This window comes from Macaca nemestrina, chromosome 8, assembly GCF_043159975.1.
Source record: "Macaca nemestrina isolate mMacNem1 chromosome 8, mMacNem.hap1, whole genome shotgun sequence".
Taxonomy (NCBI): Eukaryota; Metazoa; Chordata; class Mammalia; order Primates; family Cercopithecidae; genus Macaca; species Macaca nemestrina.
In genome coordinates, this window is record NC_092132.1 from 2,223,859 (window position 1) to 2,294,659 (window position 70,801).

Consider the following 70,801-nt stretch of genomic DNA (forward strand, 5'->3'; position numbering starts at 1 on the left):
TATTACTTTAAGATGACTTCTTTCCTTTGAAAGTACATATATACTCAGGGCTATGATTTATGTCAGAAACTGGCATTATAAGTCCTTGGACAAGCACCAAAGTTGAATGAATTTTCAACAAAATGTAATTAAAGTCTGTATGTTTTCAGATATGACTCAGGTGAAGAAATGTGTTTTAGGATCTACTTGACGGTTTCTCTTTTTGATCCAAACGTATGATCTGCCCTGATAAATAACAAGTCACAGTGCCACCCCGCTGCCCAAAAAAGAAAAGAAAAAAGAGAAAACTGCGGCACTGTGTAAATAAAGTAAGCACACGTTGTCGTGAGTAAATAGATGAGGCATGCCTGGCATAAATAGCAATCAATCGTAATTAGTAAACAGGTGTGCCAATAAAGAGAATTTACGTGACGGGTTAACAAGGACCAGGAAGGTGAGTGAGTTTCCTGAAGGAGTTCTTGGTTCCTGATCAGAGAACTCGATGCTGTTAGCACTCATCGCCGCCTTATTGTAAGGGGAAAGAACTCTACTGGCGTCATCTGAGCAGCCATTTACAAATCGGAATCTAAAGTGATTCCTCAGTGGGGCAGCAAGGACGGCTGCTGACGTGCTGTGTGGTCTGATAGAAGTGGGGCAGCATGAGAGGTGGAGGAAATGCCCGATGGCGTCTTCCATGGCGTGTTTACTCTTCCTTTACTTGGTGCCAAGTCAAATGAAACAAGCCCTCGTACAAGCCGTTATTAATTGCCTTTAAAAATCTGTTCCGTTGTTTTCCAGGTACTTAAAATACCAGTGCCAGTAAGTAGTTCTTATGTATTTTGGGGGAAAAATTTCATTTTCCTTTTCTTCTGATATTTAAAAAATTCATCTATCTTTCAAGATGAACCAAAGTTTCTTAAACTAATTATAGCAAACACTTCATTCTTCATAAAACCTTCTATAATGCCTTGTTTGAATGTTAATCGTATGTGCTTTCTAAAATGTTGTGAACTACTAAACTTATGGATTATTGCTAGGCTATCAGGCATACATTAGTCTTTATCAGAATAAAATGAAATTAAATAACTGTGGCTATTACTTTGTCCTTGGTCCTTCACAGGGCCTGCTCCACCCCACCTTCCTTCCTGCTGCCTGATGGCTCAATGGCTTCTGAATGACTGTGTTCTAATAAAAGATCTTAAAACAGAAAAGCAGCAACAACAACAATAACAAAACAAAGTTGGACTAAAAGTTAAGGCTAAAAGTATGACAATAATCAGCACTATTAAAGGGAGTAGGGCAGACAACAGCCATTGCTTCCAAGTTCCCATGGAAGTCCTAAAGATTCAATTTTGTCTGCCTGGGTAACGATGTTTTTAATATGTTCTAGGACCAAACTGGGCTGACTGATGTAGCCACAGCATTCTCCTTTTAGATACAGACATGTTCCTCCTTGTCTGGCATGAGAAGATTTAAGGTCCCTCAGTTTTGCAGGACTACAGCAGCCAGGGAGTCCAGCTGCTGTTGAAGACTCCTGAGGCCCTCTGCCGTTTGCTGGAGGGCCATTCGGTCTCCCAAGACAGTTTATGCTGGATTCCTAAGGCTCTGTCTCCCACAGCTGTCCCTGCTAATCCCAATAGAGAGGATGACACTAAACCCAAGGGAATAAGGGGTCCTGCTCAGCGGGGGCTCGCGCGATGTTGGTACATGGGAAAAGGGAGAGACACAGTAGCCCATGGGGGGTTAGATGGGGCGAGCTGTAAGCGATGGAACGCTGTCCCTTCCAGAGTGCAGGGAGTCGTAGATACACTGGAGATCCACAACCCCCAAAACTTCGTGTGCTACAAAAGTATTTTTCATTAAAGTGGTGAAAGCAGTGGAGGTTCTATAAAAGAGGGTTTTCTATTTTCTGGCCTACGAGTGAAAGGTTTTGTGCAGCTATGTTGGCAGTGCTCACTGGGTCCATCAGGGGATGGTAGAGTTGGATGGTGGTGTTAACAAGTTCTTTAAACGGTGCTCACTGGGTCCATTAGGGGATGGTAGAGTTGGATGGTGGTGTTAACAAGTTATTTAAATAGGGTTCCCCTCTTAGGGTCCCACCACATTTAGTTTATTTTTTTATTATTATTATTTTTTGAGACAGAGTCTTGCTCTGTTGTCCAGGCTGGAGTGCAGTGGCACGATCTCAGCTCACTTCAAGCTCTGCCTCGTGGGTTCACGCCATTCTCCTGCCTCAGCTTCCCAAGTAGCTGGGATTACAGGTGCCCGCCACCACGCCCGGCTAATTTTTTGTAATTTTTTTAGTAGAGACAGGGTTTCACCGTGTTAGCCAGCATGGTCTCGATCTCCTGACCTTGTGATCCACCCGCCGCGGCCTCCCAAAGTGCTGGGATTACAGGTGTGAGCCACAGCGGCCGGCCAAGTGTAGTTATCTTTAACAGGAAATGTTGATGGTCCCCAGAGGATATATTGAGATAGAGTGATTAAAGGCTTCCCATGTGAAGGCAGCCCCAGCAGAAACCCCGTCCTAGTTTTGTTGACAGGAAGTAGAGACCCTGCCAGTCAGGGAACAGCATAGAGCAGGAAATTGATTGCATGGGCGAGTTGTCCATTTATCAGTATATGGATATATCCTGCAGATATATCCTGCAGATGTGTGGACTAGATAGTGACCCAGTGACAAAGGTTCATATACACGGACTCTCTTGGAGTTTTCCTGCAAAATGTTGGAACTGGCATGATTGCTGTAAAGGCAGAAGGGGAAATACTCCAGATAAAAGATACGCTAAGAAAGCATTTCTCCTTTTGGGACATTTGAACTACTGTTGATCGTTAAGAGAGGGAACTTAGGGAACCCATGACCCCATCCAATAAAATCCCTTTGTATTGACTGTTGGGGCTGCTATCCCCATCCTGCTGGCCAGTGAGTTTGCTCCTGGAGGTGTGCTGGGAGGCCAGAGTCTTCCACGGGCACAGGTCTGGCATATTCCCCGCGTTTGGTAGTCATGGAAAGCCAGCCAGGCTGAGTTATGTTTAATAGACTAACATAATTATGTTATGTTAATTGCTTCCCTAGCACACGGACCAGCATCTCTAAAAGCGCTTAGAGCACAGCAGGCGAGCACCAGAAAAGGAAGATGTTACTTGTCTTCTGGATCAGCCCCATCTGGGGTTGTTTTCTTGAATAGAAACTTCAGAGCCTCTTTGAGCTCTTGGGTATAATGAGCGGCTTCCTCTGGTTTCTGTAAAGGTTTATTGCAAAGTTTAATTCTGGTCATGCAGGCCCAACTGGCGATTCCCTGCAGCTTTACAGCCACTGGGGGTGGTTCACAGCACTTGGTAAGGTCCGTTCCATTTAGGAAGAAGTTGATCTGCTGGGGAGCCTTCCTTCTAGGTTTTCAACAGGACCCAGCCTCCAGGCAGCACTTTGGGCTTCTGTTTCACTTGCCCAGGCGAGGGCAGCACCGTGTTTCCATATTCCTGGATGGCCAGCCGCACCTGACCTGGATTTTGAATATATGTTATAATAGACTGAGTTTCAGGTTTGATTAATGGGTCTACGGTGAGGGAGGGTCTCCCATAAGTCATTTAAAAAAGACTAAGTTTCCTCTTCCCTTTGGGGACCATTTGTATTCTCATGAACGTGGAGCAAACTGAAAGTATGCTTAACAACGAAATAAATACAGCATATATGGTTAGCACATACATTTCTTACTGTAAAGGCAGCAGTGAATTTGTGTCTTACAATAAATCTCTAAATCCAGTTGCTTTCTTTCTGGAATTTATATAATGTCTCACCATGTTCCACAATGCTAGAAATGCCTTTTTTGGAATCAATCTATGCAAAAATTTCTGATTACATATTTTCCTCAAATGACATGTAACTTTTTTTAATTTTTCCAGACAAATATAGAAACTTTATCAACCACTTATTAACTGAACACAAAGTGAGATTACTACCAAATGCTCGTTTAATTTTGCTCTAGCAGATGTTTTAAAAGTTCAGGCATCACTGATGTTTCTGAGGATAGCTGCCTAAAACACACTACGTGATTTCAAAGGATGACTCTTAGTGTCTGACTCATTTGGCACATCCTTAGTATCCAGAATAAAATCAGTAGAAATAAAAGTCATATAGTTTTCAAAGAATTCATACATACTGGAAGTCTTAGGAAAAGCGCTTCTAAATGCAGGGACTAGGAGGTTTGCCCATCTTACTATTCATAGTTACACACATTTCTCCTCATGAAGAGCTGGACCATGACAGGGTCTGGGACATCTCCTTGAATCCTCATGAAACCAGGGCCCTAGGCGGTCACGGGCATTTGGCATGCACCGTCCTGGGTCTCTTGGGTGCTGGAAGTCTCCAGGCCCGACTGAGGTGGCCCCCCCTGCTGGCTGGGAGGCCTGACATCTCACCAGCAAGCCTTTCCCTGCCTCACTGGTTGGCCATTGGTGATGCCCAATTACAATGCCTGGAATGCCTGATGCAATCCCCACGGCCAGGCATCTACATGACTAAGCATCTTTTGTTCAGCGAAGAAAGCCAGTCGAAGGACCATCTGAAGGAGCTGGAAAATGCATAAGGTCTGGAGGGACAGGGCACTCTTAATGTGTCCCTCAAAACAGACTTTGGCCAGGCGCGGTGGCTCATGCCTGTAATCCCAACACTTTGGGAGGCCAAGGTGGATGGATCACTTGAGGTCAGCAGTTCAAGACCAGCCTGGCCAACATGGTGAAACCCCATCTCTACTAAAAGTATAAAAAATCAGCTGGGCGTGGTGGCAGACCCCTGTAGTCCCAGCAACCCGGGAGGCTGAGGCAGGAGAGTTGCTTTAACCCAGGAGGCAGAGGTTGCTGTGAGCCGAGGTGGTGTCATTGCACTCCAGCCTGGGCAAAAGAGATTCCGTCAAAAAAAAAAAAAAAAAAAAAAAAAAGAAAGAAAGAAAGAAAGAAAAGAAAAGAAAGAAAAAAGAAAAAAAGAAAATTTTGTAAAACAGAAAACGCGATCAGACAATAAATCACAATGGCCACGAGGTGGCGGCCGAGTGCTACCAGAGGGACAGCAAACAGCTGCGTCTGAAACGAGTCCAGAAAGGTGTGAAATTAAGCAGCAAAACAGCCCAAACACTGAACGTTGAGAGCAACCCATGTGGTTAGGATAATGATGAGCGGTGCAGAGGCAGCCAGAGGACAGCAGCACATACATCCACAGAAAGGGTACAGGCAACTTAGAAACCTTTCCCAGAGCTTGACTGAAACAGCCCTGGGAAAAGCAGCAGCAGCCAACCAGGCAGCCTGGCACTGCCACGGTACCCGCCGCGGGGAAGGGAAACCGGAGTGAACGACGCGGACAAACCTCCATCCGAGTCACGGCACCAGAAACGGTGACGGCTGCTGGGAGGCCTCCATTCTTGTCTTCTTCGTTTAAAAGAATTTATTTATTTATTTATTTATTTATTTATTTGAGACGGAGTCTCGCTCTGTCGCCCAGGCTGGAGTGCAGTAGCCGGATCTCAGCTCACTGCAAGCTCCGCTCCCGGGTTCCCGCCATTCTCCTGCCTCAGCCTCCCGAGTAGCTGGGACTGCAGGCGCCCGCCACCTCGCCCGGCTAGTTTAAAAGAATTTAAACAAGAGACACGCAGCCAAGGAGAAGCAGCACAGAGCAATGTATTGCAAAGGAGAAAGAATATTTTGAAAGTGCGACGCAGAAGAGACAGGACGCCCTGAGAGAGAGGATTCAGGGCCGTCTGCTGGTAAGGGCGAGACAGCAGAGACTGGCACCAGGGAGGCTCCTCCGTGGGAGTCTTCCATGATTACTCACCGCGGGTGGGCAGAGGCGTTGCTAGGAAACATGTTCGGCGGGGCGGGGGCGGGGGGGGGGGTCCTCTGGGTGCACATGCGCAGTACCTGCACCTGCTTGTTCATCAGTTGCGTGTCTCATTAGCATCTTAAATCTCCACCCAGGGGTGTGTTTTCTATTATAATGAGCAAAGGGTCAGTCTGAGGACAGGGAAAATCAAATATGCATGCTCTCTAGTTGGGGAGGGGGGATTTCTCTCCTGGAGCTAGCTTTGCTTGGATGAGCTGGACCACAGCGCAAATGCAAAGCCTCACTGTGTTGACTGTACAGTGGCCACGGTGGCTTCATCCTAACGATATGGTCACTTCCTTGACTACCTATCCTGGCTCATAAGCAGAAGTCAAGCCCCTGGGCCAGGCGCCATGCCTCACGCCTGTAATCCCAGCACTTTGGGAAGCCGAGGCAGGCAGATAACAAGGTCAAGAGTTTGAGACCAGCCTGGCCAACACGGTGAAACCCCGTCTCTACTAAAAATACGAAACACCCCCCCCAAAAAAAACTCGGTGCGGTGGCAGGTGCCTGTAATCCCAGCTACTCCGGAGGCTGAAGGAGGAGAATCACTTGAACCCGGGAGGCAGAGATTGCAGTGAGCTGAGATGGCGCCATTGCACTCCAGCCTGGGTGACCGAGCAAGACTCCATCTAAAAAAAAAAAAAAATTTCAAGCCCCTACCATAATGCTAACATTGTGGTCTTTCATTAGTTTTACAAAGGCGGCTTTGGTCAAGGAGTGGAGTAGTTTTGGGAAGAGACTATTATCGTCCTTACTTTATTTTTTATTTGTATTTATTTATTTTTGTTTTGAGATGGAGTTTCGCTCTTGTCACCCAGGCTGGAGTACAATGGCACAATCTCGGCTCACTGCAACCTCCCGCATCTCAGGTTCAAGTGATTCTCCTGCCTCACCTTCCTGAGTAGCTGGGATTACAGGTGCCCGCCACCATGTCAGCTAATTTTTATTTTTTTTTTAGTAGAGACAGAGTTTTGTCATGTTGGTCAGGCTGGTCTTTAACTCCTGACTTCAGGTGATTCACCTGCCTCGGTCTTTCAAAGGTATTACAGGTGTGAGCCATCATGCCTGGCCCATCCTTACTTTAAACTATGAACTAAATTCCTCCCATAGTTAGCTTGGCCTATGCCACCTGAGCAAAGGCAGGTTAGCTTGTGAGATTAGAAGCAAGCTGGAAACAGTTATGTTAGATTCCTCCCTTTTTTTTTGAGCACGAGTCTCACTCTGTCACCCAAGCTGGAGTGCAGTGGCGCAATCTCAGCTCACTGCAAGCTCTGCTTCCCAGGTTCACGCCATTCTCCTGCCTCAGCCTCCTGAGTAGCTGAGACTACAGGCACCTGCCACCACATCCCGCTATTTTTTTTTGTAGTTTTATTAGAGACGGGGTTTCACTGCGTTAGTCAGGATGGTCCTGATCTCCTGACCTTGTGATCCACCCGCCTCGGCCTCCCAAAGTGCTGGGATTACAGGCATGAGCCACCACGCCTGGCCTCCTCTCATTGTTATAATCTTGCTAAAGTGGTTTCACTCCTGGCCTCAAGCTATCTTCCTGCCTTGGCCTCCCAAAGTGATGAGATTACAGATGTGAGCCACCAGGCCCACCTACTGCCAATTCTAGTGTAAAGAGTAAACTGGGCTAGGCATGGTGGCTCACACATGTAATCCTAGCACTTTGGGAGGCCAAAGTGAGCAGATCACTTGAGGTCAGGCTGGCTCAGAACGGTCTGGGTGAATGAACGCCTGTCTCAGCCTGGAGTCAGGGCTAGATTCAGAACAGCCTGGGTGGACAGCTGTCTCAGCCTGGAGTCAGGGCTGGGCTCAGAACAGTCTGGGTGAATGAACACCTGTCTCAGCCTGGAGTCAGGGCTAGACTCAGAACGCCCTGGGTGGACGGCCGTCTCAGCCTGGAGTCAGCATTAGACTCAGAACAGCCTGGGTGCGCGGCCGTCTCAGCCTGCAGTCAGGGCTGGGCTCAGAACGGTCGGGTCGGAGGGCCCTCTCAGCCTGGAGTCAGGGCTGGGCTCAGAAGGGTCTGGGCGGACAGCGTTCTCAGCCTGGGGTCAGGGCTGGGCTCAGAAGGGTCTGGGCGGACAGCGTTCTCAGCCTGGGGTCAGGGCTGGGCTCAGAAGGGTCTGGGCGGACAGCGTTCTCAGCCTGGGGTCAGGGCTGGGCTCAGAAGGGTCTGGGCGGACAGCGTTCTCAGCCTGGGGTCAGGGCTGGGCTCAGACGACCAGCAGAGGCTTTGTCCTGCCATGCCAGGAGCCACATCTCATGACCAGGTCCTGGTCTCCCACATTGGCCAGACGCCTCCATCCGAGACGTCCTGGTCCCTCCGACTGCACAGTGTGACAGCCACCACCCAGCCGTGCCGGGTAAGATGCCCAATTAAATTTGAATTTCAGATAAACAATTTTAGCATAAGTATGTCCCCAACATTGGTAAAAATGACTATTTGTTGTTTATCTGAGATTCAGAATAAACTGGGCATCTTGGACTTTGTATTTGCTCAACCTAGAAACTCATGAGTGCCTAAGGAGGTCAAGGCAAATTCCCGACCACCCCAAATCTGTGTCGGACCCAGGGGCAGTCACAATGGGGTGCAGTGGTTGTACCTGGTGACTCAGGCCGCTTGTCTACCATCTCATGTCGCCCCCTGCCCCTAGCACCATGGTGTCATGCCCTACCCGCCAGTGGGCCCAGAAAGCAGCGCTTTTGCCCAGGGCCATGGTCTTCTAGGCACAGGGTTCAGCCCAAGGAGGGCAGCCCTGGTTCCCAAGCCTCCTGCAGCACTGACTCTCCACTGCAGCTGGCCTGGGGTCTGCAGCTGGCCTTCTGCTTCTGGCCCTGGCTGGCCCTGGCTCACCTCTCCAGAAGGTCTCTGGAAGCTTCTTCCCCACAGGGTCCTCCCTTCTACCGTAATCTTCCCGGGTTCTGGGAAACAAACTTGAGAGGCCCAGGCGCACCCCACCTCTTCTCTCTGGGTCTCCACAGCTTCTCCTCTGCCTCCTCCCCAAGGGGATCACTCCGGCCTTTCCCCTCTCCAGTGACCCTCTCCACACCCACCCGGCTTCCCCCTTCCTCTGAGCACCCCAGATCCCAAAGGACGAGGTGAGGGAGGCTTTGGAGAAATGTTGCCTGACGTCACGGGTCCTCCACTCTCGGGGGAACCACGCGGCCTGCCCGGCAGTCAGCCCCCTCCCCGCAGGCAGCTCCCTCCCCATAGTCAGCTCGCTCCCCGCAGGCAGCCGCCTCCCGCACGCAGCCCCTCCCCGCACGCAGCCCCTCCCCGCACGCAGCCCCCTCTCCGCACGCAGCCTCTCCCCGCACGCAGCCCCTCCCCGCACGCAGCCCCCTCCCCGCACGCAGCCCCTCCCCGCAGGGAGTCCCCCTCCCCGCACGCAGCCCCGTCCCCGCACGCCGCCCCCTCCCCGTAGGCAGCCCCCTCCCCGCAGGCAGCCCCTCTCCGCAGGCAGCACCCTCCCCGCAGGCAGCCCCTCCCCGCAGGCAGCCCCCTCCCCGCAGGCAGCCCCTCTCCGCCTCGCCTCACAGCTGCAGGGGTCTGGGCTGGGAAGTGTTGGAGGCAGCTCAGGTTGAAGGCCGGGCAGCGGGCGCTTCTCCCCCAGCCTCCTGGGGCCCGGGCATCACTGGAAGCGGCGTTTGTCCCCACTTTGTATCAGTCGCAAAGAAAGAGCACCCAATTGGACGAAAGGCTGCGTTCCTGGCCCAGAGTGGGTGAGAGTGAGCCCCTGCCCTGTGGGGGAGGCTGAGGCCGGGGGTTGTGAGGAGTCCCATGCGGGGAGGAGGCTGCAGGAGCACCTCCGTGCGCCTCTTGATACCACGCATGCTTAGCAAGCCCTGGGGACTGTTCTCCCGGGCGGGGACTTCCGCCTTGTAATGACATGTCACTGACTTAAAGGGAACTGGGGTCACCAGCTCTGGTTTGTGCCCATCTGGTGCGTTCTTATCTCCCTGGTATTTGGCAGGGGATCCCAAGCCTCTCCTGGCATGCTGAGACATCTGGAGCTCATTAAGCCTTGGAGCCTGTAGATAAAGAGATTAAAGGAAAAAAGAAAAGAAATCCCGCCCTGGGAGAGTTGGGGCAGGATTAGCCCGGAGGCCACGCCTCTGCGGGGTCTCCCATAGGCTGGGCCAGCCTCTGCCTTCCCTGCTTCCAGAAGCCTGAAGGCTGATGGCCTGTGGCGGCCAGTCTCCACCCACCCCAGAGCCCAGCCTAGCAGTAGAAGGCCGCCCACCCCGTTCGAATGTCCCTCTTCCTCCAGGGTCAGCCCGCACGCCACTCTCACGGAGGCCAGGAAGGTGGTGGGACGGGGAGTTTATCCTCTGCCTGAGGGGGCGTCTGGGGTGCCATTGAGCCTTTCACCCTTTGAGAGGAGTCAGGGTCATGCAGCGTCTCCAGCAAGTGGTGGCAGCAACTGATGGAGCATCCTAATCACAAAATAGGAAGAGCGTTTACAAAATAGGAGCGTTTACCAAGAGCCTCTCCCTCCCTCCCTCCGTCCCTCTCTCTCTCTCTGTCTCTCAAGTAGAAGTGGGGTCTCTCTGTGTTACCCAGGCTGCTCTCAAACTCCGGGGCTCAAGCGATCCTCCTGCCTCAGCCTCCCAAAGTGCTGAATTACAGGTGTGAGCTACTGGGCCCAGCCCCAGGCCCTCTTACAGGGGTGGGCTGCCCGGAAACAATCCTGCGCCGTATCCCCCTCCGGGTGCAGTGACAGGACCCCTGCCACCCCCAACCCAGGCCCAAAAGGAGGGGCCAGGAGGAGAGGGGCCTCCAAGGCAGGTGAGCTGCTTAAGAGGAGCGAGGGCTGTGGACAGTCCTGTGGACTGCAGGAGGGGCCAGCAGCAGGATCAATACCTAGCTTCTCTCTCCTGCTGGGCTCCTGCTGGGGCTCCCCGTTGGTCACCCCAAAACTTACTGTCTCTCATGGCTGCCGGGGCTGGCCAGGCTCAGCTGCTGGTTCTGCCTTGGGGCACCTCCTAGGTGGAGTCAGGGCGGCTGAAGGCTTCTCCACTCATGCATCCATCCACTGTCTGGACGTCCTGCCTCTGCTGACCTCCAGGACTTGCAGTGTGCGAAGGCCACACCACAGCCCCTCTTCCGCTGCCTCCCTCATGCCTCCCGGAATGATGCTCTTAACCCCCCATTAGAGGCCCCATTCTTCCTGACTGTACCTCTTGACGCCCTGAGTACAGTTCAAGAGACCGTGAAGAAACTCACAATATGACAATTAGAGGCTCTGAGAGAAAAGAGTGAAGTCACTATGCATTTATTTTTATTTACTTATTTTTTTTTTTTTTAGAGATGAGGTCTTGCTTTGTTGGCCAAGCTGGTCTCTTGAACTCCTGGCCTCAAATGATCCTCCCACCTTGGTCTCCCAAAGTGTCGAGATGACAGGTGTGAGCCGTTCTCTCCGGCTTACAGGAGGGATGTGTTGATGAAAGAAAACCAAACTCTAAAATATTTGAAGAGGTTTATTCTGAGCCAAATGTGAGGACCGTGGCCTGTGACAGAGACTCAGGAGGTCCTGAGAACACGTGCCCAAGATGGCCGGGGTACAGCTCGATTTTACACCCTTCAGGGAGAAAGAAGTTACAGGCTGATACGGTTTGGATTTGTGTCCCCCCCGGCCCCCCAGATCTCATGTGGAATAGGTGGAGGGGCCTGGTGGGAGGTGATTCGATCATGGGGTCAGATTTCCCCCTTGCTGTTCTGGGGATAGTGAGTGAGTTCTCAGGAGATCTGATGGTTTGAAAGTGTGTGGTGCTTCCCCCTTTGCTCCTTCGCCCTTGGGCTCAAGGGATCCACCTGCCTGGGCTTCCCAAAGTGTTGGGATTACAGGCGTGAGCCACTGCGCCTGGCTGAAGCCTCTGTTGATCCTGATTTTTTTTCCCGTTGCTATTATGGCTGTTTTTCTCCTCTTCTTTTTCTGACGGGTCTCTCACAAGAATTATCCACATTTTTAAGGCTGGGCACAGTGGCTCACACCTGTAATCCCAGCACTTTGGGAGGTTGAGGCAGGTGGATCATTTGAGGTCAGGAGTTTGAGACCAGCCTGGCCAACATGGTGAAACCTCATCTCCACAAAAAATACAAATATTAGCTGGGCATGGTTGCACAAGCCTGTAATCCCAGCTACTTGGGAGGCTGAAACACAAGAATTGCTTGAACCTGGGAGGCAGAGCTTGCAGTCAGCTGAGACTGCACTACTGCACTCCAGCTCAGGCAACAGAGTGAGACCCTGTCTAAAAAAAAAAAAAAAAAAAGCAAGAGTTATCCAAGTTTTTAGTTTACCCAAAGAAATAACTAACTTATGAATCCTATCTAATGTATACATAATTTATGTATTATTAATTTCTGATGTCACTTTTATTAGTTTCTTTCTTCTGTTTTTTTTTTTTTTTTGGATTCCATTTGCTGTTCTTTCTGTAACTTCCTGTGATGAATGCTTCATTCATCGATGTTGAATCTTTTTTTTTGAGATGGAGTCTCGCTCTGTCACCCAGGCTGGAGTGCAATGGCACGATCTTGGCTCACTGCAACCTCCGCCTCCCGGGTTCCAGCGATTCTCCTGTCTCAGCCTCCCAAGTAGCTGGGATTACAGGTGTGTGCCACTACGCTCGGCTAATTTTTGTATTTTTAGTAGAGACAGGGTTTTGCTATGGTAGAGGCTGGTTTCCAACTCCTGACCTCCGGCGTTGGCCTCCCAAAGTGCTGGCATTACAGGCATGAGTCCCTGTGCCTAGCCTGAATGTTTTTTTAATGTAGGAAGGTAAGGGCCAATGGGAAATCTTCCCTTTTAACCCTGACATTTCCATGAAAACTCAGCTCAGAAAAGGCAGATTAACTGGAGAAAAGGCACACAGGTTTATTAACGTGTTCACAGGGAAAAACACAGAGTGATATTCCCCACCCTGCAGCGGGGTTCAGACGCTGAGGGACCACCCTGGCCACACAGGCCATGGGGAGAGAAGAGGAATTCTGAGGGCAGTGGAGCAGGGAGCAGAGATGAACTTGTAGACAGTTCTCTTTGGAATGTGGATGGGCCTGAGGGACAGACATTATTATCTTTTGAAAGGGTCTGTTCAGATATGGTGACATTCTTTGTCTTGGGGTAGGGGGAAGAAAATACAATTGTTCTTGGTGGTTCAGACTTTAGGCAGACAAAGGAAGTTTAGAGAACTCCATCCTGACTTTGGGAGTCTGTGGGTTGTGGGGGAGAACAGAAAGTTCTTGAAGTTTCTTCAGCATGTCAAAGTGCCATAATTTGAGGTATTGGGTTCTGAGACCTAACAGTGGATACAGTTCTCTCAAAGCATGCAGTTATGGCCGGGCGTGGTGGCTCATGCCTGCAATCCCAGCACTTTGGGAGGCTGAGGAAGGCGGATCACCTGAGGTCAGGAGTTCGAGCCCAACCATGGCCAACGTAGTGGAACCTCGTCTCTACTAAAAATACAAAAATTAGCCAGGTGTGGTAGTGCATGCCTGTCATCCCAGCTACTTGGGAGGCTGAGACAGGAGAACTGCTTGAACCTAGAGGTTGAGGTTGCAGAGCTGAGATCGTGCCACTACACTCTAGCCTGAGCAACAAGAGCAAAGCTCCGTCTCAAATAAATAAATAAATAAATAAAAAACTAGCAAGATGTGGTGTGTGCCTGTGGTCTCAGCTACTTAGGAGATTGAGGCAGGAGGACCACTTGAGCCCAGGAGGTCAGGGCTGCAGTGAGCTTTGATTGTACCCACTGCATTCCTGTTGCATTCGGCAACAGAGGGAAATCCTATTTTCATTTTGATTTCTTCTGTGACATATGGGTTATTTATAAATATACTTGTTCATTTCCAAACAGAGGAGGGTTTTCTCGTTTTGGGTAATAATTTCTGGTCTAATTGAAGTGTAATTAGAGAAGCCACTCTGTATGATTTCAGTTAATTTGTGGAAACTTGTTCATGGCTCATTATGTGATCGATAGTTGTAAATGTTTGTGTGTACTTGAAAAAGATGTGTGTTCTGGAATCGCTGTGTCCAGTTTTCCATGTCAGTTACCTTTCTTTTATTAATTTTAAAATTTGTTTTATTTTCTAAATTTTTAAATTGAAAATTTTTTTTTTTTTTGGTTTTGAGATGGGGTCTTGCTCTGTTGCCAGGCTGGGGTGCAGTGGCACAATCTCGGCTCACTGCAGCCTCTGCCTGCAGGTTCAAGCAATTCTCCCACCTCAGCCTCCCGAGTAGCTGGGATTACAGGAGCCCACCACTACACCTGGCTAATTTTAGTAATTTTAGTAGAGATGGGTTTCACCATCTTGGCCAGGCTGGTCTTGAACTCCTGACCTTGTGATCCACCTGCCTTGGCCTCCCAAAGTGCTGGGATTACAGGCATGAGCCACCGTTCCCAGGAAGATCGCTTTTTAAAAGACGTTCTTGGCTGGTGCTGTGGCTCACACCTGTATTCCTTGAGCACGGGAGTTCGAGACCAGCTGGGGCAAAATGGTGAAACCCTGCCTCTACAAAAATACAAAAATTAGCTGGGCATGGTGGTGTACACCTGTCATCCCAGCTACTTCGGGGGCAGAGGCAGGAGGATCACTTGAGCCTGGGTCAAGGCTACAATAAGCTGTGTTCCCACCACTGCACTCCAGCTTGGGCAACAAAGTGAGATCCTGTCTAAAATAAATAAATAAATAAAATAAAATAAAATAAAATAAAATTTTCTTTTAGTACAAGTATGTTGGAAGTATGTTGGTGATAACCTTTGTGTCTGTCTGACAAAGTCTTTCTTCCAATGCTCTTGTTGCCTGTGAATTCAGGGCTATCATCTCTCCTGGCTTCCATAGTTGTCCTTCTCACTACTGCCCCCTGGTGGCTGATCTTTTTCTCTGGCCGTTGACAGGACTTTTTTTCTTTGGGCTTCTGCATTTTCACAGGTGCATGTGGGGTTATTTATTTGTTGACGCTGCCTGAAATTTTCTGGGCTGCCTGATCTGTGGCTGGATCCACTTTATCAGTTCTGGAAATGTCTCAGCTATTAAGTCTTCAATATCACCTCTGTGCTAATCGCTCAGCTATTTGGGGAACTGTCACGGTGTATCTTTGTATATTTCTTACTTTTTCTCCTTTTGAGTATGGATCGGGCACTGAGGGGAAGGTCCGTCAGAAGGATTTTCCACAGATCCCTCTGCTCCCCAGGTGGGAAGGCAGGTCCCAAGTTTTCCCCATGGAGGAGGCTGGTTCTCCCAAAGGGACCTGGGTGCTTTCTGGAGAGGCAATGGTGGCTGTGTGTTTTTAAATTGTGGACCAGGCCGGGTGCAGTGGCTCACACTTATAATTCCAGCATTTTGGGAGGCTGAGGCAGGGGGATCACTTGAGCCCAAGAGTTCAAGATCAGCCTGGGCAACACAGTGAGATCCCATATCTATAAAAATTTTTTTAAAAAAATAGCTGGGTGTAGTGGCGGTGCCTGTGGTCCCAGCTACTTGGAAGCTGAGGCAGGAGGATCGCTTGAGCCTGGGAGGACTGCAGACTTGGCGTGGGTCTGGGGGCCGAGGCCCGTTCTCTTCTGCTTGTCTCCTGGTTGTCTCCGTGTCCACACTGGCTTCAAGGTTCCCTGAAGGGGGTGGCCCTAGGGAGGGTCCGAGGGGGTTGGGTGGGGCTTCCTGTGCCAGATGCCCTCCTCTTTCACCCACAGGGCAGAAGTTCAGCTATACTAGCAAGGGCTGTGGCCCTATGTCCAGATTATGAACCTCACCCATCCTGTGGTCCCTGGCAGGTCTTACCCCACAGAAACTGAGCATGGACTGATTGACTTGAAGACTGAGAAGCTGGACATGACCTGCTGTGAAAAGAGCCTCTGTAACAAGGGCGTCAAGGGGGCAGAGGCTGTGGATGGGGAAGGCGGCACAGGGTCCTGCCTGGGCCTTACCTCCCGAGGTCCCCACAGGGGCAGAGTGGTGGGGGGCTGGTGAGGGGCAGTGCCAGGACCTGCTGCCCATCCTCCGGAGGCTCATTTGCAGGCAGATGCTGGGAAGCAGGGGCTGGATGGGGCTGCAGAGAGGAGGGTGCCCAGTTCCGGGCTGGCGTGCAGACTGGGAAATCCCCGGCGGGAGGCTCAGGTTCAGAGCCCTGAGATGAGGCTTCCTTCCTCTCCCTTCCTTTCCTCTCCCTCCCCTCCCCTGCAGGCTGAGGTTGGGAAGGAGGTTGAGGCTGCAATGAGCTGTGATTGTACCACTGCACTCTAGCCTGGGCGACAGAGGGAGACCCTATCTCAAAAAACAAAACAGGCCAGGCGTGGTGGCTCATGCCTGTAATCCCAGCACTTTGGGAAGCTGAGGCAGGCAAATCACTTGAGGTCAGGAGTTCGAGACCAGCCTGACTAACATGGTGAAATCCCATCTCTACTAGAAATACAAAAACTAGCCAGGCATGGTGGCACGCACCTGTAATCCCAGTTACTCGGGAGGCTGAGGCAGGAGAATCTCTGGAACCCGGGAGCTGGAGGTTGCGGTGAGCCGAGATCGTGCCACTGCACTCCAGCCTGGGTGACAAGAGCACGACTCCATCTCAGAAACAAAAACAAACAAAACACCAAATAATCCCCCTGCCAATAAACTGGGGACCATGTGCATAGAGGGTATAAAATCAATTGAGTGGGACACAATCGATACTTTTCAAATAAAGTAGAAGGCATCACATGAAGTGAGGATAATTTGCTGTGTGAAAGCCATGCTTTCATCATCCATAGACACACAGAGTGCACACCTCTCGGGGATGCTTGTGCTCTGACTGGCATGTAACATGCACTGCTTATGGACGGTCAGATTAAAACATATATTTTAAGATTCAAAAATACAACAAGTCAGTATCCCTAGCAATATTCTAACTTCTCCATTGCTTGGTGTTATGATGTCTGGCTCAGCCATCATCAGGCCGTGGGACCCGAGCAGTGTGACTGCGGGGCCAGCAGAGTGACCCGCGGACCATGGGCCCTGCTGGCGCTGCCCCTTCAGGTCTGACCTGTGGTCTGGTGCACTGCTTGGAGGGACAGTCAGGCCTCTTGGGCCCACAGCTGCCCAGAGCCACTGGGGTCTTTTGTGCCTGCTGCCTCCAGCTCTGTCCTGTCCTCCCCGCTGCCCGGAGCCACTGGGGTCTTTTGTGCCTGCTGCCTCCAGCTCTGTCCTGTCCTCCCCGCTCTCAGGAGCCACCCCCACCTCACCTGGCTCATCCTCTCAGATGCCATGGAGTCTCCAAGCAGAGACCCCTGAGGGCACAGGGTGGATTCTGATTTTTAGAGGGGACCTCCCACCTGAAAGGCGACCCATTCTTATGCGGGTGTGCTGCCTTTATCTGTCTTCATCAAGGGCTGTCCCGGCAGTCCAGGAAGCCCTCTCCCTCCTTCTGCCCAGCACCTGGTGGGGGGGTGCGGGGGCGGAGTCTGCAGTCACCCCTGGCCCATTTCCTGTGTCTTCTGATTCCCCTGAAGAACAAGTTCGGGTGTGGGTGTGATGGGGGTGGGCAGGGGGCACTGACTGGGAGGGACAGGGGTGGTTCCAGGAGTGGCCAGGACCCCCCCCACCGAGGGAGCCCCCATGTCGCCCCACCCCATTACAGGGGCCTCTGCTCCCTGCACAGAAAACAAGGGGTGCCTGCCCTGGGGTCTCAGTGTCAGAGCTTGTTGCCCCGCTGGCCCCTCCCAGGCTCTGTCTGCACAGGGGCCTGCCAGTGGTGGGCTCAGCCAGAGACCCTCATCCTGAGTGGGATGACCCGAGTCTGGCGGCTGCTTTTCTCTCTTGCTTCTGACACCAGGGAGAAGCTTGCTCCCGATGCACCAGGAAACTGAAACTGAAACTCAGGGCCCTAGTCCAGGACCCTCCTCTCTATTGAGTCACAATTTCTCCTTCTAAGGCAACCTCCCACCCCAGGGGACACCCTCTTGCTTCTCTCCTCACGGCAGCCCCTCCTCCTTCCGGGTCTGTTCTGCTCACACCCTGAGCTCTGGGAGGCCCCAGGCAGAGAAGGGGTGGGGGGTGGGGGGGTGGTCCTGCTCGAGGTCACGTCTGCCTTCCAGAGCAGCCAGATCAGGTCACATCTGCTTTCCAGGCACAGACGGGGTGGGGTGAGGGGGTCTTGCTCGAGGTCACATCTGCCTTCTAGAGCAGCCAGGTCAGGACGGAAGGGTTTCTACCCCTCAGTTCCCGTACTACGAGATGATGGGGTGAGGTCATCGGCTGTGTGCATATTACACAAGCAATCTGGGTTCCTCCTCATAAACCAGACGTGGGGCAGAGGTTCCCAGGCTCGGGGGTGCAAGGCCTCCCCTAGCTCTTTCCAGGCTCGGAGCCTCTGTGCCACACCTGCCCTCAATGCACCCACACCCAAGACCATGAAGGTCACCGGCCCCTGCTGCTGCTGGCGCAGCTGTGGGTGAAGCCCTGTAAGTGGGGGCTGAGGGTGGAGGATGGGAAGGAGGCCTGAAGGTGGGAGTGAGACCCTCTCGATGCTGGGGGCTCCAGATGCCAGCAGGACCCTGCCCACAATTCTGAGTAGCCAAGGGCACCTGAGCCTACCTGTGTGCTGCCCAGGCCTGCTGCCTGTGCTGGTGAGAGGGACTGGAACCCACCCTTCAGCCTGGGACCCTGACCTGCACCCTCCCCGCCCCATCCCGAGTCAGGGCCTTGAGTGCTTCCAGTGCTATGGTGTCTTGGGCCCCAGCCTGTGCCACCCGTCTCCGACCCCATGCAGGCTCAAAGCTGCCCCTCCTCTGTGGTCACTGGCACTACCAATGGTGAGTCCGGGTGGGACCGGCGTCTGTAAGCAGGTAAGGGGTGGGCAGGGCACTCTCAGGCAGCATCCCAGGGGCTCTGCCTTGAGCCCCCTGGCCTGGTAGAAGCTTGGATCTAGGGACAGAGCTCAGGGACCTCCATCTAACGGATCACAGACTTGGCATGGAGCCTGGGGCCGCCCCCCGTTCTCTTCTGCTTGTCTCCGTGTCACCACTGGCTTCAAGGTTCCCTGAAGGGGGCGGTCCTGGGGCAGGTCCGAGGGGGTCGAGTGGGGCCTCCTGTGCCAGCCGCCCTCCTCTCTCGCCCACAGGGCAGAAATTCAGCTACGCTAGCAAGAGCTGTGCCCCCACCCCGTGCCCAGATTATGAACCTCACCCATCCTGTGGTCCATGGAGGGTCTTACCCCATAGAAACTGAGGATGGACTGATTGACTTGAAGACTGAGAAGCTGGACATGACCTGCTGTGAAAAGAGCCTCTGTAACAAGGCAGCCACAGCGCGGCGCGGCCTTTGGGGCCTGGCTGTCAGGGAGCTCCTGCTCAGCCTGGGCCTCTTCCTTTGGGCCCTGCTGTGAGCCCAGCCCACCCTGGCACTGCCCCTGGTGGGTAAATAGGAGCGCAGGGCGGTTGCCCTGTGCAGCCCTCAGCTCCTGCCCTGATGCCCTCGCCTAGCCGCCCAGCAGCCCAGAGACCCCCCTCACCCAGCAGCCTAGATGCCCACTGACCCAGATAGTAAATGCACGTGTTCAACCCAAGGACTTTGTTCCCTTATTAACCCTTGGGGTCTGGTCTGTGGCCTTCAAGGGGGTCCCAGCAAATTCCCCAAGGTGGGGTTCAGAGACTGGAGGGCCTTCCCCAGGTGGCCCAGCCCTGTGCTCATTTCCAGCCAGGATCAGGCTCAGCCCCAGCCCGAGGTCCAGAAGCAGCCCGGAGGGTCTTGCACTCAGGGCTGGGGCCACCCAGGAAGACTTGTTGGGGGCTGACAGAGGGGGCGGAGGGGTGGAGGCACTAAGGGCCCAGGCCAGCTGTGGCTGCCGGATGTGTGAAACGGTCCCGGGCCCACAGGCTGGTGACTCCTGCAAGGCACCGCAGAGGGCGGGGGTGTCAAGGGGGCAGAGGCTGTTGATGGGGGAGGCAGCACAGGGTTCTGCCTGGGCCTCACTGCAGGAAGTCCCCACAGGGGCTGAGCGGTGGGGGGTGGGTGAGGCGCAGCCCTGGGGTGGGCTCCCCATCCTCCAGAGGCTCATCCATGGGCAGATGCCGGGAAGCGGGAAAGTGGGGCTGGATGGGCTGTGGAGAGGAGGGGGCCCAGTTCGGGTCGACGTGGAGACTGGGAAATCCCAGCTCCTAGCAGGGTGTGGTGGGCCCTGGGCGGGAGGCTCCGGTCCAGAGCCCTGAGGTGAGGTTCCCTTCCTCTCCCTCCCTCAGGCTTCAGGAAATTGAAACTCAGCGCGCTGGGCTCCTCCCTTCTCTGCTCCAGCCCCAGGACACAACCCGGGCTCCTTCCCTCTGCTCCTGGACTCCACTCCCTCCCTCGGCTCCTGGAAACCACCTGTCCTTGGGGGGCCTCCCGCCTCCAGAGGGCAGGGCGGCAGGAACCCGGCGGAACCACTCTCTCTGCTACCCGCAGGAGGTCAGGGCTGCCTCTGACCCCAGCCCTAAACCCAGAGCAGAGGGAGAGCTGGGCCCCGAGTTCCAGATCCCAGGAGGACAAGCAGCTTCCACTCTGAGACTGTCTCCCCTGGGGAAACGAGGGGATGACTGCGCCCTCATCTCAGTGTGGTTGCGAGACTTAGAAACCAGTGAGCTCACCTGGGAAGTGGAGGAGATGCCAGAGATGGAAGTGAAAATTAGCTTTAGCAGAAACCAAGCATTTGTTAGAAATTCTATCATCGCCCAGCGCCCACCATGTTCCTGTGTCCCTGGAGTCAGATCCAGGTTCCTGGCCATGGCTTTTGGGTGCAGCTTCCTCTCACCAGCTCCACTATGATCAACTGGTCTGTCCCTCCAGCAAAGCCACCTGTGATTCCGAGTGAACAATGCAGTGAATGCACTGCACACTGGGACCCGAATGCCGGGATCTCTGTCCTGGCTACCGTGCCCAGGCTTCTGGACCATCTGGTTTCCACCCTCTGTTCTCTGCTTGCATTTCTCAATGCTAGAGCAACCCACTCAGCAAATCCAAACTCCCCACAGAATCTCAAGCTCAGTCTCTGCAGGGTCCATCCACAGGGAGTGGTGATTGGCGGCAGGACCCTCCTCCCGGTGACCCCTTCCAGGTCCTCTTGCTCAGTTACAACGGGCCCTTCTTGGGTGGCAGTAATGATTCGTGTGTTTCAGACAGGAATCACTACCTCAGGGACACAGGAGGAGGACACAGGTGGTTGACCTGCCTTGACCTCAGGGACCTGGGAGGACCCGGCTATTCATATCAGCTGCCAGGGGTGGGAATCTTGGGCTTCCATGGTGACCACCGGCCCCTCCTGCTGGACGGTGCCCCTGGAATCTTGACACACACAGCACAGTTTCTGGGCAGCCAGGGAAATCCAGGGTGGGCGCCGAGTGGCCGAGACCCTGGTCCGTTTCCTCCCGTTGTTCCAGATAAACAAACACACCTCCATTGCGTGTCTGCTTGTTTTCTCTCTCCAGCCCAAAGAGCCCTCTGGGCTGTGCACAGCACCTGCCTGCAGATGGTGGCCTGGGCCGGGTTCCTCTCTCAGGAGGCCGCCACCTGCTTGCCAGGGGGAAGCGGGCAGCGCTGCAGTCCCAGGCATGGATGGGTCAGGGTTGCTGCCCCGAGCTTTTGCATGGGAGCCCCCTGCTCCTCTCAAAGGCCACTCACTGAATTCCGGACTGTCTGTCCTGCCCCAGCCCAGCTTTTGTGCCCTCTGCACCAGCGGGTCCAGACAGACACCTTCCATTCCCAAGTCCTAGAGAGCCCTGGGTGCTGCCCCAGCCTGAGCGTGCTCCTTCTGGCACCTGCTTTCTTTCCTCCATGCCCCCCGACCTCCTCCTGCTGTGGGAGGCCGAACTCACTCGACCTGCTGAGCCTGGGGCAGGAGAAAGGGCAGAGTGCTGGCGAGGGGCTCCCTCGGAGGCCAGGCAAGCTGCTGGCTATGGCTCAGGGGACGACGACTCCGCTCCGACCACCCGCCGGGCCGTACCACAGAAGACCCCAGAACGCTCCAAACCTGGGGTGCTCTGCCTTTTCCCCCATGGGGCAGCCATACTCAGAGCAGGAAGCTGGGGGACATCTGTATTTATTTGAGGCACCACAGCAGCAGGAGGGCTCCAATGTAGGGGTGGGCTGGGGCAGGACTGGCTGGATTTGGGGCGGGGCCTAGACCTGGAAGCGGCAGAAATCCCAGCTCCCAAAGGCTGCCCTTGATGGGCATGTGGCTGTGCCAGGGCAGGGGCTACAGGAGACTGAGGCTCTCCAGGCTGCCGGCACCCCTCCCTCCCCAAACACCGCCCCCAGAAGCCGCCACGTGCTCCCACATGCACTGCACACCCACGTACACAGCTAGGCACACATCCCTACTGACACAGCCTCCCTGGGGGCTGTCAGCGTGTCCATGGGACTTGGTCCTGACGAAGGACCCTAAGACTCCAGGGAACCCTCGTCTCTTCCGCAGTCCCCCAAGGAAGGTCACATCATCGACCCCAGAAGTAAGGGCAGCTGGCCCCACTTGGGGCAGCGGCAGGGGCTGGGGCAGGTGGAGGTGCAGGGGGTGGGCCTGACCTGGGACCAAGGGCACAGATCAGGCACGTGAGAAGTCAGGGGCTCCCATACCCTGTGGGATCCAGAAAGGGCTGGGCTTTCCTTCCTGAGCTGGGGGATCGGGGGACAGGGTCTGGGCGGTCAGGGGCCGAACCGCAGCAGGGCCGGCAGCAGGCTCAGCAGCAGCCCGGCGCCCAGCAGGGTAGCGCTTGCCCGCAGCCCGCCGTCGGCTGCACTGAAATTGCACAGGAAGCTCTGGCAGCAGCTGATGCCCATGGAAGCCACACCAACATTGATGCCTTCTGGGAGGGGGCAGGCCGGGGAACAGGTCTTGCTCAGGCTGTGGCCAAATGTCACGAGATTCCCTGCATGGGAAATGAGGCTGTCAGGGGAGAGGCAGACGGCAATGGCCTCTGCTGAGCCCCGGCCTGGGCCAGGGAGATGGCCAGGGGAGGAGGGCGTGGTCTGAGGCCTGGCACTCACCAATGCCGGCACTAGTAGACACGGTCACGCAGTAGTTGTCCTGGTCGGAGCAGATGGTCGGCTTCAGGCAGTACAGATTGCTCTTCTGGTTCAGGCAGGAGAAGCACATCAGCGAGCTGGCTGTGGAAGGAGGACACACCTGTCTCAGGGAAGCCTCCAGTGTCCCTCCCAGGCCTGACCCCAGTGGACATTTACTGAGAAATTACCGTATAGCAGCCCTTGGGGTGGAGGCAGAACGAAGACAGTGACACCCTACCCTGGCCGTCGAGCAGCTCAAGTGGCACCCAAACACACAGTGGGACAGTGTGGCCAGGCCGGGGGAGCCCTCTGCTGGGAGCGGCCTGGAAGGACCCCTGGGAGTCGAGCAGGGCACAGCCGGACAAAGTTCTGGGGTCCCCGAGGGCACCTCACCTCGCTCCACACCCAGAAGCGCAGCCAGCAGCACCGGCAAGAAGATCTTCATTCTGGAGAGGATGGCCGTCCTGTCCGGAAGTCACAAACCAGAGCAGCCGTCCTGCTCCGGAGAGACACCGCTGGTTAGGGGGCCGGGTGGTGCCTCGCTCCTCCCCAGGACCAAGCACCCCCACTTTGCAGATGAGGACACAGACAGCAAAGAGGGGCAGGGACCTGCCAGCACACAAGAACTTCCCTGCTTCTCTCCCGACCTGCCCCTCACTCAGGGCAGGCATGCTCTAGGCTACACCCCTCCTGAAACCTGGCATGGGCGCTGTGCAGTCAAGAGGAGGAAACTCACCAGCCTTCTCAGAACCACAGAAAAGGAAGCAGAGTCAGTGGCCTCTGCCAGTAGTCCTGGGGTGGGGGAATGGTGACCAGTAATACTGTGAGCTAGTCTGGGGCTGGGTACGGTGGCTCACGCCTGTAATCTCCACGCTATGTGAGGCCAAGGCAAGAGGATCACATGAGGCCAGGGGTTTGAGACCAGCCTGGGCAACAGAGTGAGACCTCCTGTTTCTATAAAAAATACAAAAATTAGCTGGGCGTGGTACGTGCCTGTGGTCAGCTACTTGGGAGGCTGAGGTGGGAGGATCTCTTGAGCCAGGGAGTTCAAGGCTGCAGTGAACCGTGATCATGCCACTGCACTGCAGCCTGGGCAACAGAGTGAGACCGTCTCAAAAAAAAGAGAGATCTATATACACATTTATATGTGTGTCTGTCTGTGCATATTAGCTAATCTATATCTAGAACTTTCCTTGGGACAGCTCAGTGGCTTGAGCCCAGGCATCTCTCCTGACATGGAGACTGGGGGCCGCGTGGGACATGGCCCAGGGGAAAGCACTCCCCATTCCTGATGTTACTCAGTTCTGAGGACAGCAGCCCACTAAGTATCTGCTACTCCCCATTCTGTGGCTGGGAAATGGGCTCCAAGAGACCAGGCTGCGTGCCACCGGTCCCACCAGCAGGAAGGGGCCAGATGGGTCCATGTACTGCTCCTTGGCCTCTGCACAGGACCCTCTGTTGAGCAGGGGCCCATGGCACTGTTGGAGAAAGAATCTGGAACACGCCCTGCTGGGGTCGTGATTCTCTATTTTGTAAGTGCATGGTGTTGGAGGGGGAGGCTGCTGCCTTCTGCCAGGGACAGCCGTGGGCAGAGGAGGGGGAGGGACATCCCGGGCCTGGGGAGCTAGTGCTGGGCACTGGGGGTGAGGATGCCTCAGAGAAAAGATCTGGAGAGGGGCCTGCAGAGGCCCTAAGGGGAGAGCAGCAGGCCAGGACCCTGAGACCTGGGCTGACATCCTGGGGTTGGGAGTGGGAGCCCCAGATGGCCAAAACCAGTGCCAAGTCCAGCTGGGGCCTGTCCCCGCCTCCAGGGAGGAACCCGAGGAGGAAGGATCTCCAATTCCTTATCCCCCCACCCCCGAAAAGTGAGGTTCTGGTGTGGGGATCCCTGACCTGTCTCTGAGGAAGTCCTGGCATACAGGGCCACAAACAGGTCCAGTTGGTGCCGCCATCTGCCCACTGGTTGGCACCCAACCCGCCGGGCCACCAGGCTGAGCTAAGGCACCGGTGGGAGCAGAAGGCAATTAGGAAGGCCGGGTGGGCTGTGGAGCCCAGAGGGAGCCGGCAGGCCGTAGAGGGCGCCCGTGGGGTCCAGGCTGCAGGCTCGTCCCCAGGCTCAGGGAAGCTGGCCCCTGGGAGCCAGGTATCTAGGGGCTGCCCAGCCAGCAAGAGGCGGGAGCCTCTCCTGTGGGAATGGGGAGCGGCCCGGCGGTCCACTCCGGGAGGCTGGGCTCCTTGGACCTCACCGCAAGCACCACCAGTGCCAGAACAAGAAGCGGGGGCGGGTTCCAGTGCTCCGGGGTGATACGCGGGGGAGCGGTCAATCCTCCCTTTCCGGCCAGGAGCTCTGCAAGGTCCCGTGCCCCCTCCCCTAGTCAGCAAAGCTGTCACTCCCGGCCCACGCTGGGGAGCCAGGAGCGTCTGGAGTTGGGTGATGGGCTCCAGTGGCTGCGCAGCCCTGGGCCGGCCGGGAGGCTCCTGGCGGCAGTCTCCGCCCGCTCCCGCCCCAGATCTTTGGAAACATTCGGGGAGGCCTGGGGGGGGATGGGAGGAGAGGCTCAGCTCTCGCGGGACCAACCCACCGGCAACCCCAACCCCTCTCCTGCGCCTCCCCGTGCGCCCCTCTTGCTCTCTCCCACCGTCTCCAGCCCCGGCCCCCGCAGGGCGCCTTCCGCCGCGCGTGGCTGGGCCGGGGCCGCGTGCACCGCAGCCGAGGCCGCCGGGTCTGAGCGCGTGCGCGCAGGTGGCGGGGGCGTCCCGGTCGCGGCCCCGCGGACTCACCGCCGGGCGGACGCAGGTACCAGCAGCCTCGCCGAGCTCCCCGAACCTCGCGCGCTCTGGACCGCTGCTGGACCGCAGACTCCCAGGCAGCCCGCGCGGCCCCGGGGCGGGGGCAGGGGCGGGGCGCGGGAGGGGCCTCCGGGGGGCGGAGTCGGCGAGCCAGCGGTGGGGGTCCCCTCGCCGCCCAGGCCTGCCCCAGCTTCTTGGGATAGATGGGGAGGCTGAGGACCAGAAGGGGGCTGAGACCACCCCCCAATTTCCCCAGCGAGGTGGCGCCTGAGCCACGGCCAGGCCCGGCCTCCTTCCACCCGGCCCTGCTGTGCGCGAGGCGGGTGCTGACCTGGCGAGGCCGGACAGGGACCAGGTCGGGGTGAAGGTCACTGACACCTGGACTTGTGGCCAGTCCTCGTTGTGATCGGAGTGGGAGGCCCACGGGTGAGCAGACGTGTTTTGGGTGTGAGCACGGAGGAGGGGTGCCTCGGAGAGTGTCGGGGAGCAGTGTTGGGGGTCTCGCCTGCGGAGTGGAGCGGGGGAGGGGAAGAAGCAGGCACCCTTGTAGCCTGGGCTTCCTGAGGTCATCTTGTCCCTGCTCCCCGCTCCAGACTGGGCTGTGTCTTGGCCATCCCCCAGGCGGAGGTGGGGAGACCGGCAAGGGTTGGGAGGTGGGAGGTTGTGGGTTCTGGCTTCTCTCAGGGCACTGGGGCTCTGCCATCGGTGCGTGCCTTTCCTCCCGCCAGGCCCTCTCCGAGGGTTTGTGGGCACTGGGGCTCCGCCACTGGCCTGTTCTCCAGTTGACAGTGAGTTTCCTTTCTGGGTGACAGGGCGAGCGCCAGGGAGGGGCTTCTGAACCCCACACGGAAGTAGGGGGAGGGTGTGGGGAAACGCGAGGGTCGGCAGGTGGCCGCGTGGCCAGGAGGGGGCTGGGGCGGAGAGACACCTGTAACACCCATCTCAAATCTAGGGGTGCATTCAGTGTGGCTGTGTATGTGTTTTGCATGAGTGTGTGTGGTGCGTGTGTATGGAGGCTGAGGCTGGGGCTGTGTGTGTCACAAGATGTCCTGGCTGTGGTATGATGGCACCGTGGGTGGGGCTTCCACGGCTTTGGGGGCGATGCCCCAGCTGTCTCTGGGGACTGGAGCCTCCAGTAGGCTGTGGCCCGGGGGGAGTCCAGGCCTCTGGGTCTTAACTGGGGCACAGGCAGGGTGTCTTCCCCTCTAGAATGTTGGCGGTGAGGGCAGGGGGTTCTCTCTGCGCAGCCAGCACCTGGGGCCATCCGTGCCACCGCAGGGGTTCAGTAAGAGTGGTGGGACGAGAGCGTGGGTGGGTTTGTCCCCTTCAAGACAGTACCGTCTGATTCAGAAAACAAGCCGCTTTAGGAAGAGGGCTGTTTGGAAAAGACTCTCAAACCTTTAATCCTGTCTCTCACTCAACACCACACAGGAGACATCAACACAGAAGACTCCCACGACTGCTGGGGCCAAATGTGGGGGGTGGAAGTCTCCCCGCCACCAAGCAAGCCGTTAGTTCTGCAGCGGACACCAGCTGGGTGTCCAACACCATTCCAACACTGTACCTGGAGACAGCGTCAGATCCCACAGCGTGAGTGCTCAGCCCCGAGACACCTACACACACACACACACACACACACACACACACACCAGCTGGGTGTCCAACACCATTCCAACACTGTACCTGGAGATAGCGTCAGATCCCACAGCGTGAGCGCTCAGCCCCGAGACACCTACACACACACACACACCCCAGCTGGGTGTCCAACACCATTCCAACACTGTACCTGGAGATAGCATCAGATCCCACAGCGTGAGCGCTCAGCCCCGAGACACCTACACACACACACACACACACACACACACACACACACACCAGCTGGCTGTCCTCCAACACCATTCCAACACTGTACCTGGAGATAGCATCAGATCCCACAGTGTGAGCGCTCAGCCCCGAGACACCTACACACACACACACACACACACACACACACACACACACACACACCCCAGCTGGCTGTCCTCCAACACCATTCCAACACTGTACCTGGAGATAGCATCAGATCCCACAGCGTGAGCGCTCAGCCCCGAGACACCTACACACACACACACACACACACACACCCCAGCTGGGTGTCCTCCAACACCATTCCAACACTGTACCTGGAGATAGCGTCAGATCCCACAGCGTGAGCGCTCAGCCCCGAGACACCTACACACACATACACACACACCTACACACACACACACACACCCCAGCTGGGTGTCCTCCAACACCATTCCAACACTGTACCTGGAGATAGCGTCAGATCCCACAGCGTGAGTGCTCAGCCCTGAGACACACACACACACACACACACACACACACACACACACACCAGCTGGCTGTCCTCCAACACCATTCCAACACTGTACCTGGAGATAGCATCAGATCCCACAGGGTGAGCGCTCAGCCCCGAGACACCTACACACACACACCCCAGCTGGGTGTCCTCCAACACCATTCCAACACTGTACCTGGAGATAGCGTCAGATCCCACAGCGTGAGTGCTCAGCCCTGAGACACACACACACACACACCAGCTGGCTGTCCTCCAACACCATTCCAACACTGTACCTGGAGATAGCATCAGATCCCACAGGGTGAGCGCTCAGCCCCGAGACACCTACACACACACACCCCAGCTGGGTGTCCTCCAACACCATTCCAACACTGTACCTGGAGATAGCGTCAGATCCCACAGGGTGAGCACTCAGCCCCAAGACACCTACACACACACACACACACACACACACACACACACACACACACCCCCCAGCTGCGAGGGCCAGCCTCTAGAACTTCTTGCCGACTGGCCCGACGTTGAGGTTCCCACTGTCAGAGGAACCCCTGCTCACCAGGCCTCTGGTTTAGTGAAACATGACCAGAGTGACTCCATCTTGAAGTAAGTAGGAGGCACTCACAGGGCACCTATAAGGTTAATGCTTATGGTCTAAAAATAGCCACGTCTCAAGCTGGCCACCAATTATAATGACAGAATATTTATGGCCATATGGGGCATCTCCCAGCAAGCCTGCAGACTGTCCAGATAACCCGAGAGTGCAGGCCACGTTACTCAGAGATAATGTCAGTGAGCAGCCTGAGGTTGGAGGATGAACGGTCACTGATGGCACCCACAGCCCCTATCTTTAGTGAGCGCATCTGCACATTCCAGGAGTGATTGCAGCTCCTTACAGTTTCTTGTAAGCAGAGGCACTAACAGAGGACCCGCCCTCCTTCTCCTGCTTTCTGAGCACGCCCCACTCTAGAACGGAGTCATTTCAAATAAACCTGCGTCTCTCACTGTGCTCTGTGGTTCACTAAAATTCTTTCCTGCACAACATCCAAGAACCCCTCTTGGGGTCTGGATTGGGACCCTCTTTCCCAGCAATATTGTAGCCCCTCCCCATTTTGCGTTTAATTGATTTGCAAGAGTGGCTCGGGGAAGTCAGGGAAATACATTTGCAGTTAATTATAAAGGGATACACATGAGAGGCACCGGCGCGGTCTCCGGGAAGGGGTGGGGAGCTTCCATGCCACCCACGTGGCCCCTCCAGGAACCCCTGTGTGCCCAGCATTCCTACCGCCAGGGCGTGGGACGAATCCTCTCTGAATGACCCCCTTGGGGCCCATGATCAGAAAGGAGGGGGAGGACTGGAGTCCTGCCTTGGGGCAGGTGAAACGGAGCAGGACCCTTCACAGATATTCCATTTCTACCCGTAACTGTAGCAAGGGCCACGGAGTCCCCAGTCAGGAACCTGGCCGAACGCCAACTCTACCCATGCATCTCCCTCCTTACAGAGCAGCCCTCCTGCTCACACGCCATTCCCTCCTCCTCACATGCCACTCCCTCCTCACACGCCACTCCCTCCTCACACGCCACTCCCTCCTCCTCACACGCCATTCCCTCCTCCTCACACGCCACTCCCTCCTCCTCACACGCCACTCCCTCCTCCTCACACGCCACTCCCTCCTCCTCACACGCCATTCCCTCCTCCTCACACGCCACTCCCTCCTCACACGCCACTCCCTCCTCCTCACACGCCACTCCCTCCTCCTCACACACCACTCCCTCCTCACACGCCACTCCCTCCTCCTCACACAGGACTCCCTCCTCCTCACACGGCACTCCCTCCTCCTCACACGCCACTCCCTCCTCACACGCCACTCCCTCCTCCTCACACGCCACTCCCTCCTCACACGCCACTCCCTCCTCACACAGCACTTCCTCCTGCTCACACGCCATTCCCTCCTCCTCACACGCCACTCCCTCCTCACACGGCACTCCCTCCTCCTCACACGCCACTCCCTCCTCACACGGCACTCCCTCCTCCTCACACGCCACTCCCTCCTCACACGCCACTCCCTCCTCACACAGGACTCCCTTCTCCTCACACGCCACTCCCTCCTCCTCACACGCCACTCCCTCCTCCTCACACAGCACTCCCTCCTCCTCACACAGCACTCCCTCCTCCTCACACAGCACTCCCTCCTCCTCACACAGCACTCCCTCCTCCTCACACGCCACTCCCTCCTCCTCACACAGCACTCCCTCCTCCTCACACAGCACTCCCTCCTCCTCACACGCCACTCCCTCCTCCTCACACGCCACTCCCTCCTCCTCACACGGCACTCCCTCCTCCTCACACGCCACTCCCTCCTCCTCACACGCCACTCCCTCCTCCTCACACGCCACTCCCTCCTCCTCACACGCCACTCCCTCCTCCTCACACAGGACTCCCTCCTCCTCACACAGCACTCCCTTCTCCTCACAGGCCACTCCCTCCTCCTCACACGGCATTCCCTCCTCCTCACACGGCTCCTCACACAGGACTCCCTCCTCCTCACACGCCACTCCCTCCTCCTCACACGGCACTCCCTCCTCCTCACATGGCACTCCCTCCTCCTCACACAGGACTCCCTCCTCCTCACACGCCACTCCCTCCTCCTCACACGGCACTCCCTCCTCCTCACACAGCACTCCCTCCTCCTCACAGGCCACTCCCTCCTCCTCACACGGCATTCCCTCCTCCTCACACGGCTCCTCACACAGGACTCCCTCCTCCTCACACGCCACTCCCTCCTCCTCACACGGCACTCCCTCCTCCTCACATGGCACTCCCTCCTCCTCACACAGGACTCCCTCCTCCTCACACGCCACTCCCTCCTCCTCACACGCCACTCCCTCCTCCTCACACGGCACTCCCTCCTCCTCACATGGCACTCCCTCCTCCTCACACGCCACTCCCTCCTCCTCACACAGGACTCCCTCCTCCTCACACGCCACTCCCTCCTCCTCACACAGGACTCCCTCCTCCTCACACAGCACTCCCTCCTCCTCACAGGCCACTCCCTCCTCCTCACACGGCATTCCCTCCTCCTCACACGGCTCCTCACACAGGACTCCCTCCTCCTCACACGCCACTCCCTCCTCCTCACACGGCACTCCCTCCTCCTCACATGGCACTCCCTCCTCCTCACACAGGACTCCCTCCTCCTCACACGCCACTCCCTCCTCCTCACACGGCACTCCCTCCTCCTCACACGGCACTCCCTCCTCCTCACACGGCACTCCCTCCTCCTCACACAGGACTCCCTCCTCCTCACACGCCACTCCCTCCTCCTCACACGCCACTCCCTGCTCCTCCTCACATGTCAGAGCGGAGAGATCATAAGACTGGGACGGGCCCGCTCTCATGTGGAGGGCCTTTGTTTTTTCAATTTTTAAAATTTTGAATTAGGCAACCTCTGAACCAGAATAGGGTCGGGGAGGCTGCCATGACTGAGGCCTTTGGCCCTAGTTGTGGAAGAGTTTTGTGCTGGTGGCTTCTCAGATGACAGGAGGAGGCCGGTGGGGCCTGTGGGGAAAAGTCCTGTGGGTCAGAAGGGCCGAGTGAGCGTTGGCCCCCAGGGTGAGCGCGCAGCCTTGACGTGGCCCTTTCCTCCCACATGCTCAAGAGAACTTTCCTCTTGCAGGATTGAGTTAGGTGCATGTAGAGTTTGGGGCACGTTTGCTGCAGGCTGCCTCCCAGCTCTGTTTCGAGTCTGGATTCAGCCATGACTGCTGTCAGGAGGGACCTGGCTGACGGCCTGGCCCAGCAGGCGGCGTCTGGAGCCAGAAAGCCAGATGCTGCTGCCCCGGGAAGAGCGAGCCGGGGCCTCCTGGAGCCCAGCGCTTACTGGGGCCGGCAGATGAGGCCACAGATGAGCTCTGCCCTGGCTTCTGGGTTCAAGAGGGAAGGAGCCACACCTGCCCTGTGTGCTCCTAGGACAGGTCAGCCACCTGAGACCTGCCCGTGGCCATGGGCCTCAACCTGCCCTGACCTTTCTCTGGTCACTATTCAGGGGTCCTGTCGGGGAGCGCCCCTGATTCTCGGCCTCCCGCATCCAGCCCCTGCTGCTGCTGCCTGTGTCTCTTGGAAGACAGGGACTGTGGAGCTGACCAGGAGGCCTGACGGGGAGTGCAGATGGCAGGACAGGGCAGGCTGGGGCAGGACGGGGCAGGCTGGGCTGGGACCTGCCTGCTGGCTCTGGCAGGAGGTAGGCTGTCTCCCAGCCTGGGCTCAGTGCGGGGAGAGCAGGCTGACTCTGGCTGGGCTGCCATGAGCTTGCTGCCTGACCTCCCTGAGTCCAGGCTTCCCGTTCCAACCTGCAGCTGCCAGTACTCTCAGGCCTGGTTCCTGCCTGGGCACAGTCCAAAGTGTGTCAGCATCTGCTCCCACCGCTGGGGCCTCAGGCCCTTCCTCTAACTTGCACTGCCACCTTGACCCTGGCTCAACCCTGACACCGAAGTTGGCTCCAGGCCTCCCTGAGTCGCTGCTTGGCCTCTCCTCTTGGGAAATCTTCCCTGACCCCAGGGGAGCCCCTCCCGCAGAGTGACTGAGACAGGTCTCAACCAGTTCAGAGGTTTACTTTGCCAAGGTTGAAGCCATGCCTGGGAAAAAGAGACAGAAGCCACAGTAGGGTGTGCAGCCCACTCCTTTTCCAAAGAAGGTTTTGGGGCTTCAATATTTAAAGAAAGAAGTGGCCGGAGGGGAAGGAGGAAAGGAAAAAAGGGAGGGTCGTATTCCTGTGAGGCTGTGATCTGTATCCACTGCTCTCCAGGTTGCAGGTAAAAGGAGCGGGGGAGGGGGGCAGAGGAACAGTTGATTTGTGTTTGTTTTTCATTTTTTATTTTTGTTTTTTTGAGATGGAGTCTCACTCTGTTGCCCAGGCTGGAGTGCAGTGGCACGATCTCAACTCACCGCAACCCCCGCCTCCCGGGTTCAAGCGATTCTCCTGCCTCAGCCTCCTGAGTAGCTGGGAATATAGGCGTGTGCCACCACGCCCGGCTAATTTCTGTATTTTTGTAGAGATGGAGTTTCACCATGTTGGCTGGGCTGGACTTGATGTCTTGACCTTGTGATCCACACTGTTCTTCACTGTGGTTGTACCAATTTACATTCCTTCCAACAGTGTACAAGGGCTCCCTTTTCTCCACATCCTCACCAGCATTTGTTATTGTCTGTCTTTTGAATAAAAGCCATTTTAACTAGAGTGAGATGAGATCTCATTGTAATTTTGATTTGCATTTCTCTGATCATCAGTGGTGTTGAGCAACTTTTCATATACCTGTTTGTCATTTATATCCCCCCTTCCCCTCCCCCTTTTCCTCCCCCTCTTCCTCCTCCTCCTTCTTCCTCTCCTTCTCCTTCTCCTTCTTCTGACACGGTCTTGCTCTGTTGCCCAGGCTGACGTGATCACATCACATCTTGCTGTAACCTTGACCTCCTGGGCTCAAGTGATCCTCTTACCTCAGCCTCCCAAGTAGCCAGATCACGGGCACACTATACCCAGCTAAATTTTGTATTTTTTGTAGTGACAGGATTTTGTCACATTTCCCAGGCTGGTCTTGAAGTCCTGAGCTCCACCAATCTCTCTGCCTCAGCCTCGAAAAGTGCTGGGATTACAGGTGTGAGCCACTGTGCCCAGCCATGCATGCCATTTGCATGTCTTCTTTTGAGAAATTTCTATTCAAATCTTTTGCTCATTTTTAAATTGGATTATTAGATTTTTTTTCTGTAGAGATGTTTGAGCTCCTTACATATTTTGGCTATTAATCTTTTGTCAGATGGATAGTTTGTAAATAGTTTTCTCCCTTTCTGTGAGTTATTTCTTCACAGTGCTGATTGTTTCCTTTGCTGTGCAGAAAGTTTAAAACTTGATGTAATTCCATTTGTCCATTTTTGCTTTAATGGCCTATTCTTATGGGGGTATTTGCCATGTTGGCCAGGCTGGTCTCGAATTCCTGACCTCAGGTGATCCACCCGCCTTGGCCTCCCAAAGTGCTGGGATTACAGGTGTGAGCCACCTCGCCTGGCTGATTTGTTGTTCATTTATATTTTCAGGTGAGGAAGGCCGCCTGGGGAGACTCGTGGCCTTCTCTCTTGTAGCTGTCTGTTTAAGAACAAAAGGAAAGGCAGGTTTTTTTCTTGTTTTTGTGTTTGTGTGACTCAGTTTCCAAGCTTCACTTTTTCCTTTGGCATAGTGAGTTTGGGGACCCAGATCTTATTTTCCTTTCTGTCATCCCACTTGGTTTTGGGCTCCATGGCAGCTGGACCCGGCTTCTGCGTGGTGCGTGCCTCTGAGTGGAAATGCTTGTGGGTGGTGGTGTGTGTGTTTGAACACGGGGAGGGGGACCTCTGACGGAGTCGCTGACGGAAGTCCAGCAAGCCTCACTCTGAGAAGCCGCCTTATTTGTGTAGTCACATTTGATGAGCCCTGAAGGAATTGTTAGTGGAAGCTCAACAGGCCTGATTGGGGATGACTGTCCGCTCGTCCATCTGGCCCGAAGACCACCCATTGAATTCCTGGTCAGAGGTCATCCCTCCCCTCCTTGAGTGCATCAAAGACACCAGGGACCAAAGGGGGCAAGTCTGAGCCTCGTGAGGTCGGCGTTGACTGCTGCGCGAGGTGACCTGTGTCTGTTTCGTTGTGTGTATTTTGCGACAGCTGGGATGAAAAATGTGAATTTTACCGGTTCCCCATGCAGCTCACTGGGCAGCATCTTGCAAAATTGAGAGTTTTTTTTTCCCCCTGTGATTCCATGAAGTGGAAAAGGTGATTTTCCTTTGTGATGCCGCTTCGCCACCATAGCTGTGGTTGGTGCTGTGAGCAAGGTCACCAGGGCAGCCCAGGGAAAGGGAACCCAAAAACCTGTCATACCAGCAACAGGGTAAGACTGTCTTACCGGGCTGGGTGCGGTGGCTCACGCCTGTAATCCCAGGACTTTGGGAGGCCGAGGCGGGTGGATCACCTGAGGTCAGGAGTTCGAGACCAGCCTGGCCGACATGATGAAACCCCATCTCTACTAAAATACAAAATAAATAAATACATAAATAAATAAATTAGCCAGGTGTGGTGGCGGGCGACTGTAATCCCAGCTACTTGGGAGATTGAGGCAGGAGAACTGCTGGAACCTGGGAGGCGGAGGTTGCCGTGAGCTGAGATCATGAGATCATACCATTGTACCCCAGCCTGAGCAACAAGACTGAAATTCCGCCTCAAAAAAAAATAATAAGAATAATTCCTTACCAGCCAGGCTTCTGGGCCCTCTCTCTCTGTGCATCCTGGCTGAGTGAATGGTAAAAATCACTGTTTATTAATGAGGAAAAGGATTTGTGAGGCTAGTCTGAGGCTGTAGCACATCTGGAGTACCTTGTGCTGTGGATTTGTCTTTCTCTGTTGTTCTGTCATAAACAGGGTACCACAGGATGAACATGAGCTTAGGACCCCTGGAAGCCCACTACTCAACCTGGTCCCACGGGCTGGTCAGTGACAAACTTTGCTGCGGGTTCCTGGAGCCAAAACTGAAGGAAGTTTCCCTCTCGTCTTGGTTTATGTCCTTGGAAGCGTGACTTTGTGACCGTGTGCAGGAATTCTCTCCGGGTCTCCACCATCCGGAGGGCAGGAATTTTCAAGTTCGTGTCGGGCGGCCGGTCCGAGAGGACCAAGAGTCAGAAATGAGTTGCCTTGCTCTTCCCCTGAGTGTGTTGAGCCCTCGCACGAGTTTTGTCTTAAAAGGTTTCGTCCCTACGGGGCTTTTACTGTCTATCGCTTTCTTCTTTTTTTTTTTTTTTTGAGACGGAGTCTCGCTCTGTCGCCCAGGCTGGAGTGCAGTGGCGTGATCTGGGCTCACTGCAAGCTCTGCCTCCCGGGTTCATAGCATTTTCCTGCCTCAGCCCCTTCTGAGTAGCTGGGACTACAGGCGCCCCGCCACCATGCCTGGCTAATTTTTTGCATTTTTTTTTTTTTTAGTAGAGACAGGGTTTCATCATGTTAGCCAGGATGGTCTCGATCTCCTGACCTTGTGATCCGCCCGTCTTGGCCTCCTAAAGGGCTGGGATTACAGGCGTGAGCCGCTGCGCCCGGCCATCTATCGCTTTCTTAAGCCCATTTCTCAGAGTGAATTCTTGGGGATCATGGAGATGCCTGCTTTACCCGCTTTCTGGAAATACCTTTTGCTAATATGGTAAAAACCTGGAAAATTGCCATCTGGACTTCAGCTAGCTTTTTGGATTGAGTCGCAGTTGACACTGACTCCTGGGAAAGACGCCAGCAGTCACCTTGTGCTAGAGGTCAGCTAGCTAAAGCTTTGGTGGTTCTTCACAATAGCAGCCTGGGTTCAGCTCCTGGCTGTGGGAGTGAGTCCTTCATGGTCTAATACTTGCTAGACTTTTGCTGCTTGTTGATTATTTTCCCCTCCATGGACAGCTTCTGATTTTCTGTCTTGAACTACATTTGGGGAGATTCTAGACCTTGTAAAAAATCACTTATTATCTCTTTGGAGACACTCTGCATATCTTTGTGGTTAAGTCATCCTCTTAGTTAAGGCTCACTGATTTACCTTTAGTAAAACAATTCCAAAGCCAGAAATATTGGCCCTTTGTCCTGGCTGAAATCTGGTAATAAAAGATTTATTATTATTATTATTATTATTATTTTTGAGATGGAATTTCGCTCCTGTTGCCCAGGCTGGAGGGCAGTGGTGCAATCTCAGCTCACTGCACCTCCGCCTCCCGCGTTCAAGCGATTCTCCTGCCTCAGCCTCCCGAGTAGCTGGGATTACAGGCACGTGCCACCACGCCCAGCTAATTTTATATTTTTAGTAGAGATGCGGTTTTACCATGTTGGCCAGGCTGGTCTCGAACTCCTGGCCTCATGTGATCCACCCACCTCGTCCTCCCAAAGTGCTGGGATTACAGGTGTGAGCCTCCACGCCCAGCAAGATTTTAAAAGGATTTTTCTTTTGAGAGCTCTGTAGTTAGAAATTGACTTCATTAAAGCCGATATTTGGGCAGACATTGTTTTAAAGCCCCTGCTCTCCCTCTAAACACTTCTCAGTCAATGGAATTCTGTCTTCATTCTTCGTTTCTGTCTGTCTGTGTATTTAATGTCTCGCGTGTGGCCTTTCTATAAAAGAGCTCTAATTGCTGGGCTCGGTGGCTCACTCCTGTAATCCCAGCACTTTGGGAGGCTGAGGTGGGTGGATCACCTGAGGTCAGGAGTTCAAGACCAGCCTGACCAACATGGAAAAACCCTGTCTCTACTAAAAATACAAAATTAGCTGGGCGTGGTGGTGCATGCCTGTAATCCCAGCAACTCAGGAGGCTGAGGCAGGAGAATCGCTTGAACCCGGTAGGCTGAGGTTGCAGTGAGCCAAGATCATGCCATTGCACTCCAACCTGGGCAACAAGAGTGAAACTCCATCTCAAGAAAAAAAAAAAAAAAAGCTCTAATTAACTGGATTAAAGAAAAATAGGCTAAAAGTTGGAAGACAGCCACCAATGTAGCCGGGTGAAACAGCTGCCATCGAGGGGCGCAGACGACTGGTGTGTTTCCAATAGATCTTCAGAGGGAGGGCACCAGGAGTGGACTGCGGGGCACCCAGAGTGGACTGCAGGAGGACACAGAAGCTAGGCTGAAGCGGGAGGAAGCTGGGAACCCTGTGCGGGGCCACTGCACACCGGGACTCGTTACTGGTCCCCAAGACTCTGGGAGAATAGGTGAGTTGAACTGGCAAGGAGGAGCCTGCTGTCACTACGGGCCTCTGGAATCCTGGCAGGAGGAGATTAACCACCATGGACACTTGAGGTGGCGGAGACAGCTGCCTAGAGAAGGTGTAGGGGCAGCCGCCAGCTGAGGCGGAGCCCGGAGGGTTTGGTGCAGGAGCGTCTGTAGTGGAGGGCCATCCCCCAGGCTCGAATTCCTCCCACAGGAGATTTTAGCCCTAGGGGAACTGTTGTATATGATCTTTGCAGGGCAGTCTTGCCCATCAGATGGGGCCAGTCTGACCCAGCCTGGCCACGCCTGCTTGCAGGGCAGCTCTGGGTGCCCTGGGGGCCTGCAACATAGCTTCTGCACTGGTGGACCATGCCTGACTGGTGGAGAGCTCCAGCAGGGCGGCCCCCACATCCCTGTGCCAGCCTACCCACTGCCTCCCACCCTGCAGCTTCTCCAGGGCCCACCGTCACCCCCCGTGTTGCTTTTGCCAGTGCATTTCTGTGCAGGTGGGTTTTGCTTTCCTTGCCCACCAGTGTACCTGTGTGTTTGCACCCTGCCCTGCCATTGCTGTGGCAGGAGTATGGTTTGCCCCATGCCCCCTGCTGACTGCCATTGCAGTTGGAGCCTTGGCAGACACACAGCCAGCCAGCCCCACCTCCCTTGCACCCGCTCTTGCACCAACACTGTTGTGGGAGTGAAACTAGGCACCGGGAACAGGGACCACCCCTGCGTGTGGGGCAGAAAGAATGCCACAGGCCTGGGCCTGCCGGTGCCCCACCTCCATCCCAACACCACCACCAGCATGGCTGTCGCCAGCAGGGGGCCCTGCCTCCCAGGTGCTTGCTTCTGCCACTGCAGTGAACACCTGCACAGAGGCAGGCACCCCAGCACCTGCTAGCACCCTGCTACAGTTGATGAACGTGCACCCTATGCTGCTGCCACCGCGGCTACTGGCACATGCAAACAAGAATGGATCCTGCTGCCTCTGCACTGCAAAATGCATTGGCTGGCACCACCTATCAGAGTGTAGTGACCAGTAGTCCAGGAGCACCTTGATCTCTCCAGGAGCCAGAGAACAAAGTTGGTGCCTGATACAAGTACCCCAGAGTTAGAGCACACAGTCCAGGAGTTGGGAACTGAGCCTTGGCCCCCTAAAATCTTCCAGAAACAAAGCCAGTCAGCTGAATCCAACTTATACTACAATGAGATCCTCAAGGTCATCAAACAGGATAAAAGAAAAAAAAAAATCATCCAATGGTTAGCAATTCAAAGAGCACGGGAACATCAGCCCAAAAGATAAGAAAGAACCAGTGCGAGAACCCAGACAACACAAGCCAGAGTGACCTGCCCCACCTCTCCAGCAAGGGTTCTGAACCAGGCTGAGATGGCTGAAATGACAGAAATAGGATTCAGAATATAGATAGGAACCAAGATCGTTGAGGTGCAGGGATTTGTGAAAACCCAATCCAAGGATGACAGGAGTCACAATAAAATGATGCAGGAGCTGACAGACAAAATAGCCAGAAAATAACATAACTGACCTGATAGAACCAAAAGCCACACTATAAGCATTTCATAATGCAATCAGAAGTATTAATAGAATATACGAAGTAGAGGAAAGAATCTCAGTGCTTGAAGACTAGCTTTCTGAAATAAGACAGTCAGACAAGAATGGAGAAAAAAGAACTTTGAAAAGGAATGAACAAAATCTCTAGGAAATACGGGATTCTGTAATCCAAATCTATGACTCATTGGTGTCCCTGAAAGAGATGGGGAGAGTGTGAGCAACTTGGAAGACAGATTTCAGGATATCATCCATGAAAACTTCCCCAACCTAGCAAGAGAGGCTGCCGTCCAAACCCAGGGAACACAGAGTGAGATACTCCATGAGATCATCCCCAAGATACATAATAATGAAATTCTTCAAGGTCAACATGAAAGAAAAAAATGTTAAAGGCAGCCAGAGAGAAAGGTCAGGTCACCTACAAAGGAACACCTATCAGACTAACAGCAGACCTCTCAGTAGAAACCCTACAAGCCAGAAGAGATTGGGGGCCAATATTCAACATTCCTAAAGAAATTCCATCCTAGAATTTCATATCCAGCCAAACTAAGCTTCATAAGTGAAGGAGAAATAAGATCCTTTTCAGACAAGTAAATGCGGAGGGAATTTGTTGCCACCAGACCCGCCTCAAAAGAGCTCCTGAAGGAAGCACTAAATATGGAAAAGAAAGACTGTTACCAGCCACTACAAAAACATACAAAAGTACACAGACCAGTTACACTATAAAGCAACCACACAGACAAATCTGCATAATAATCAGCTAACATGATGACCCGAGCAAATCCACATATATCAATATTAACCTTGCATGTAAATGGGCTAAATGCCCCAATTAAAAGGCACAAAGTTGCACGCTGGATAAAGAACCAAGACCCATTGGTATCTTGTCTTCAAGAGATCCATTTCACATGCAATGTCCGTAGGCTCAAAAGGATGGAGAAAACTCTAGCAAGCATGGAAAACAGCAAATCCGGGGTTGCAATCCTAACTTCAGACACAACAGACATTAAGCCAACAAAGATCAAAAAAGACAGAGGGGTATTATATAATGGTAAAGGGTGCAATTCAACAAGAAGACCTAAGTACCCTAAATATATAAAAAACCAAACACAGGAACGCCCACATTTATACAGCAAGTTCTTAAAGACCTTCAAAGAGACTTAGACTCACGTACAATAATAGTGGGAAACTTTATTATTTTATTTTTATTTATTTATTTATTTCTGAGACAGAGTCTCGCTTTGTTGCCCCGGCTGGAGTGGAGAACCTCCCAGGTTCACGCCATTCTCCTGCCTCAGCCTCCCGAGTAGCTGGGATGACAGGCGCCCACCACCACGCCCAGCTAATTTTTTGTATTTTTTTTTTTTTTTTTTAATAGAGATGGGGTTTCACTGTGTTAGCCAGGATGGTCTCTATTTCCTGACCTTGTGATCCACCTGCCTTGGCCTCCCAAAGTGTTGGGATTACAGGCGTGAGCCACTGTACCCAGCCTAATAGTGGGAAACTTTAACACCCCACTGACAGTATTAGACAGATCATCAAGGCAGAAAATTAACAAAAAAATTCAGGAGCTGAACTCAGCACTGGACCAAATGGACCTGATAGACATCTACAGAACTCTCCACCCCAAAACAACAGAATATGCATTCTTCTCATTGCCACATGACACATACTCTAAAATAGATCACGTGATTGGACAAAAAAACACTCCTCAGCAAATACAAAAGAACTGAAATCATAACAACCAATTTCTCAGACTACAGCACAACCAAATTAGAAATCAAGACTAAGAAATTCACTCAAAACCATGCAATTACATGGAATTTGAATAATCTGCTCCTGAATGACTTTTGTGTAGATAATGAAATTAAGTCAGAAATCAAGAAGTTCTTTTAAACTAATAAGAACAAAGATACAACATACCAGAATCTCTGGGACACAGCTAAGACAGTGTTAAGGGGAAATTTATAGCGCTAAAGGCCCACATCAAAAAGTTAGAAATATCTCAGTTTAACAACCGAACATCACAACTAAAAGAACTGGAGAACCAAGAGAAAACCAACCCCCAAGCTAGCAGAAGACAAGAAGTAACCAAAATCAGAGCAGAACTGAAGGGGACTGAGACATGAAAACCATTCAAAAGATCAACAAATCCAGGAGCTGGTTTTTTGAAAAAGTTAATGCAATAGATAGACTACTAGCTAGACTAATACAGAAGAAAAGTGAAGATCCAAATAAACACAGAGATGACAAAGGAGATATTACCACTGACCCCACAGAAATATAAATAACCATCAGAGAACATTATGAACACCTATATGCACATAAACTAGAACATCCAGAAAAAATGGGTAAATTCCTGGACATATACACCCTCTCAAGACTGAGCCAGGGCCAGGCATGGTGGCTTATGCCTGTAATCCCAGCACTTTGGGAGGCCAAGGTGGGTGGATCACTTGAGATCAGGAGTTTGAGACCAGCATGGCCAACATGGTGAAACCCCATCTCTACTAAAATTTAAAAGTTAGCCGTGCATGGTGGTGCATGCCTGTAATCCCAGCTACTTGGGAGACTGAGGCAGGAGAATTGCTTGAACCTGGGAGGCAGAGGGTGCAGTAAGCCGAGATTGCACCACTGCACTCCAGCCTGGGTGACAGAGCAAGACTCTCTCAAAAACAAACAAATGAAAAACAAAAAACTGAGCCAGGAAGAAAGTGAATCCCTGAACAGACCCATAATGAGCTCCGAAATTGAATCAGTAATGAATAGCATACCAGTCATAAAAAGCCCAGAACCAGATGGATTCTCAGCTGAAGTATATCAGATGTACAAAGAAGAACTGGTACCATTGTTGCTGAAACAATTCCAAAAAAATTGAGGAGGAGAGACTCCTCTCTAACTCATTCTATGAAGCCAGCATCATCCTGATACCAAAACCTGGCAGAGACACAGCAACAACAACAAAAACTCCAGGCCAATGTCCTTGATGAACATCGATACAAAAACCCTCAACAAAATACTGGCAAATGGAATCTAGCAGCACATCAACAAGCTTATCCACCGTGATCAAGTAGGCTTTATCCCTGGGATGCAAGGTTGGTTCATCATACACAAATCAACACATGTGATTCATCACATAAATGGAACTAATGACAAAAACCATATGATTATCTCAATAGAGTGAGAAAAAGCTTTTTATAAAATTCAATACCCCTTCATGTTAAAAACTCTCAATAAACTAGGTATTGAAGGAACATACCTCAAAATAATAAGAGACATCTCTGACAAACCCACAGTCAACATCATACTGAATGGCCAAAAGCTGGAAGCATTGCCCTTGAAAACCAGCATGAGATAGGAATTGTCTCACTCACCATTCCTGTTCAATGTAGTATTGGAAGTCCCAGCCAGAGCAATTGGGCAAGAGAAATAAATAAAAGACATCTTGTCCAGGCACGGTGGCTCACTCCTGTAATCCCAGCACTTTGGGAGGCTGAGGCAGGTGGATCGCTTTGAGCTCAGGAGTTGGAGATCAGCCTGGGTAACACAGTGAGACTTTGTTTCTACAAAAAAAAAAAAAAAAAAAAAAATTTACCTGGGATGGTGGCTTCTATCTGTAGTCCCAGCTCCCCAGGAGGCTGAACCAGGAGGATCACTTGAGCCTAGGAAGTGGAGGTTGCCATGAGCTGAGATTGCACCACTGCACTCCAGCCTGGGTGACAGAGTGAGACCTTGTCTAAAAAAAAAAAAAACAATTAAAAATGCATCCAAATAGGAAGAGAGGAAGCCGGACCATCCCTGTTTGCAGACAACATGGTCTCAGGATACAAAATAAGTTTACAGAAATCACTAGCATTCCTATACACCAACAAGAGTCAAGCTATGAGGCAAACCAGGAATGCAATCCCTTTCACAATTGCCACAAAGGAATAAAATACCTAGGACTACAACTAATCAGTGAGGTGAAAGATCTCTACAAGGAGAATTACAAAACACTGCTCAAAGAAATCAGAGGTGACACAAATGGAACAACATTTCATGCTCATGGATAGGAGGAATCAATATTGTTAAAATGGCCATATCACCCAAAGCAATTTGTAGATTCAATACTATTCCTATTAAACTACCAATAATATTTTTCACAGAACTAGAAAAAACTATTTTAAAATTCATATGGAACCTAAAATGAGCCTGAATAGCCAAGGCAATCCTTAGAAAAGAACAAAGCTGGAGGAATTTGTTTGAAGCCACCCAGCTTCAAACTATACTACAGGACTACAGTAACCAAAACAGCATGGTATTGGCACAAAAACAGACATATAGACCAAAGGAACAGAATAGAGAGCCCATAAATAAGGCCACACACATACAACCATCTGCTCTTCAACAAAGTCAATAATAACAAGCAATGGGGAAAGAACTACCTATTCAATCAGTGGCACTGGGGTAACTTGCTAGCCATATATGAAGAAGGATGAAATTGGCCCCCTATCTTTTACCACATACAAAAATTAACTCAAGATGGATTGAAGACTCAAATGTAAAACCCCAAACTATAAAAACCCTGGAAGACAACCTAGGCAATACCATCCTGGACATAGGAAATGACAAAGATTTCATGATGAAGACACCAAAAGCAATAGCAACAAAAGCAAAAATTAACAGATGGGACCTAATTAAACTAAACAGCTTCTGCATAGCAAAAGAAACTATCAGCAGAAGGCCGGGCGCGGTGGCTCAAGCCTGTAATCCCAGCACTTTGGGAGGCCGAGACGGGTGGATCATGAGGTCAGGAGATCGAGACCATCCTGGCTAACACAGTGAAACCCCGTCTCTACTAAAAAATACAAAAAAAAAAAAAACAAAACTAGCCGGGTGAGGTGGCGGGCGCCTGTAGTCCCAGCTACTCGGGAGGCTGAGGCAGGAGAATGGCGTGGACCCGGGAGGCGGAGCTTGCAGTGAGCTGAGATCCGGCCACTGCGCTCCAGCCTGGGAGACAGAGCGAGACTCCGTCTCAAAAAAAAAAAAAAAAAAAAAAAGAAACTATCAGCAGAGTAAACAGACAACTTACAGAATGGGAGAAAGTTTTTGCAAACTATGCATTTGACAAACAGCCATAAGGAACTTAAACAACTTTACAAGAAAAAAACAACCCCATGAAAAAGTGGGCAAAGGACATAAACAGACACTTTTCAAAATAAGGCATACTTGCGGCCAACAAGCATATTTAAATAAGCTCAACATCACTGATCATTACAGCAATGCAAATCAAAGCCATGATGAAATGCCATCTCACACTAGTCAGAATGGCCATTATTAAAAAGTCAAAAAACGGCCAGGCATGGTGGCTCATGCCTGTAATCCTAGCACTTTGGGAGGCCAAGGTGGGTGGATCATGAGGTCAGGAGTTCAAGACCAGCCTGGCCCGCATGGAGAAACCTGTCTGTAGTAAAAATACAAAAATTAGTGGGGCATGGTGGTGCACGCCTGTAGTCCCAGCTACTCAGTAGGGTGAGGCAAGAGAATCGCCTTAACCTGGGAGGCGGAGGTTGCAGTGAGCCGAGATCATGCCACTGCACTCCAGCCTGGGCCACAAGAGTGAAACTCTGTCTCAAAAAAAAAAAAAAAAAAAAAAGGTAAAAAAATATCAGATGCTGACAAGACAAGGTAGTAGAGAAAAAGGAATATTTATACATTGTTGGTGGGAATGTAAATTAGTTCAACCACTGTAGAAAACAGTTTGGCAATTCCTGAAAGACTTAAAAACAGAAATAGTATTTGACCCAGCAATCCCATTACCAAGTATATACCTAAAGGAATGTAAATTATTCTGTCATAAAGATACATAAATGTGTATGTTCACTGCAGCACTATTTACAATAGCAAGGACATGGAATCAACCCTAATGCCCATCAATGGTAGACTGGATAAAGAAAATATGGTACATATACACCGTGGAATATTATGCAGTCATAAAAAAGTATGAGATCATATCCTTTGCAGGAACATGGATAGAGCTAGAGGTCATCATCCTTAGCAAACTTAGGCAGGAACAGACAACCAAATATTGCATGTTCTCACTTATAAGTGGGAACTAAATGATGAGAACACATGGACACATAGAAGGGAATAACATACACTGGGGCCTATCAGAGGTTGGAGGGTAGGAGGAGGGAGAGGATCAGGAAAAATAAGTAATGGGTAGTGGGGCTTAGTACCTGGGTGATGAGATGATCTGTACAACGAACCCCCATGACACAAGTTTACCTAGATAATAAACCTACACATGTACCACTGAACTTAAAATAAAAGGTAAATGATAAAAGGAAAGCAAGTGCTTAAATCAAACACTGTCAGAAAAATAGAAACTTTAATGCCTTTTAGGTCATGTGACTCTGATAATCTTTGAAAAATAAAGACAATTGAAAGATTATTGCCAAGAAGTTTACACATTTGGTCTAAATTAGGAATGTTTAGTACTGTTTGCTAGATGCTTTAAGGCCATAAACTGCTTCTGTGACTTTTAATAAGTGGTCTGTTTTGTAGCCATTAGATTCTAGGGAAGGCCTGGGGGCACATGGAGGTAGCTAGGTCCCCTGGTGAGGCTGGGAAGAGTCATACATTATCTGCAGCAATCTCCTTGCCTGGGCTCTCCAATCTTATACATGGTGAAAACTGCTTGCTTACCAGGTTTTTCACCAAAAATAAAAGTTGCTAAGAGTTAACAGTGTAACACGTACTTGAGACTACTGGAAAAACAGATTTACATGGAAGGTGTAGAAGGAAAGTAGAATGTGTTCTTTGTAAAAGGTTATAAGAAGGTTTGGAAATATATGTTTGTTTGTTTGTTTTTTGTAAAACAGAATGTAGTTTTGTCTAGTACACAGATTTTCAAGGGTTGCCCTAAACTAACAAGAGTAATGGGATGAAACTGAAGGTTTAAGCAAGTTGTGAAGGGTTTGTGAAGGGTGGATCTTGTTCAGGATGTTCTGTGGATATGAGCAAGTTGGCTAGGATTTAAAGGGGATGATTTAGTTTTCCATAGGTTGAACATGGAAATAAAAGCAACACTGATGCAGGGCCAGAATCTGGGCCCATGTGTTTGAATAACAGGGCTTTCTTAGAGAGCTGATCTGCTGTTTAACAGAAAATTATAAAACATTTATGGAAATTTTGTCTTATGTACAAAGTAAGATTGGATAGACTTGTTTGTAAGGTTTTATTAAGAATCGGATTTGGCCAGGCGCGGTGGCTCATGCCTGTAATACCAGCACTTTGGGAGGCCGAGGCGGGTGGATCACCTGAGGTCGGGAGTTCTAGACCAGCCTGGCCAACATGGTGAAACCCCGTCTCTACTAAAAATACAAAAATTAGCTGGGTGTGGTGGTGGGTGCCTGTAACCCCAGCTACTTGGGGGACCGAGGCAGGAGAATCGCTTGAACCCAGGAGGCAGAGTCTGCAGTGACCCAAGATCGTGCCATTGCCCTCCAGCCTGGGGGACAAGAGTGAGACTTCATCTCAAAAAAAAAAAGGGAATCGGATTTAACATTAATAGTACATTAATGGAAAAGTGAAATTTGGGTTTCTTTTTTGAACAAGATTTTCATGTAATATTAAAAGAGAATGAAAGAGTTTTGTTTGCCTTTTGAGTAACAGCAGGAAAAACAGGAGGGAAAGAGGGGACATTCAGTTGGCCTCATGCCATCTTTTTTGGGTCCTGTTTGGAAAGTGGAGTCTCCCCTCTGTCAGTGAGTAAAGATGTTCCCCTTTACTTGTAGTGATCTGGACTTTCATGTTGTAATATCAAAAATTTAGTTAAACCTTTGATATCTGATAAACTTTGCAAAGTCAAATTCTAAAGTTAGCCTTTTAAAAACTCTGATAAAAGTCCAAAAGAGGCATATTTGGTTTATTTGGTATATTAAAACCATACAGGAAGAATTATCAAGTATGAAATAGTATTTAGCTTTATTTGGGCTGTATTTGTATGAATATGTTATGAGTATGTGTTCCAAAATTGTGTAAGATTCCTATAATTCTGGTATGTCTCAGGATATATTGTCAGTAATAATTAGGATTGTTATGTGAAATTATTGTGAACCACAGAGATGACCAGACTTTAACTGTGGTTCTTCTGAGATTTCCTCATCCACAGTTGTTTTACTTTATTCTCAAGGTGGTTTTATAATCAGCTATAGGACTCTGACAGGTGCTCTTGAAGGCAAGTTTCTGAGAACTTTGGCAATTGTGACATTAGAAAAGAGGAAAAACTTCCAAGACTCCCACAGACAGCTAATGTGTTCATGAATACTGAGTGGAGCAGAAGTGAATTACATAGACTGAACTAATGGAAGACTGGAGTAATCTTTTCATTGCTTTTTTGTTTGAAGTGTTGCTAATTCTTTTGTTTTTCAGAGTCTAGAAGAACTTTTTTTTCTTTTGAGCTGTGTACAGCTTTTTTTTTTTTTTTGGCTTGTGAAGGGTTTTTGTTTAATACATCTGAAAAGAATGCATATACAAAGAATTGAGACATGAGACGGCATTGGTTCAACACTAATGAATCTACAAGAATTAGGATTGGGAAGGTGGAAAAGATTACCTCAACATTTAAAAAAATTGGAAACTGCAACCAAAGTAAGCTGATAAAATCCCTATTAACACTTATGAAGAGTCTTCATAAGATTCTTTCCGGTCAGGCGTCGTGGCTCACGCCTGTAATCCTAGCACTCTGGGAGGCCGAGGTGGGTGGATCACAAGGTCAGGAGATCGAAACCATCCTAGCTAACACAGTGAAACCCCGTCTCTACTAAAAATCCAAAAAAATTAGCTGGGCGTGGTGGCAGGTGCCTGTAGTCCCAGCTACTCAGGAAGCTGAGGCAGGAGAATGACATGAACCCAGGAGGTGGAGGTTGCAATGAACTAAGATTGCGCCACTGTACTCCAGCCTGGGTGACAGAGCAAGACTCCATCTCAAAAAAAAAAAGACTCTTTCCATGATTTTTATTAAACTAGACAGCCTCACCTGGCTGCTTTAGGGTTCCTCATATGCAAAACAGAAATAAGGGGATTCCCCTGACTGGTCCCCATGTTGTTAAGTGTTCTCCCCACCCCCACAAGACCCCCAGCTTGTTAATGAAGTGGGATCCCCCCCTAATGAGAGGATGTGAATCAATCATTCCATAGATGTCTATCTGCTGGCGCCACCCCTGGTATTACCTCTACATACCAGGTCTTCAGCTGCATTCTAGGAACACCATATACCACTGAATTGCAAATCTATGCTAAGCATATAAGACAATGGCTGACGGGGAAAAAAATGTTAATTACAAACTCAATTCATTTGGTGTACTTCAAAGGTGCAATACTTTTCTTCATTTATTGGTGAGAGAAGTTAGAAATTAACTCCCCCCAAAAATCAGCAAATGGCAAACAAATGTCCTTGAAAGTCACAGTCACATATGGTGTGTCCTAGAAAAGAGGAGGGGCAAGACAGGCTCCACCCACTTTCATGAGTTTCATCAAATACTGGATCTACTGAAAGGTGAAGAGAAAAGGCAACTTTCAAAAAGGAGTCTGTTGTTAAATGAGTCATTTACTATACTCCTGCCTGAGAACCCCAGGTGGGGAACATGTTTTCTCAACTAGATCTAGGAAGTGGAATGTTCCTTCCTCAAGGTCCCAAGATAATTTTGGGCTCCTGAGCCTGTCAGAAAGTGATATTCTTTACATACTCCTACTGAGTGGGGCTGGTCTCCCTGTCCCTGGGGCTACCCTGGAGCTGGGCCTGCTAGTGGTCACCTGTCTGAGCGTGGGTTAGGAGGCTGGGAGGGCTGCCCACCACTCCAGGGCCCGCCTCCAGCTGCCTCCACCCTCAGGCACTACTGGCCGTGGTGCTCACACAGGGCAGGGTAGGCTGGCTGGCTGAGGGCAAGGGGTCCCACGTCAACATTCTGAGGACTACACTCTGGCCCTTTTTTCTTCTTTTGCCCAAATTCCTACCTAAGAGGCCTGGGGAGTGTGCCCTACAAACCGTAGAGTCTCTCAAATGGGTTTTATTTAACCCTATGTAACACGGCTCCCTTTCCAGCCTGACTGTGGCGTACCATCGCACGACAGACGAGGAAGGAAATGAGAGATATTTTAACTTCATATACGTTTATTTACCTTATCTTGATGTAGCCCTGCAAAGTTGTCTCTTGTGGAGAAACGTCTACATTCTGCAGAGAATCCCCTTCCTCTTCTGAGGCCTTTTTCCTGACCCAGGAGAGAATCAGCTAAGAGACTGACACCATTTTAGGACTGATAAGAAACATTTACATTCCATTCTTCCTGAAGCCTGCTATCTGGAGGCTTTACCTGGATAAGAACATTGATGTTGCAATCCCTTATCTTAACCCAGACATTCCTTTCTACGGATTCCAAGTCTTTTTTTTTAGACGAAGTCTTGTTCTGTTGCCCAGGCTGTAGGGCAGTGGCGTGATCTTGGCTCACTGCAACCTCCGCCTCCTTGGTTCAAGCGATTCTCCCATCTCAGTCTCCTGAGTAGCTGGGATTACAGGCGTGTGCCACCACATCCAGCTAATTTTTGTATTTTTGTAGAGATTTCTACAAAAACTTCAACACAGGGTTTCACCATGTTAGCCAGGATGGTCTTGAACTCCTGACCTCAGGTGATCTGCCTGCCTCGGCCTCCCAAAGTGCTAGGATCACAGGTGAGCCACTGAGCCCAGCTACAAATGAATTTTTGTTTTTTTTGAGATGGAGTCTTGCTCAGTCGCCCAGGTTGTAGTGCAATGGTATGATCTCGGCTCACTGCAACCTCCACCTCCTGGGTTCAGGTGATTCTCCTACCTCAGCCTCCCGAGTAGCTGGGATTACAGGCACCCACCACCACACCTGGCTAATTTTTGTACTTTTAGTAGAGATGGGGTTTCACCATGTTGGCCAGGCTGGTTTCGATCTCCTGACCTCAGGTGATCTGCACACCTTAGCCTCTCAAAGTGCTGGGATTACAGGCATGAGCCACAGCGCCCGGCCATACACGTGAATTTTTAAAGGCAAAAAGGGGGCAGGGTGTGGCGGATACAAAGTTGTTTGTCAGGAATTCTGATTGGTTCACAGAAGTGACATTGCTGGGTGATTGGCTGGGAGCACAGCCAATTGGAGGGGGAGAGGACCCTGCGTTTGGGGCAGGAGCTGGCCTCTGTTGACGCAAGTTCGGCACTGCCCCAGCCCCTTCCTTCCTGCTGGCAAGGACACAGAATCCCTGCAATTCCCTTTTCCCTGCCCCCACCCACGCCAGCTGGACTCTGCTATGGCTCAGGGTGGCTCCTCCGGGTCCACTCTGTGGCCTTGGGAAGACCCTGCGTGCTTCCTGTGGCTGCCTCTCCCCACAGTACTGACCCCAGCACCTGATGAGGATGGTTTGCTTGGCCAATCTGTAATCAAGCTTCTGAACCTTCCCCCAGTCCCATCTGTGCCTTTCCTCTACAATTCAGTTTTAGCAAGAATCCTGCTGAGTCAGTTTAGCCCAAAACCCGCAGCCTCGCTGTCTGATCCGTCTCACATCTGATGGGGTTTCTCATCCTTTACCCAGGGCCAACCTGGGAGACTGAAGCAGGGTCTCCATCAGCTGAAGCTTGTTGAGCCACAGCTTGAGGGCATGGTCGGGAAAAATGCGGGCCCAGAAGCTTCCGTGGCCCATGTCCTCTGAAGAGGCCTGTGGGGGTTCAGTATAAATAACGTTTCTTTTTTTTTTTTTTTTTTTTTTTTTGAGACGGAGTCTCACGCTGTTGCCCAGGCTGGAGTGCAGTGGCGCGATCTCGGCTCACTGCAAGCTCCGCCTCCCGGGTTCCCGCCATTCTCCTGCCTCAGCCTCCTGAGTAGCTGGGACTACAGGCGCCCGCCACCGCGCCCGGCTAATTTTTTTGTATTTTTAGTAGAGACGGGGTTTCACCGTGGTCTCGATCTCCTGACCTTGTGATCCGCCCGCCTCGGCCTCCCAAAGTGCTGGGATTACAGGCGTGAGCCACCGCGCCCGGCCAAATAACGTTTCTTTAACCGGGAGAAGGAGCGCAGGAAGAGGCAGCAGGCGTTTAGGCAAATTGGTTTCATTAACGAGTGCCCAACAGTAATCCGTGGGCAAACATTGCCGGGGATGAGAGGAGGCAAAGGAAGACTTAATCCTGCTGGCGTCTGGTCTCAGGTAGGCAGAGGAATGGTTGATCTCATCTGGCCTTTGTTCTGCACCTGGGAAGGTCCACTTGGAATGCAGCTTGTCGATGTGCCTCTTCTGACAGACTAGCTTTGGGGACCAGGTGCTGCAGACTAAAGTTGCAGTTGAGGGTGTTCTTTTCTTGTTTGTGGAAAGATAAACATCTTGGAAGCTTGGGCCAGCAAAGAGCGCTATGAATGTGGAGGCTATGGTCAGCCTGGGGCCCTTCCCCTCTCCTCAGCTCCTGGAGGCTGTCAGGACACCTGGAGCTTCCACTCGCTCAGGGAGGGCCCAGGGCCACTGCTTTGCTCTTGGAGGCCTTAGCTGCTCCCTGCCTTGGGCCTGCTCAGGGGCCCCAGGTCTGCCCAGCAAGTCTCCCCAACTGGAGTCTTGGGGTTCCTCTCCTCTAGAAGGCGTATCTGCTCTTTGGGGTTTCCTGGGATTGGGGAAGAATGCCCACCTGTGCCCACCTGCCACTGTGGGTGGAGGCTGTGGGTGGTGGGTAGAGGCTGTGGGTGGTGGGTGGAAACTGTGGGTGGTGGGTGGAGGCTGTGGGTGGTGGGTAGAGGCTGTGGGTGGTGGGTGGAGGCTGTGGGTGGTGGGTGGAGGCTGTGGGTGGTGGGTGGAAGCTGTGGGTGGTGGGTGGAGGCTGTGGGTGGTGGGTGGAGGCTGTGGGTGGTGAGTGGAAGCTGTGGGTGGTGGGTGGAGGCTGTGGGTGGTGGGTGGAGGCTGTGGGTGGTGGGTAGAGGCTGTGGGTGGTGGGTGGAGGCTGTGGGTGGTGGGTAGAGGCTGTGGGTGGTGGGTGGAAGCTGTGGGTGGTGGGTAGGTGGAGGCTGTGGGTGGTAGGTAGGTGGAAACTGTGGGTGGTAGGTAGGTGGAGGCTGTGGGTAGTGGGTGGAAACTGTGGGTGGTAGGTAGGTGGAGGCTGTGGGTGGTAGGTAGGTGGAGGCTGTGGGTGGTGGGTGGAGGCTGTGGGTGGTAGGTAGGTGGAGGCTGTGGGTGGTGGGTGGAAGCTGTGGGTGGTGGGTGGAAGCTGTGGGTGGTGGGTGGAGGCTGTGGGTGGTGGGTAGAGGCTGTGGGTGGTGGGTGGAAGCTGTGGGTGGTAGGTAGGTGGAGGCTGTGGGTGGTAGGTAGGTGGAGGCTGTGGGTGGTAGGTGGAGGCTGTGGGTAGTGGGTGGAAACTGTGGGTGGTAGGTAGGTGGAGGCTGTGGGTAGTGGGGTAGATGCTGGGGAGGCTTTCCCGGACAGAAAAAGCACTGAGTAGCACCCCTGAGGTGCAGCGGGAGAAACCTCTCTTTGTGTGGCAGCCAGGGGTGGGGCAATGTGGGATCGCCCATGTCAGCTATGAACCTGGAACCACATATTCCAAACACGGGTTTCATGAGGCCAGGCCCGGTGTACTGTGAACCCATCCTTATACACACATACACACACACACCACAAATGCACACCTACCAAACCCAAACACACCCACCACACACACACCTCTACCAGACACACACTGCAAATGCACACTTACCAAACACACATGCATACACACCTACCAAATCCAAACACACATACCACACACCACACACACCTACCACACACATACATGCACACCTACCACACACATATCCAAACATACACACACACACACTTATACCACACACCCACACACCACACACACGCACACCTACCACAGCCAGATACCTAAACACACACCACATACACGCACACTTACTGAAGGGGTGGCCTGCCCCTCCACACCTGTGGGTGTTTCTCGTAAGGTGGAACGAGAGACTTGAGAAAAGAAATAAGACACAGAGACAAAGTATAGAGAAAGAAAAGCGGGGGCCCAGGGGACCGGCGCTCAGCTTACAGAGGACCCACGCCGGCCCCGGTCTCTGAGTTCCCTTAGTATTTATTGATAATTATCTTTACCATCTTAAAGACAGGGGAGTGGCAGGACAATAGGATCAAAGAAAAAAGAGGAAATCGGCAGTAAGACATATGAACAAACACCTCTGTGACATGAATAAGTTCAAAGGACAATGCTGTGCCTTGAGATGCATATGCAAACATCTCCATAAACCTTTTAGCAGCATACTTTCAGTCTATCACATGGGGAGAAACCTTAGACAATATCTAGCTTTCCTAGGCAGAGGTCCCTGCGACCTTTGGCCGTGTACGTGTCTCTGGGTAGTTGAAATTAAGAGAATGGTGATAACTTTTAACCAGCAAGCTACCTTCAGGCATTTGTTTAACAAAGACACATCCTGCACAGCCCAAAATCCATTAAACCTTGAGTCACCGCAACACATGTCTCTTGCAAAGGACAAGGTTGGGGGTAGGGTCACAGATTAACAGCATCACAAATACAGAACAAAATGGAGTCTCTTATGTCTACTTCTTTCTATATAGACACAGTAACAGGCTGATCTCTCTTCCTTTTCCCCACACTTACCACACACCGACACACATCACACACATGCACACCTACCACACACCCACACCACACACACATGCACACTTACCACACCCCCACACCCCCACACATACGTGCACACCTACCACACACCCACACACTCACCATACATAAAAGTGCATGCCCATCACACCCACATGCTGGCACACACATTTGTGCAAATGCACACCACGCACACCGCAGCACATCGCATGCATGCATGTGTACACACGCTCCCCCATGCATGGATGTGCTGTGAGCCTGGGAGCCAGGCTCTTGGTGCACTGTGTAAAGGGTGTGTAAAATGAAAATTTTTTTAATTAGACACACAGGTGGCCGTTCTAGAGCCCTCCTGTGCACATCTCATGTCGTGTTCAGTCACAGCACTGTGGAAATCCCAGCTCAGAGACAGCAAGGAGCCCTGCGTGGGTTTGCCCACAATGGTGTCCTGGCTCGGTTGAGACTCAGAGGCTGGGATGTCCAGAGGCGGCTCCACCACATCCATTCTGCCCTCTGTGGCCACACCTTGCTCTCCTGCAGAGACTAGAAAGCCAAACACGTTCCCCAGACTCCTCATAGCAGAGTGTCTGGAAGTGGCTTCGGTGCTGTGGAGCGACGGTGGGTTGGGGTTTGGAAGGAGGGCTCCTGTCTCTGTCGGCGTGCAACGCGTTCCCCAACTTACAGCTGGAAACAGCCATCTTATTTTGGTCATGTTTTAGGGTCAAGAATTCAGGAAGGGATCTTTGGGAGTCAGTCTGTCATATGAGTGTGTTCGGAAGTCACTGGGCTGCGAGTCCAAGATGGGACACCCACGAGGCTGGAGCTCTGCAGGGGCCGTTGCCTGGACGCCACACATGGTGTCTCCAGCGTGGTGCTCACAGGGTGCTGGACTTTTCCACGTGGGCTGGTCTCCTCTCATGGAGCCTCCGAAGACGCCAGGTGGGAGCTGCAGGGCATTTCTGACGTGGCCGCGGGAGCCCTGTGCCACCGCTCCCTTCTCAGACCCCATCTCTCCGTGACAGCCCCATAGAACTTGCAGAGCTGTTAAAGGCTGTTGCACAGGGAGGTGGCACCTGGGGGCCGCAGCAGCCCTGAGAGTGTGGCTCCCCTGCGGGTGTGGAGATTGGGCTCTGGGTGTTTCTGCGGCAACTCAAGCAGAGATTGTGGAGCCGTTCTCATCCTGGAATGCAGGCTTTTCATTCATAGAAACAGCAAGCAGCCATGAGTGTGATTTATTGGGAACTGGAGGTGAGAAGAGGGTTGCACGGTCTCCTAAACCAACCTGAGGAAACAGGTAGTCATTGCTGGCATTTAACTGTGAATATTTCCTAAGCCTGCCGTAGATTGAGACTCACTGCCGTAGCTGTAAAGGGTGTGGACATGATGGGAATGGGGGTTGGTCTCAGTAGGGAGGCAGGGCTCCCATTTTTACTAACACCAGATTTACAGGATCAGCTCAACAAACAGACTGCTTTTTTTCTGGCTGGCTGAAAATAAATGGGAGAGAGAAAATAAAACAATACTGGTGCATTAGTTATCTATTGTCACATTAAAATAATTGCTCTAAAACTTGGAGGTTTACAATCTCAATAAGCATTTACGATGGCAGAGTTTCCATAGGTTGTTCAGAAAGGCCTGCTGGGTGGGCTCCGTGGTGAGCAGGTCTATGCCACTTACCCACAAAGGCTGAGGGAGCTGAGAGGCTGAAGAAACAGGCCGATGAATCCTGTTTCTCAGAAAGAAACATTCAACAGTGCGATGGGAGCAGAAGCCACGTGTGGGCGGCCATGAGATCCATGCATTGCTACCCGCAGACCCAGGGCTTAGGTAGCAGCCAGAAAGGGAGCGGGAGCTTCAGAAGGATGTGTAAGACAACTGGCCTACCCTCAGGAAGAGGCAAGAATGCCACCTGCTGGTCCACCCTCAGGAGAAGGCAAGAATGCCACCTGCACCACAGCCTGTGACTCACGTAAGGGCAGGATTTTGTTTACAATAACATTAAGGTTGTTTTGACCTAAGGGCCCAGAACTAGGGTTCATGGGAAGTCCACATGGAGGCTTAGCATCCGAGATGGAATCATTTTAGCCTTTGCCACAAGTGGTTCCGGCTGCATGAGCCTAGATGTTGTCTGGGGTGAAGCGGTCCGAAGGCTCGGCTAGGGCTGGAGGACCCATCTCCAAGATGGCACACTGTGCTGCCGGTAGGCAGCTGCTGCCCTTCGGCGGGAGGCCTTGGGTTCTTGGCACGTGGTCCTGTCTGCGTGTCTTCGCCGACTGTCCTCATGAGTGGCCTCTTCCTCCACACAGGGATCCCAGAGAGCACAGCGTAAGCTGCAGTGTTCTTCGCAGCCTCGTGTCTGAAGTCACAGTGTCACTCTGCCACATTCCATGTGTGGGGTGTGAGCCTCTAAGGTTGATTCTGCCTTTAGAAAGGAGGGTATCAAAGACGTTGGAACATATTTTAACAAAGACGTGACTATAAAAAATAAAATGACGAAGTGAATTATATAATATTATGTATAATTTTATGGCAAGAAATTTGAAGATTGAGAGGAAATACATTACCAGAATAAGTGGAAAACTTGGGTAAATCAATAAAAAAGGAAGAAATTGGCAAGTCCGTTTAACATTTGTTAGCGCAAAGCGTGCCAACACCAAATGGTTTTAAAGCTGACTTCTTCCTCATTGGTAAGGAACAGGTTCTTCTAGTATTTTTTAAAATATTCCGGAAAATAGAAAAAGGTGAAAAATTTTCCAATTCACATTATATAGCTAATTTTGATGCAGTATGAGAAAAATATTCCAATTTATTTTATAAAATGGATGCAAAAATCCAAATAAAATACCATAAATTCATACACAGTCATTTATTAAGGAACAGCACACCATAGTCAAGCTTTTATTGCATACATGTAACAGTGACTTAATATTTGGAAGCATAATATAATACATTACATCAATACACTAAAGTACACAAATCATAATTATGTTGTAATTAGTGAAAAAAGTACTTGACAAAATTTAGCCATTTCTCATAAAATCTTCTATTTAAAATAAAAGGGGGCCAGGTGTGGTAGTTCACGCCTGTAATCCCAGCACTTTGAGAGGCCAAGGTGGGTAGATCACTTGAAGTCAGGAATTCGAGACCAGCCTGGCCAACATGATGAAACCCCATCACTACTAAAAATACAAAAATTAGCCGGGCATGGTAGCACACGCCTTCAGTCCCAGCTACTCAGGAGGCCGAGGCAGGACAATCGCTTGAACCCAGGAGGTGGAGGTTGCAGTGAGCCAAGATCACGCCACTGCACTCCAGCCTGGGCGACAGAGCGAGATTCTGTCTCAAAAAATAAAGTAAAATAATATATGGAATTTAAATAATGCACCTAAAAAATCACACCTACTTTTTAAAAAAGAACAGATAACATATTAATTGATGAAATATTAACGATCAGCATTAAAGCTGGGAAAAGGTCAGGGATGCCTGTTTCACCGCTGCCACTCCACCTGCATTTGGGGGTTCTCATGGCAGACGAAGGCAGGCAGGTGTGGTGGAGATTGTGCACATCAGGCCAGAAGTGCTGACATTCTCCCCTCCCTGCTGAAGAGAGGGATGCCCGTTGAGAAGATCCAAAAGCTTCATTCATACATTCGTAACCTACAGAACCAATAAGATGCTTTAGGTAAGTGATTGAACATAAAATTGCTTTTATGTACTGGCCATAACCAGTTATCATAGAAATTGGAATAATAACAGTGAATTCTATATGTAACAGAGTCAAAAGCAATAAAATAATGCCTAAGAATATGTTTAATAGATGGCAAGATGATGAACCAGCACTGGCCACCGGTCCCTCGCCCCAGATCAACCCTGGGCGAGGACACCCTGCCTAGCCCTCCTGGGGCTGGGGCCGGAGGCTGGGCTGGACACCCGTTATATAGGATCTGAAAGTTCTTCTGATGTAGGGCACGGCACACTCACACTCCAGAGGTGAAAAGCAGAGTGCTTTGTCACTCACAGCTCCAAACAAGGAAGGCGTCCAGGCAGGGCCACATGAGGCACCCAGGGATGGGGTAGCAGCCAGCTGGGGCTGCCGGGCAGCTGGTGTGTGGCCAGCAGGTGGGGTGGCTGGGTTTCTCGGCTCCCTGTGGATTGGCTAATTTGGGTGATTTTGAGCTCTGGGTCACAGGGCTGTCCCTGGTTGTCTGGCCCTTGGCCCTGGGGCAGATTTGGGCAGATGTGCAGTGGCCTGGAGTGTGAGGGGCCAATGAGGAGGTGGTTGGGTGTGGACTTAACTGGCTGCTCAAGGAGGGAACTGACTGGCCTCTAGGGCCTCAAAACTGGGTCAAGACAGCACATCAGCAGTAATAAAACCCAAGCTGTGTCACCCCACCAAGGCCAAGAGGGCAGGTGTGTCCCAGAGTGGAGGTGACTGCCCCTGCACAGATGCACCTGCTGCCTGTGGGGTCAGAGTGTCTGCAGGCACTCTGTGATGTCCACCCCCTGGATCTCTGGGTCTCACCTCCAGGGGCCCAGCCTTGGTGCACAGACCTGCCTTGGCTGAGCATTAGAGCTTCCTGAGCTCGCACTCTGTTGTGTCCTGACTGCCCCACAGCTTTGCCCATCTTCTGCAGGGGCCCATGCCTTCCTGATGCTTATGCACCTCCTGGTGTTCTCATTATCCTTTGTAGGGTTAGTGTGACTTGGTGAAGGCTAGCGCATGACTGTGCCTGTAGGCATTTGCCCCCAAGACCCTCCAGGCCGCTGAACCATCACATGGGCTAAGGCGTAGTCCTCCCCGGGGTGCTTGCCCAGGCCACTGCCAGTGAACCCTCTGTGACCAGCCCCTGCCTTGAGCCAGGGACCATCTAAGTCCCACCTTCCACTCCAGATGGCCCTCCCTCACCAGGCAGGCCATGACTGGCTGGTCTCAAAATCCCATTTGTTATCTGTTCTCTCTCTCTCTTTCCTTCCTTCTTTCTTTCTCTTTCTTTTCTTCTCTTTCTTCCCTTCTCTCTCTTCCCTTCTGTTTCTTCCCTTCTCTTTCTTTTTTTCCCTTCCCCTCCCCTTCCCTCCCCTTCCCTCCCTTCCCTTCCCTTCCCTTTCCTTCCCTTTCCTTCCCTTTCCTTTCCTTCGAAGTCTCGCTCTTGTCCCCCAGGCTGGAGTACAGTGGCATGATCTCCACTCACTGCAACCTTCACCTCCCGGGTTCAAGTGATTCTCCTGCCTCAGCCTCCCGAGTAGCTGGGATTACAGGTGTGGGCCACCATGCCCAGCTAATTTTTGTATTTTTAGTAGAGACGGGGTTTCACCATGTTGACCAGGCTGGTCTCGAACTCCTGACCTCAAGTGATCCACCTGCCTTGGTCTTCGAAAGTGCTGGGATTACAGGCATGAGCCACCGCGCCCGGCCTTCCTGTCTGTTTTCTTGGCCCATGGCCTGCTTGGGTCCCTCAGAGAGAGGACACAGGAAGGATGTTGCATAGAAAGAGTTTCCAGCTTCAGCACAGTTCTAAAAAAGCCTCAGCCAGCCAGCAGGTTGCCTTCAAGCCAAAGTTGCCCACCAGAGGACTCTTGCCATGGGCAGAAAAACAGCCAGCTCGAGTACCCTCTCCTGCCCTGTCCTTGTGGGGAGTAGCCGGAGGAAGCCCCAGGCTCAGGCCAGCCTGTGGCCACACGCAGCCAGCAGGGAGCAGCCGTGAGCTGCAAGCATCGGGAATTCATGCCAGAGTCTCTGCTGCCTTTATCCCTTGCATGTTAATGTGCTTGTAAAATCTCTCGTAGGGAATGCAGCCAATTCACCTCTCAGCATCCCAAGGGGGAAAGGAGAAAAATCAGCCGGCCTGTCCTCATCCGTAATCCGTGGGGGATAAAGAATGGAGGAGCTGCCAGTCCTAGAGAGCACTGGGCTGTCCCTGTGTCCCTTCTGAGATGGGAGAGGCCACATGGGGTGAACTTACGGGCTTGGGCTTTTGAAACAATTCAAAGGGTGAGGCCTCACCAGTAGGGGGCAGAGAAACTAAGGCAAGTTCTGGATTTTCCTTGAGTACTGCTATTATTTATTCATTTGTTTAACGAGATGGAGTTTCGCTCTTGTTGCCCAGGCTGGAGTGCAATGGCACAATCTTGGCTCACTGCAACTTCCGTCTCCCGGGTTCAAGTGATTCTCCTGCCTCAGCCTCCCAAGTAGCTGGGATTATAGGCGTGCACCCCCATGCCGAGCTAATTGTGTGTATGTACATATATATATATTTTGTAGAGACGGGGTTTCACCATGTTGACCAGGCTGGTCTCAAACTCCTGGCCTCAAGTGATCCACCTGCCTTGGCCTCTCAAAGTGCTGGGATTACAGGTGTGAGCTACCACACCGAGCCTTGAGTACTATTATTTAATATTCTTTGAAATAAAAGATAAAAGAAGAGAGAATTTTAAGAGGCTTTCATTTTTGGCAAAAGTTTGAGCTACAGGATACTGGAAGAAGTTGAATTATTTGAAAAGTACGCTGAATTTACAACAAGCAAGGGGGAATCTCTGGGGGGTGACTTGGTACCACACAACAAAGAGGGTGTTGGGATCCAGGACCATTTGCCTGCAGCGTTGCAGGGGTCTGGTGTGCTTAGCCAAGGGTCTTGGAGACAAGCTCTGGTCATGGGGGACGTAAAACTGAGACCCTGCAGGAGGCAGGACCTTGGCAGGGCCACACTCTGCATGGGGAGCGGGAGGGGGGACTACAGAAACCGCTACCCTTCACAACAGGGAATGAATAGGGATTTTGCCTGTATTGGCTTCTGGGTAGGAAAAAAAGCAACTGCCCTGAGATGTACACAGAAGCCTGAACTTCAGATGGCTCTGGGGCTGGAGTGGACACTGCCTGCATACTTGCAGAGGTGCCAAGCCCATAAATCACGCCAAAGTGTGGTCTTGCCTTAGTGACATCCCTGTGGCTCCCAGGGAAGAAGATGAGACCTGGATATGAAGGGAAAGGAATCCCCTGAAATAGGGGCTTCCAGAACACAGCTTCAAGATTCACGATTTCAAATCTCATCAGGTAACACACCCACTGAAGGCGATATGTTGTGGGCACAGCAAAGGGCAGAACTGGTTCCGTGAGACCTTGGAATAACAGCACTTTGGAGAGGCACTGCATGATATATAGTTTTAAATAATTGGAGATGTAAAAGAATAAACTGGGAGGCCAGGCACGGCGGCTCACACCTGTAATCCCAGCACTTTGGGAGGCCGAGGCAGGTGGATTGCCTGAAGTCAGGAGTTCACGACCAGTCTGGCCAACATGGTGAATCCCCATTTCCACTACAAATACAAAAAAAGTAGCCAGGTATAGTGGCGTGCACCTGTAATCCAGCTACTAGGGAGGCTGAGGCAGGAGAATCGCTTGAACCCGGGAGGCGGAGGTTGCGGTGAGTGGAGATCGCGCCATTGCACTCCAGCCTGGGCAAAAAGAGTGAAACTCTGTCTCAAAAAAAAAAAAAAGAAAGAAACAGTTACCTGTCGGCTGCAGCTGGTACCAGCTCCCCACCTTGTAGAGAGCCCAGAGCGTCCTCTCTCTCCCCACTCACCCAGCACTAGACTCTGCCCCGTGACCTCAGGCTGCACCGCTTCCTGGCCCCATCCAACCTTCCAGCCTCACTTGATCATCATGGGCCACTGGCCAACACACAGGGCAGTGCCAAGCCCAGGCCGTGGGCACACATGGCTGGGTCAGTAGCTGAAAACATTGTTTTTCACTGGCCTCACAGTAATGGCACCTGCCCCCATTTTCTGTGATTGAATTTTTGGATCCTGCTACCAGGTTATGATAGATGTTATGGTATGTCTCAAGATGTTGAGATAAAGGTAATAAAACAGATATAAAGTCCTGGCTCAGGAATTGTTACAAACCCAAGCTGGGTAAATACGAGAAAACCGCATGCAGGCACAACATAGTAAAATTGCAGAAAACCAAAGATGAATAGAATACTTAATAGTTGGAGAAAAAGAGCCACATTACCTTCAAAAGGACACAAATCATGCAAACATCTGACTTCGAAATAGAAATACAAAAGCCAAACCACAAGGGAATGTGATCTTCAAAATGATGAAAGAATTTACTTGTTAAGTGAAATAATTAACTGCCAACCTAAATTGTATTCCTAGTGGAAATACTCTCCAAGAACAGAGGTGAAATAAACACAGACTCATACAAAAGAAATCAAGAGTGTTCTTCCTCAGGAGACGAGCTGATGGATATGAGGAGAGGTGTTTGAAACGTCCTTAGAGGGAGAGCTAGAGACACAGGGAGGAGAAACCTTCAGAACACACCTTCCACTGAGGGCCAGAAAAGTCAACTATCGATTCTTTGAAAATGCCCCAAATTTGTAAATCTCTGGTGATGCTGACCAAGAAAACAATGAAGGCACCCTGCGATGGGGAAGGAAAAGGGGAGATCGCTGGAGATCTGTGGACATTAAAAAATAGAGCACAAGGAACATGCTAACAAATTTGAAAGTTTTGATGATTTGGAAAAATTCCTACGAGCTGGAAAAATTCCTAGAAAATTACAGCTTACCAAAACTGAAAGAAGAAGAAAGACAAATGACCCCATGTTTGTTAAAGAAATTGGATCTGTCATTAAAAATTTTCCCACAGTGGAAACTCTAGTCACAAATGGCTTCACCAGTGAATTCTACTTAACATTTAATGAATAAATATCACCCATCTCACACAAACTCTTCTAGAGCCGAGACATGATGGGAACAGCAACTCCACCTGTCATGTTTCAGCTCCAGGAAAACGTGATACCCAAACTCAACAAAGAAAAAAATAAACTTACAGACTAGTCTCACTGATGAACATAAACAGAAATCCCCAACAAGATAGTAGCATATAAGACCTGGCAGTTGGCCGGGCGCGGTGGCTCACCCCTGTAATCCCAGCACTTTGGGAGGCCGAGGCGGGCGGATCACGAGGTCAGGAGATGGAGACCATCCTGGCTAACACGGTGAAACCCCGTCTCTACTAAAAATAAGAAAATTAGCCAGGTGTGGTGGCGGCGCCTACAGTCCCAGCTACTCGGGAGGCTGAGGCAGGAGAATGGCGGGAGGCGGAGCTTGCAGTGAGCTGAGATTCGGTCACTGCACTCCAGCCTGGGCGACAGAGCGAGACTCCGTCTCAAAAACAAAAAACAAACAAAAAACCCTGGCAGTATGTAATGAACATATTAAATTGAGTCATCTCTCTCTCTCCTCCTGCCTCTCTCTCTCTCTGTTTGTGAGTGTGTGTATATGTGTGTGTGTGTGTGTATGTGTGTGTGTATATATATATTTCTACAAACCAATGAAAAAATGACCGGCAGCCTGCGAGGCAATTGTGCGTAGAACTGAACAAACACTTGACAAAAGAAGCTGTCCCATGGCCAATAAACATGAAACGGTGTCCAGCCTCATTAACATCAGGGAAATGCCATGCAAAGCACAAGACACATCAGCACATTCATCAAAACGTATAAAATTGAGGAGACCAACCACACCGAGCACTGGGGAGGTTCCGGGGCGAACAGAGCTCGTGCACAGCGGTGGGGAGGGCACACATGGAAGGTCCTCCCATTGCCTGCGAGGTGGCAGGGCTGGAACGTCCGTGCTGGCTTCCTTCCTCCCTGGTGGCGCTGTGGCTTGGACAGCTGGGGGCTGGCCGGAGCCGCTCTGCTGGAGTTGCATTTCTGGGGCCTCAATTCCTGCTGTCAGCAGGGTTCCCCGATTTCTTTCCATGTAGCCTCAGGCTCTCTCCCTCTGCACGTGGCTTCTCCACCTGGTGTCTTTAGAGGGGCAGCCGGGCTTCATCCATGGTCGCCTCGGGCTTCCAAGAGGTATAAGACCGAGCTGCCCAGCCCTCGTGAGACTCAGACGCAGAACTACAGCATAGGCCCCACCCAGATCCATGGGGCGTGGACTACAAGGGCGCAAATACGGGAGGCAGGTTAACACCTGCACCACCTGCACCACCATCCTTGCCAGCACGTGCCCAATGGCGAGTGAGAAAGCAACCGCACAGGCGCACGCAGGGGATGCCCTGACGTAACGTTTTCAGACAGGCGCACGCAGGGGAGGCCCTGACGTACCGTTTTCAAACGGGCGCCCGCAGGGGAGGCCCTGACGTAACGTTTTCAAACGGGCGCACGCAGGGGAGGCCCTGACGTACCGTTTTCAAACGGGCGCACGCAGGGGAGGCCCTGACGTACCGTTTTCAAACGGGCGCACGCAGGGGAGGCCCTGACGTAACGTTGTAACGTTGTGAAACAGGCGCACGTAGGGGATGCCCTGAGGGAACGTTTTCAAACAGGCGCACGTAGGGGATGCCACGATGTAACATTTTCAAACCAACCTGAGACACACTGTGTATCAAGCACATCTTTAGCAAAGATACAGACACATTTGGAGGGCAAGGATAGCCCCGTGTGAAGGATGGGGTTACCTCTGGGTCTCGCTCTGTCGCCCAGGCTGGAGTGCAGCGGCGCAATCTCGGCTCACTGCAACCTCCGCCTCCTGGGTTCAAGCGATTCTCCTGCCTCAGCTTCCCGAGTAGCTGGGATTACAGGCGCATGCCACCACGCCTGGCTAATTTTTGTATTTTTAGTAGACACGGGGTTTCACCATGTTGGCCAGGCTGGTCTCGAACTCCGACATCAGGTGATCCACCTGCCTTGGCCTCCCAAAGTGCTGGGATTACAGTCGTGAGCCACAGCGCCCGGTCAAATCATGTCTTTGAAAGAATTAGAAGCAACTATGTCAAAATGTTAAAATAGGACATACGTGCGTGGTGAGTTTACAAGTGTTTGTTTTGTTATTCTACCATCTATCTATCTATCAAGCTATCTATCATCTGTCAATTATCTATCTATCATCTATCTATCATTTATCTATGTAATCTGTATGAGTAATGTTAAGCAACACTTACTTAAAACTTTCCAGAGAGGTAGTAAGAGCTCCCATGTCCCCTCTGTCTCTCCACGAAGTGGTCACTGCCTTTGCCTCATCACACTGCCTACATGCATTCCCTGCCATCATTCTTTCTCGGATGCCAGCCTTGGCCCCTGGTCCTGTGGGGGTCAGCCAGGTTTCTCCACCTGAGATTTTCCTTTTTCCCTTTGTAATTGATTGGTCTTTTGTGGGAGTCATTCTGGATTGCACCAGTGTCCTGTTCTTTAAGTATCCACCCGGCAGCCTCACCACTCGAACAACCACCCCAAATTAGCCACCTCCAGGAGAGTTGCTCATGGATGGACCTTCATTTCTATAATTTCTTCTGCATTTATTAGCTGACATGTGACTATTAAAAAATGTGAGTTTTCCAATGAGATACCATCTCACACCACTTAGAATGGTGATCACTGAAAAGTCAGGAAACAACAGGTGCTGGAGAGGATGTAGAGAAATAGGAACACTTTTACACTGTTGGTGGGACTGTAAACTAGTTCAACCATTGTGGAAAACAGTGTGGCGATTCCTCAGGGATCTAGAACTAGAAATACCATTTGACCCAGCCATCCCATTACTGGGTATATACCCAAAGGATTATAAATCATGCTGCTATAAAGACACATGCACACGTATGTTTATTGCAGCACTATTCACAATAGCAAAGACTTGGAATCAACCCACATGTCCATCAGTGACAGACTGGATTAAGAAAATGTGGCACATATACACCATGGAATACTATGCAGCCATAAAAAAAGGATGAGTTCGTGTCCTTTGTAGAGACACGGATACAGCTGGAAACCATCATTCTCAGCAAACTATCGCAAGAACAGAAAACCAAACACTGCATGTTTTCACTCGTAAGTGGGAATTGAACAATGAGAACTCTTGGACACAGAGTGGGGAACATTACACACCGGGGCCTATTGTGGGGAGGGGGGAGGGATACCATTAGGAGATATACCTAATGTAAATGACGAGTTAATGGGTACAGCCCACCAACATGGCACATGTACACATATGTAACAAACTTGCACGTTGTGCACATGTACCCTAGGACTTAAAGTATAATAAAAAAAAATGTGAGTTTTCTCATCTTCCAGGTTCATTCATGTACACTATTAACTTGTGGGTTCCTATTTTATTCAGAGGGCTATAATCCATGAAATGCCTTTATTTACTTATTTATTTAGAGAGTGAGTCTCACTCTGTCATCCAGGCTGGAGTGCAATGGCACAATCTCGGCTCACTGCAGCCTCCACCTCCCAGGTTCAAGTGATTCTCCTGCCTCAGCCTCCTGAGTAACTGGGACTGTAGGTGCATGTGCCACCACACCCAGTGAGTTTTTGTATTTTAAGGAGATGGGGTTTTATCATGTTGGCCAGGCTGGTCTTATACTCCTGACCTTAACTGAGCCACCCGCCTCAGCTTCCCAAAGTGCTGGGATTACAGGCATGAGCCACCATGCTCGGCCAATTATTATTTATTTTTGATGTTAAAATGGTTTCTGATTAGGCATGGGAGCCCCTTCGGGCTGGCCCCCTGTGTCCCTTTGACATGCCTATATCATTCATTGACTAAGTCTGTACTTTATGGCACAAAAAATGTCCCAGGCTCATTTTATTCTTTTCCTGCGCGGCCCTGGAATCATTCCCTTTAGTGAAGGACGGTGTTTAGAAACCAAGGTCTGGGCACTAGGTCTGCTCATAGCTGCCAGGGTGTTAATGCCACTGGGTCCTCTCAGTGGACAGCCTGGGGAGTATGTGTGTGTTTATCCATACACGACACACATCTGTAAGTATCTCTGTATCTATCTGTGCATCCAGTCAACAGCCATGAGTTCTTACCAGTACTCTCAGTTTCAACCAACACCCCAGGATTCTTTCTAGCCTCTCAGAATTCTGTGTTTGTGAATGTCTTCCCCAGCAGGGCGTAACTCAATCTCCTTTATCCTGAATATATTTACTTGTTTGCTTAACATTACTTATCTCCCTATCACACTGATGGCCTCCGTCCACTCACTTTGTGCCCCTTCCCTGACACCCCTTGGCAATGGGGCCCAATGGCCTGCATTCTGAGGGGCTCCCCGCACTCCTGCCACCCCCCATGTCCTAGGAAACCAGAGCCTCTGGTCCACACCTTTGTGCAGCTGCCGGCTCCAGCCTGTGCCCCAGTGTAGCTTCCCAATCTCCATCACGTCCTCGTGTCCTCAACCCCTTGGCTGTCTCTTCTATGCTAGAAGGGGAGGGAAGAGAAGGGGAAGGGGAAGGGGAAGGAAGGTGTCTTAGTTTGTTAGGGTTACCACAGCGCAGGTGTCTTATAAAAAACAGACGCTTACGTCTCACAGCTCTGGAGGCTGGAAGTCTAAGATCAAGGCGCTGGCAGATTCTGCGTCTGGCTAAGTCCTGCTTTCTGGTTCATCGAGGCGCTGGCGGTTCCCTGTCTGGCTAAGACTTTCTGGTTCACAGATGCCACACTCTCACTGTGGCCTCACATGGGGGAAGGTGCATGAGCTCCCTTGGCCCTCTTTCATAAGGGCACAAATCTCATTCATGAGGGCTCCGCCACCATGACCTAATCACCTCCCCAAAGACCCCACCTCCTGATACTCTGTCCTTGGGGACTAGGATTTCAGCACAGGAATTTTGGGAGGACACAAACATTCCAACAATAGCATTCTGCCCTGCAAAATTCATGTCTTCCTCATATGCAAAATATATTCACTCCATCCTAACAGACCAAAAGTTTCCAGTCATTCCAGCATCAACTCAAATAGGCCCAAAAGTCTCATTTAAATATCATGTAAATCAGAGCTCGGTGAGACTCAAGGTGCGATTCATCCCGAGGCGGATTCTCCTCCAGCTGTGAGCCTGTAGAAGCAAGCAAGATGTGAGCTTCCAAAACAGGGGTGGGACAGGCAGAGGACAGATGCGCCTATTCCAAAAGGGAGAAATAGGAAAGAAGAAAGGGTAACAGGTCCTGAGCAAGGACGAAGGCAATAAAGCAAACAGCATTAGGTCGTAAGGCTCAAGAATAGTCTTTTTCTGGCCTAATTCGCTGGTCTCCCATCCCACGGGCAGTTGAGGGATCCACCTTTCAGAGACAGTGGGCGCAGCCCTGCCCGCTGGCTCTGTCCCTAGGCCCAGCCCCTACGGCTGTTCTGTGGCAGCCCCAGCTCTGCATGTTCTGTATCTGAGTCTGGAGGTGTGAAATCATATGCTACTATCCTCCACTGCTCTGAGGTCTTGGAGGCGGCCCTGACTCCACAGCTCTGTTTGGCATTGCCCTAGTGGGGGCTTTCTGTGGAAGCTCTGCCCCACAGTGGTCCTCTCTCTGGCTTCCCAGCTTTCTGAGGCGTCCCTTGAAATCTAGGTGGATGTAGCCATGCCCCACAGCTTTGCTGGGTGCACAGACCACCAGCACCTGCTGGAGCCCAACTGGGGTAGTGAGGAGGGCTGCAAGGAAGTCTAGGGGGTGCATCCCACCAGACCAGGCAAAGCCTTCCTTTGAAGTCATTCTATTTCCAGGGCCCTTGCACTCTGGGTCTGTAATGGATGGGGCAGTCCCATGATCTCCAAACCATCAGCCTTTGGGCTCATTCTTTCACCGTCTCCATGGACAGCACCTGGCTTTGCAGAGGTGGCTGAGCTGTGCTGATCTCCTCATCGAGCGGTGGCTTGGCCACACCCTTGTTCTCTCCTGGACATGCTTTCTCATTCCTTTCTGCATGAGCTGGCTGAGAATTATTCAAATTTTTAAGTTTTGATTCCCTTTTGACTAAAAACTTCATCTTTGAATCATTTTCCTCTTCATGTATTTCACTACAAGCATTTGAGAGCACCAAGCTGCACCTTAATGCTCTGCTTAGAAATGTCTTCAGCCAAATACCCGATTTCTTCCTGTGCAAGTTCTCCATTCACAAAATACTAGGACAGGAGCACAATTCAGTCAAGTTCTTTGCCACTTCATGTCAAAGATCACCTTTCCTCCAGTTTCCAGTCATTTCCATCTGAGACCTCATTAGAATGTCCTTTACTGTCCATATTTCTAGCAAATTCTGCGCCTGACCACCAAGAAGACTGAAGAGTTCTCTGTAACTCTGCTCTCTTCTTTCTGGCCCTCACCAGAAATGGCTTTAAGATGACAAAGTTTCTTTGCTTGATCAAACTTTAGTCAGGCTCCTGAACCTTCTAGACCCCTCTGTGCCCTTCCTTGTGAAGTCCAGTTTTAGCCAAGTCAGTTGATCATGAATCCCCCCTGCCCCACCCTTCCATATCTGATCTTCCTCAATATCTGATCAGGTTCCTCATCCCCCACCACCCCCCAGGGAAGGCCTGGTCCTCTGGCCTGCCTTCAGAACCCCTCACCCCTGATGCTTCCTCCTGGTCATTTTCCATCCCCCAATCCCACCTGCTCCTCGGCTGTAATCCCCACTTGGCCAGGTTGTATTCAGAGTTGAGCCATCTCTCTCCCACTGCAGGATCCCATTGTCATGGTCCCTGTGCCTATCACAACAGTCCTGAATAAAGTCTTTCTCAGTGTTCTCTAACAAGTACCGCTGAATAATTTTTTCATTAACAAAGAATGGGGCCAAACATTAATAAAGAATGGCATGGTGGCTCATACCTATAATCCCAGCACTTTGGGAGGCCGAGGCGGGCAGATCACCTGAGGTCAGGAGTTTGAGACCAGCCTGACCAACATGGTAAAATGCCGTCTCTACTAAAAACACAAAAGATAGCAGGGCGTGGTAGTGTGTGCCTGTAGTCCCAGCTACATGGGAGGCTGAGGCGGGAGAAGCCCTTGAACCCAGGAGGTGGAGGTTGCAGTTAGCTGAGATCACGACACTGCACTCCAGGCTGGGTGACAGAGAGAGGCTCCATCTCAAAAACAAGACAAAACAAAACAATAAAACAAAACAACAAAGAATGGCAGTGTAGCCTTTTTCTGGCATGTGTCTCAACACTCTTCCAGCCTCTACTCATCAGCCAGTTCCAAAGCTGCTTCCACATTGTAGTTATTTGTTACAGTAGCACCCCATTCCTGGAACCAATTTTCTGTCTCAGTCTGTTCAGGCTGCCATCAAAAAATACCACAGACTGGGAGGTTTATCAACAATAGACATTTATTTATCACAGTTCTGGAAGCTGAAAAATCCAAGAGTAAGGCACTGGCAGATTAAGTGTCTGGTGAAGGCTGTCTTCTCACTGCAACCTCACATGGTGGAAGGGGCAAAGGAGCTCTCTGGGGCCTCTTTTAATTTTTTATTTTTGAGACAGGGTCTTGCTCTGTTGCTCAGGTTGAGTGTAGTGGTGCAGTCAGAGCTCACTGCAGCCTCAACCTCCTGGGCTCAGGTGATCTTCCTGCCTCAGCCTCCCAAATAGCTGGGAGTATGGCTGCCACCACCAGGCCCGGCTACGTTTTGATTTTTTGTACAGACAGGGTCTTACTGTGTTGCTAGGGCTGGTCTTGAACTGGAGGCAAATGACCCTCTTGCCTCGGCTTTCCAAAGTGTCAAGGTTACTGGTGTGAGCCACTGTGCCTGGCTCTGGGGCCTAGGGCACTTATAAAAGAGGAGATTCGCTTTCATAACCTGGTCATCTCCCAATAGCCCCACATCCATCACACTGGCAGTTAGGATCTCACATATAAATTTGGCGGGGTGGGGGGCAGAAACATTCAGACTCCAGCAGAAAGAAAGGGAAGGGTCGTCATTTGGGTGCTCTGGGAAACTGAGCCCAGGGGAGAATTAGAAGTGCAAGAGACTTACTGGTTGGATGCCTGCGAAGAAGAATAAAGTGGAAGGAGAAGGTGGAAAGAACCTTCAGGTCATAATGCAGATCTGACCCCGTGAAAGGAGAGAGGGAAGGA

General features: G+C 51.6%; 1 protein-coding gene and 2 long non-coding RNA genes across 3 annotated transcripts; 1 reads left to right on the forward strand and 2 right to left on the reverse strand.

Annotated features, from left to right (window-relative positions):
- Positions 1-3,218: 3,218 nt before the first annotated feature.
- On the reverse strand, positions 3,219-9,100 carry LOC139355728 (uncharacterized). Its single transcript, XR_011606645.1, has 3 exons — positions 8,536-9,100; positions 5,804-5,957; positions 3,219-4,869 (listed from the first exon to the last, which is right to left on the reverse strand). It is a non-coding gene; the product is annotated as an uncharacterized lncRNA (long non-coding RNA).
- An 8,853-nt stretch (positions 9,101-17,953) lies between these two features.
- LOC139355729 (uncharacterized) lies at positions 17,954-21,260 on the forward strand. Its single transcript, XR_011606646.1, has 3 exons — positions 17,954-18,643; positions 18,952-19,242; positions 20,069-21,260. It is a non-coding gene; the product is annotated as an uncharacterized lncRNA (long non-coding RNA).
- Positions 21,261-21,884: 624 nt separating this feature from the next.
- LOC105488432 (lymphocyte antigen 6 family member E) lies at positions 21,885-25,784 on the reverse strand. Its single transcript, XM_011752454.3, has 4 exons — positions 25,644-25,784; positions 23,256-23,358; positions 22,845-22,964; positions 21,885-22,726 (listed from the first exon to the last, which is right to left on the reverse strand). Exons 2-4 carry the CDS (start codon positions 23,305-23,307, stop codon positions 22,503-22,505), a joined length of 396 nt encoding a protein of 131 aa, XP_011750756.1. The 5' UTR covers positions 23,308-23,358; positions 25,644-25,784; the 3' UTR covers positions 21,885-22,502.
- Between the last annotated feature and the right edge of the window lie 45,017 nt (positions 25,785-70,801).

Excerpts from the sequence above, each read along its gene's own strand:
- LOC105488432 (XM_011752454.3), bottom strand. The coding sequence starts at position 23,307 with ATGAAGATCTTCTTGCCGGTGCTGCTGGCTGCGCTTCTGGGTGTGGAG. Across the intron at positions 22,965-23,255 it reads GCTTCTGGGTGTGGAGCGAG|CCAGCTCGCTGATGTGCTTC; the intron begins GTGAGGTGCCCT and ends CTCCTTCCACAG. Across the intron at positions 22,727-22,844 it reads GTCTACTAGTGCCGGCATTG|GGAATCTCGTGACATTTGGC; the intron begins GTGAGTGCCAGG and ends TTTCCCATGCAG.